Source organism: Biomphalaria glabrata, chromosome 8 (genome assembly GCF_947242115.1).
Source record: "Biomphalaria glabrata chromosome 8, xgBioGlab47.1, whole genome shotgun sequence".
Classification (NCBI taxonomy): domain Eukaryota; kingdom Metazoa; phylum Mollusca; class Gastropoda; family Planorbidae; genus Biomphalaria; species Biomphalaria glabrata.
In genome coordinates, this window is record NC_074718.1 from 24,254,275 (window position 1) to 24,310,962 (window position 56,688).

General features: G+C 39.2%; 1 protein-coding gene and 1 long non-coding RNA gene across 3 annotated transcripts; one reads left to right on the forward strand and one right to left on the reverse strand.

Annotated features, from left to right (window-relative positions):
* Positions 1–3,276: 3,276 nt before the first annotated feature.
* LOC106056651 (uncharacterized) lies at positions 3,277–32,910 on the reverse strand. 2 transcript variants are annotated; one of them, XM_056039726.1, is made up of 7 exons: positions 32,805–32,910; positions 30,272–30,497; positions 19,158–19,318; positions 16,158–16,361; positions 15,834–16,015; positions 10,008–10,185; positions 3,277–8,659 (listed from the first exon to the last, which is right to left on the reverse strand). In XM_056039726.1, the coding sequence occupies exons 2-7, from the start codon at positions 30,487–30,489 to the stop codon at positions 3,306–3,308; spliced, it is 6,297 nt and encodes a 2,098-aa protein (XP_055895701.1). In that variant the 5' UTR covers positions 30,490–30,497; positions 32,805–32,910; the 3' UTR covers positions 3,277–3,305. The 2 variants fall into 2 exon arrangements, with proteins under 2 accessions (XP_055895701.1, XP_055895702.1); XM_056039727.1 differs by having other exon boundaries at positions 30,272–30,494; positions 32,805–32,906.
* Positions 32,911–42,086: 9,176 nt separating this feature from the next.
* Positions 42,087–51,736, forward strand: LOC129927818 (uncharacterized). The gene is made up of 3 exons (XR_008779511.1): positions 42,087–42,233; positions 51,214–51,340; positions 51,669–51,736. It is a non-coding gene; the product is annotated as an uncharacterized LOC129927818 (long non-coding RNA).
* The last annotated feature ends 4,952 nt before the right edge of the window (positions 51,737–56,688 follow it).

Below are 56,688 nucleotides of genomic sequence, written 5' to 3' on the forward strand. Positions count from 1 at the left end.
ACAACCCAATGGCTTTACGTTTAAGCTGCACCACTGACTATATAAAATATTGATTGAAATAAATCCTAGTAAGATGTGATTGATACTTGCTGTAACAGACTTTGACGATGACATTTAAAGAATTAAACGTCCTCAAATGGTTCTCAACACTAGGACTTTAATTTCATTAGATCGTGTTAATTTAGAAAACCTCGGTAAAATAGAATGTTTTAAGGGCAGCGTTCTGGACGTACGTCTCGATGATCCCAGGTTCAAACCCTCCCCACCGCGATGTTTAAATCTTCAAATCAGAAGGAAAAAACCGAAACATGTAAAAACCTAATTAGAAAAGATGAAAAGCTCACATTTAAAAATTGTTTAATGTTCATTTCAAAGTTGTACACATTTTAAATGTTTTAAAACAATTTTTGGTGAAAATAATATACCATTATATAATCAATAGAAACTAAAATGCTACAATTTCTACATTACATGAGGAAGGCCAACAGATAAATTTAACAAATGTTTTAATAATAAAACCACAGCTACAGTGTTACAGAAGTTACTGCTGGCCAGAAGATATATATATATACAAAAAGAAAAAGAAGTGTAGAAAGAAACAAAATAGAATAACATTTACAATACTTTTAAAAAACAAAGCTTATATGAAATGTAATTGAACCAATTAGTTTGGATACAGAGTGATTTGATATAAAAACAAATGTTAAAAAAGTGATAATTGTGTATACAATATGATAGATTGCTGCCGCTACTAAGATCTACTTGAAGACTATATACATTGAACGCAGCACAACTGGTTTGATTAAGAACAATAGGGACCACAAGAAAACATGATCGATTAGAAAGATGCTGCTAATAAACATGTCATAAATTTAAGGCAAAAAAGCACACATTTCATCTATTTACATTTACAAAGATTATTTTGATATTGTACGACAGAAATGTAACAACACTGATTTGGTAAAACGCAATACAACACAATTTACAGTAAATCTAACAATGTAATAGTCACATGGTGCATTAATTATGTTTTTTTTTTGTGATTTGATAGTAACATATAGACCAACAGATTGTTCGTTAACAATGACGATATGTCTACAATTCTTTATAGTACAATTATATGCATGACTATGTGTAACACAGTGCAGCTAGATATATAATACACATGTACCATGGGAGACTATTTGTCAGTATAGCCAAACTATAAGTTTTAAAAATATTTCCTAATGAGAATGATTTTTTATTTAGCATATCAAGAATTTAAATTTTAGTCGAAGAAAAACTTCATTATATAAAAGGTTTTTGTTTCATTGATATGTATAATAGTCTCTAAATGTATCTACATAACAAATCCTCCATGGGGGAATTCATTTGTTTCACAATTCTAATACGTTAAAGTCTTTCTCTCCTAGTTGACATAGCCAACTCCTCTATGACTCCCATTAAATTAAATTGGTTTTTGCATTTATAAACTAAAAATTGTATTGCGTAAAACGAGCATGCATTCCCCTATAGTTAATACCAACTGTAACATTTTCTGAAAAAAATGTTATTGAAGCTTTACCCTAACAGGATAGTGAAATACAAATGAGCAAAACGAATAATACGATCGGAATGACAAAAAATAATTACGGAGAGAAAGAGTTACTGTATCTACAGCACGTACAATGCGGCAAATCACGTACATAAGTAATTTCTGAAGTCATTCTTTCCAGGTAACAACGAATGTTTTAATTTCCGTATCGGATTTTGAAATAAAAGCATGTGTAATTATAAATATTTAATTATCAAAATCATAATCAATAATCAGTGGAAAGCGTGGTCGAGAGGCCAAGTACGCTTAAACTTGGCTTGGCTTCCTATGAAGGGGGCTCGAGGTTCGACACCCGACTCAATAATAGTCAGTGCTTACTGAGCGCCCAAAGGCAGCTCGGAAAACCTACTATGAGATATCTTTCTCTCCCCCCCCCCCCCCACTGGTTCACTAATGAGTTTGGACCATAGCGCTCTGCTATAAGCATGAAAGTAGCGCTATATAAAAGTCATAATTTATAATTTATTGCAAGTGTAATCCAAAATATGGGACTCATTTCTGTCAAGTAAAAAAAAAATGCATATAGAAGACGATAACAGAAATGTGTGTGTGTATGAGTAATGATGGCTTATTGTGAATGTGATCATTTTGGACTTGCTTTTGACTTCATTTATTCTTTAACAGATGTTTATATTTCTGAATCGAGGGCATAAATAGATCATTACAACAACAACCCTCTCACTCTTTCCGACCCTTACCATCTAAGGCTTCTTGTAAGATTGAACTTAGGGCACCCTCCAGACAAAAATTTCTCATTTGTAGGGTACATAAAATAATAATAAAAATCCATAGCTACAAATTACAAGTCGAGGATATATATATATACATATGAAGGCAGTTACTCAAATGTAAAATATATTAAAAAAACTAAAAGTGTCTTTAAAACTTGAAGTCTCCTTAAAAACTAATAATTAAAAATCTTCTCTTCAGTAATTTATGTTGCAAAATATTGCATTTGCTCTAGCCTGAGCTTAGTATTTAAAAAGTAGTCATTAACTTGCGCAGACAAACAGCACTCTTAAAAAGTAAAAGCATCCTATAAGAAATATCAAAACACGTAGAGCCATATATATATATATATATATATATACCCGTGAAAAGCATTCATTCAAAATTATGAAAAAAATCATAAAACATGAAAAATTTAAGTTAGTTAATTAAAAAAAAATTTCAAATTAAATAAAAGTGAAGAAAAAAAAACCCAGACAGGTCGTTGGTTAACACAAAAACATGTAGCTCATCAACTCAGGTCTACAATATTGAAGAGTTTACAAAATTTATCAAAACATAGAAAAACATAACCATTATAACTATGGTAAACATGAGCTAAAGGTATTTCTCTGGCACTCTCAGAATCATGTAACATTAAAGATAAACACAATTCATTTTAGTTTATTAAAGCAGTATCAATTAACACTGTTCAATGGTGTGGTGAACAGTAGTACCACCCTCTGACAGGTAACTAGTAGCTACATTATTATATTTCATTATTTTAATTACTACTGTAAAAGAGTTTAATTATTATTATTATTATATAGATTCATAATATGCATATAATATGAATGGTAGTACCCTTAAGAATGCTTACTGATAGATCTTCAGGTTTTCTGGCAGGTTTGAATAAGCATCAAAATATTTCTTTAAAATTTATGCAAGATAATTTAACCGGATTTCTTTGTGTGTGTGTGTGTGTGATTATTATGTGCATGATTTAAACTTCTGGTTGTTGATTGTTCATGAAAAGTTCATCCATTCTGACGGCAATGTCTCTGATAGTGCTTTGTCCGTTCAGAAATAGTATCACGTGTAGCCTGCAGCCGGTTTGTCTATAGATATTATTGGTCATTGTCATGGCGACAATAGAATCAAACCCGAAATCCCCAACGCTGGAGTCGGGTTTCAGTGTTCCATCCGGCAGACTGAGAACCTGCGAGGCCAGATTACAAATGTAGTTTTCAAACACAAAGAGGCGCTGGTCTCGAGTTTTCTCGCGCACCTCGTTCAGCTGTCGCAGAATGTCATCCTGGACTCGCACACTCTCAGTTGACGACCAGTGAAAGATGGACTCAAGCCTGCTCTGAAGTCGCAGAGGTGTGTCTGCTGCTCTTCTCTCCAATATGACCTTCTCATCCAGCTGACAAGGCATAATTAGTGGCATATCGAACAGAAGCACGGGTGTCATCGCCTCATACGTGTCTTCCTTAGACATGATCAAAAATCCTTTGGACTCGAGTTTTTTCTTTGCTTCTTCATTGCCTTCCAGCAGCCCTAGATCAAGAGTACCCCAAGTCACGCTCTGAGCAGCCAGGCCATTGGCCCTTCTGTAAAACGCCAAACCGTCTAAAAAGGCGTTTCCTGCGCCGTAATTTGTTTGATTGATATTGCCAATAATCGAAGTGACTGATGAGTAGAGAACAAAATAATCCAAGGGCAAGCTTTTAGTCAAGAGGTGCACATTCCAGGCTCCTTGGACTTTAGGCAGAAGGACATTGTAAAAATCATCCCTTGACAACTCTAGTAGAGGCTTGTCTTCCAGGACTGCAGCACTAAAGAAAACACCTCTAAGAACTTTGTTAGGAAACTTATTTGTGATTTCTGTGAATACATTTTTCAAAACGTCAAATTTAGAGCAGTCTCCAACAAAGTCTTGTATCAGACAATTGTTACTTTTGCTGAGCTCAAGAATATCAGTTTTTTGTTTCTCAGTTGCGGCCCTTCGGTTTAAAATAGCAACACCTCCAGCGCCACTTTCTGCCAAAAACCTTACAGTTAAGCAGCCCAGCCCAGTTAGGCCACCAACAACCAGGTATACACCTTCCTTACGAAAAAAATCTGACTTTCCAGCCCTGACATAGCCATTGGTCATTTTGTAGATTTCAACATTAAGTAGTCTCCCAAGATCAAGGGCCCCAGTAACATGAGACTTATGGGACTGATCTTGCTCGTGGATACATTGCAGCAAAGTGTCAGTCTCTGACTTGTATTTAGTGATCCATTCATTTATTTGAGGAACTAGAGTGGTCAGATTATGAGGGGACAACAGATGTTTCTGGTCCAGTAGGTCAAGTTGTGTAGTTGGTAATTTTACCGAGAAAAGCGTCATCACCTCTTCCATTAATGAGTACACTGTTACAAAATGTTTTGGTTTTCTTGACATTGATGCTATTGTAGAAATTATTCTTGCGTCTGTCAGTATGAGGGATACCACAGTTTCTTCTATTTCGACTTTCTTATGTAACTGTTCAATTCTTAAAACGTCAACCTTTATGGTGGAGTCGAATGTCTTCAGCATAATAATCAAACATTGTGCAAGATGGAATGTAGTGTCTGAAGCAAGGACAGTAACTGTGTTTGTTTTCACTCGAAGACAAAGTGAAAACAATACAATTATCTTTGTTAAATCCCCTGGCTTATACTGACGCAACATGTTGGTGTCGATGATGGTATCTTTCGGTACTTTGACTTTTGAAGACAAAGGTGTCGGGAAGCAGCATACTACATTCCTTGTCTGATTAGAGTCGCTCCTCAACTGTCCACTGCTCTCAAGAACATGTAACCAAAAACCCTCTTCTGCAATGTTTGCTGGTTTAATTTCCTTACCAGTCTCTGAATATCTCTCGTCAGTGTATGGTAGATATAAATGATACAGATCATAATGGTGAATCGCTGATTCAGAAATTGTTATTTCTACATGGGTTTCTTTAGTTTGATTTAAATCTGGAAGGCTGTTGTAGACACAGATTGTCCTTTCCAATGTAGACGAATTGCTGCTCAATATAAGATAATCGGTGTTGTTATCTGTGTGGTTCAGCCTGAAATTTGGCACTCGCGTGTCTTTCCCAAGTTTAGCTATTTGATTCACATACATTTCTTTTTCTGTTACTATGAACTCTGGGTATGCTTTGAGTTTTGGATCGCTGTTGATCGTATCAGCTAAAGCAGCAATGGATAGTAGGCTTATGTCTTTTTGTGGCATGTGTAGATCGATGGCAATGACGTCTTCATATAAAGGCTCTCTAAGTACACATCTCAACATTCCCCAAGCAGATGTCAATATTGGGTTTATGCTGCTTTCTAAAGCATTGCCCTCACCTTTATCTACTTCTAGTGCTACAGCATCTTTGGTCATTATGAAAATTGTTTTCTGAAGTCTTTCACTAAAAGCCCAACTATAGAGCTGCTGAAGAAACAAACAAAGATTTAAGACTTTTTCTTGGACTACATCGCCATCTTCAGATTCCTTGATATCACATTTCAATAGAAGGACTACAACAAAATCAAATGAGTCTGTTTTTTTAGCCACGTTATTACTCAATACATCGCTGGGTTGATCTTTGAGACTAAATGTGATACAATTATTCTTGACATATTCTGGAGTATTTGTCGGAACAAAATCTGTGATGAACAAAACTTTGGGCTCTTTGTCATTTTCTTTGCAGTTAATTTGACTTTTTTTGGACCAAACACATTTGTAAAAACCTTCAGTACTGTCTTCCTCACTGGACAATGTCTTGTGTGATAGATTCTTCATGACTGCTATTACTTGACCTTCTAAAGTTGTTAGTTTAATATCATAGTAAGAAAGATAGCCATCTTTTCCTTTCTTTGTGGCGATAACAAACATCTTGCTCTCTATTTCTCTATAGCATACAAGACTGGCAATGGATCTTGGGAAAAGTTCTTTTGTTTTTTCTTTGTCATCTAACAAAATAACTGATGCTTGCATCATAGCATCAATGATTGATGGATGAAGTGTTGTACCAGGTAGTTCCTGAGCCAGTGAGTCTGGAATTACAATCTGAGCCAAGCATTGGTTGTCGCATTTCTGTGCTTCTTCTAGAAGAGAATATCTTGGCCCGTAAGTGAAGCCATATTGTTTTAAAAACATGTATATGTCTTTTTTCAAAACCCCCTGAGTGCATTTGCCTTTCAAAAACTGTATGTTTTCTGGAGGAATCTGTGGTCTTGAACTTAATGGCTCTAGCTTTAAGGTAGCATAAGTTTTACCTTCGTGTTGTATTAGTGTAGTGTAGCTCTCGTGCACTTGAGTTTCCATATGGCTCGTCAAAACTTTGGTGCATTCAATCTTTAAAACAGTTACCCCTTCACGAGGAAGATTAAATGGTTGTTCGAACTGAGCTGAAACTGAATACAATGGAGCGTTCATGCCTGAGTGAAGCTTGGAAAGAGCAAAACCAATTTCTGGGTAAAATGCACCAGGCAAAAATAACATGTTGGAAATTCTGTGATCATAAACTGAACCAAATGTTTCTGGTGAGATTTGTACCAACGATTCTGTGCTGTTTACTTTATAAACATAAGGATGTTCTAATCTCAAAGTGTTTACACCTGATAGTGCCAGGTGCCCTGCTTCACTTTTGTAATAACCACTTTTGTTTATTAAGCAGTACCGGGGTACTGGAGTGACAGCTCGCCCATAGTTTGAAAATTTTGTCCAGTCAATATCAACACCTTGACTATAAAGTTCAGCGACTGATTGCAGAAAACATCTCCACTCTCTCATTGGGGTCATGGAAGTGAAAATTTCAACATTTTCTTCTTTGAAAATATCCTGCATGTGAGCTTTAAGGACAGGTCTAGGGCTAATTTCAATGTAGAGGTTGTTTTGGTTTGCGTTGTAAGTGTGTCTGATTGCGTCATAAAAACGAACAGGCTCCCTTAGGTTTTCTGCCCAGTAACCTGCGTCAAGCTGTCCCTGCAATTGATCACCTGTAACAGTTGAAATCATTAGACAACTGGAAGCTTCCCGGGGATGGATAGAGATCAGCTCCTGGAATAACTCTTCTTTAATGCAGTCCATGCGCTGACTGTGATAAGCTGTGGGCACGTGTAGATCAGTAAATGTAACATCCTGGCCTTGACTACGAGCATTTTTTTGTAGTTTGGTTTTAATTTCCTCTACATTCTCTGAGATAGAACTGATGGCGCAAGAAACAGGGCTGTATTCAACGGAAACAGTGGCTTTACCGTGATAGCATTCTATTTCTTTTTTGACATCCTTAACATTCATGTTTCTTACAATGAACATGTTTCCACCAACAACTTTGCTGAGAAGAAGAGATCTCTTGTAAATCACTTTGACTGCATCCTGAAGAGACAAATGGTCAGCGGTGTATGCAGCAGCCACTTCTCCGACAGACTGACCAACCACAAATGTAGGCTTAATTCCCAGACTTTGCCAGACCTTTGCTAAACCAACCTGACAGGCAAAAATAGCTATAGGAGATAGGAGGGGGTCATTAGGGTCGATGCCTTCATTTAGCTTTTGTTTTAATGACCAGTTAACATAAGCCTTCAGGCACTCTTCAATCTCATTGATGACTGTGACAAATGTTTGACTTTCAGTCAACAGCTCTCTGCACATCCCATTCCACGATGTTCCCATGCCTCCGAAAACAAAGACAATCGACGTATTTTTTATCATTCTACTTGCGTTTACTTGTTCAGCTTCCAATCTTAGTGATTCCATCAGTTCCTTCATGCTATCAGCAACAAAGGCTCTGCGATATTTGTAGTGACTCCGGCGTACAGTTGATGTAAAGGACACATCATGGATATCTAGTGCCTCTATGCAAGAGAAGTTCAAAAAGTCCTTCAAGCTTCCTTTCAGAGATTCGACGGTTTTCCCACTAAAGCAAACAATACACATTTTCTTTTCGCATTGTCTACTTTTGTGCTGCCCAGAATTAGGAGCCTTATATGACCTTACTATGGCATGGCAGTTGGAGCCGCCAAATCCGAAGCTGTTTACGCACGCAACTTTCTTTTCTGTTGACCATTCTCGTACTTTAGGTGGCACAACCAGGTTTAAATCATCAAAATTGATTCTTTTATTCGGTCTCTCCGAGAAAAGTGAAGGGACAATTTTATTGTGCTCCATCATCAGTATGACTTTTATCAGTCCAGCAGCACCAGCAGCTGACTCCAAGTGACCTATATTTGTTTTGATGGACCCTATGAGTCGCTTTTTAGATGAACCTTTGTTTTTGTAAAACTGTCCCAGTGCATTGGCTTCAGCGTAATCTCCCGCCTGTGTTCCAGTACCTGTCAGAGAAGTACTTCACTAGAGTTATTTGTTTTATATAATTAGGAATTATGTTATTTATAATCATGTTTAGAGAAAGTAAAACAAATATTATACTTACATTATAAATCCGTATTGGAGTTTTATAATTATTATTTATAATCCATCATGAATATAAATTTTTGAGGTATGACTTTAAGTGGCATAGTATTTTAATGTAGAAAATTAATTTTTAAAATACATTTTATTACATAACATCACCGATCGTATCTTAGTTGTATTCTATTTCATTAAGCTGTTCCAGACTTGCCATGAACCTCAATGTATTCTATTTCATTAAGCTGTTCCAGACTTACCATGAGCCTCAATGTATTCTATTTCATCAAGTTGTTCCAGACTTACCGTGAGTCTCAATGTATTCTATTTCATTAAGCTGTTCCAGACTTGCCATGAACCTCAATGTATTCTATTTCATTAAGCTGTTCCAGACTTACCATGAGCCTCAATGTATTCTATTTTATCAAGTTGTTCCAGACTTACCGTGAGTCTCAATGTATTCTATTTTATCAAGTTGTTCCAGACTTACCGTGAGTCTCAATGTATTCTATTTCATTAAGCTGTTCCAGACTTACCGTGAGTCTCAATGTATTCTATTTCATTAAGCTGTTCCAGACTTACCATGAGCCTCAATGTATTCTATTTCATTAAGCTGTTCCAGACTTACCATGAGCCTCAATGTATTCTATTTCATCAAGCTGTTCCAGACTTACCATGAGCCTCAATGTATTCTATTTCATCAAGCTGTTCCAGACTTACCATGAGCCTCAATGTATTCTATTTCATTAAGCTGTTCCAGACTTACCGTGAGTCTCAATGTATTCTATTTCATTAAGCTGTTCCAGACTTACCATGAGCCTCAATGTATTCTATTTCATTAAGCTGTTCCAGACTTACCATGAGCCTCAATGTATTCTATTTCATTAAGTTGTTCCAGACTTACCATGAGTCTCAATGTATTCTATTTCATCAAGTTGTTCTAGACTTACCATGAGCCTCAATGTACTCTATTTCATCAAGTTGTTCCAGACTTACCATGAGTCTCAATGTACTCTATTTCATCAAGTTGTTCTAGACTTACCATGAGCCTCAATGTATTCTATTTCATCAAGTTGTTCCAGACTTACCGTGAGCCTCAATGTATTCTATTTCATTAAGTTGTTCCAGACTTACCGTGAGTCTCAATGTATTCTATTTCATTAAGCTGTTCCAGACTTACCATGAGCCTCAATGTATTCTATTTCATTAAGCTGTTCCAGACTTACCGTGAGCCTCAATGTATTCTATTTCATTAAGCTGTTCCAGACTTACCATGAGCCTCAATGTATTCTATTTCATCAAGTTGTTCCAGACTCAAATCTCGGTACATCTCTTCAAGTAACTGTATCTGTTGAGACATGGATGGGGCAGAGATTGGCGTCACCGTGTGGCCATCTTGATTGGTTCCAGTAGTGATAACCGCAAGAATGGGGTCATTATCCCTCTCAGCCTGAGATTATAATGTAAACAGATTAATGACATCATTACAAATATTTGCTAAGCTGTAATATTTGCTAAGCGACAGTTGGTCTCATATTTGTTACATAAAGCTAAACATAAATAATATTGAGAATACATTAAAATTGATAGTTATACAATGTTCAAGATATTTTAGTTCAACATATCAGCTGTCCGACCTGTGCAGTGACTGAAAACTAAAATTTTAATACATTTGCGTAACCAGGCCTGAAGACGTGCGTCAATTCTTACTGTTAAGATGAATCTTATTAAATAAAGCCAAGAAATGCGTACTTCTTATTGCGTTATTTTATTATTTTATGTTTTCTTTATTTGTTTACTAATTCAACAAAAACAAATCTTAACGATCTTTAATGGAAAGCGACTTTTTAGGACACCCATTGTTTGTGTGCTTTTTATGCAAAATCAAAGGCAAAAAAACAAAAAACAATGTGTAATTACTTACTTACTTAGTACTTAGGTCCTCCCGCGCCGTTCGGCGCATTGGGCGGCAAGCTGTCTCCATAATGATCTGTCACTGGCAATGTCTGAAGCCTCTTCCCATCTGGTGTCCACTGTTCTGAGGTCCTCCATGAAGGTGTGTCGCCAGGTAATACGAGGACGTCCCTGTTTGCGCTTTCCTCGTTTTGGCTTCCATGTTATCGCAACTCTTGGTGTGCGTAATTCATTTTGACGTAGAACATGTCCCGCAAACCTCATGCGACGCTCAGTCACAACCTCACTAAGTGTTCGACTCCCAGTTCGGCAAAGGATTTCCTTGTTTGAGATCCGGTCTGTGTAACTGACTCCCAAAATCCGTCTCAGCCATCTCTGTTGAGCCACATTTAGTCTTTTCTCAATTTTGACAGATGACTTCCATGTCTCACATGCATATGTAGCAGTTGGAATGACGATTGTGTTGAGAAGGTGTATTTTTGTCTCGAGTCCAATGGCTTGGCTAGTCCAAATAGGCTGCAGCCTTTGGAAAATGCTCCCTGCCTTTCCTATTCGGCAAGCTACATCATGGTAAGCATCTCCATCATTTGTTATGATGCTGCCAAGGTACGTGAACTTGTCCAGCTCTTCAAGCTTTGACTCGCCAAGTCTGACGGGGACACCCTTTGCCTTATATCCCACTCGCATAATTTTAGTCTTATCCAAGTTTATGCGGAGGCCAATTTTGGGTGCCTCTCTGTCTAGGCTCTCCGTCATTTCTTGAATGCATTTATTTGTAGCCCCGAGTAGTGCAACATCATCAGCAAAGTCCAAGTCCGTCAATTGGAGTTGTTCATGCCATGGAATACCAAAGGCAGTCTGGTTCATTGCTCTCCTCATTATGTAGTCGATGGCTAGGAGGAAAAGGAAGGGAGATAAGATGCACCCCTGTCTAACACCTGTCTCGATTGTAAAAAACTCTGTTGTTCCCTCTTCTGTTTTAATGCAGCAACTAGACTGACTGTAAAGGTGTCGTAGGATCTGGACGAATTTTTCTGGTATACCGTATTCTCTAACTATTTTCCATAGTGATTCTCGGTGGACACTATCAAACGCTTTTTTGAAGTCCACGAAACTGATCGTTAGCCGTTGTTGGTACTCAAGACTTTGTTCTATGATATTTCGTAAAACGAAAATCTGCTCTGTACATGATCTGCCTCTTCGGAAACCTGCTTGTTCTTCTCTGAGCCTTTCATCTACAGACTGTTGAAGCCGTCTCAACAAAACAGTGCTGAAAACTTTGCCTGGGACAGAGAGGAGAGTAATGCCCCTCCAGTTGTTACAGTCTGCCAAGTTGCCCTTTTTTGGAAGCTTTACAATCACTCCCTTTTGCCAGTCCTCTGGGACTTTTGAAGTTCGCCAACAGAGATTTAAAAGATCAGTCATTCTGTTAACAATGCACTGTCCCCCATATTTTAGCATTTCTGCTGATATCATGTCTAGTCCTGGTGCTTTGTTATTCTTTAGCACTGCAATGGCCATGGTAACCTCCTCAGCAGTTATTGGGTCTGTCTTGACCTTGAGATCATTGTCTGGAGAGGGGTCCTTGAATATGTAAGTTAGGTCTGGCGACAGTTGGTTAAGGGTCTCTTTAAAGTGCTCTACCCATCTTGCATCCTGTTCTTCTTTCGTTAACAAAGTTTTGCCTTGCTTGTCTTTTATTGGTGCCCCATGTCCACTCTTTGCTCCAGTGAGATCTCGGACAATACGATGGAGGGTTTTTGTGTCATTTCTGCTTGCAGCTGCTTGTGCCTCTTGTCCCTTCTGCTCAATCCAGTCCCGTTTATCTTGCCGACAGCTTCTCTTTACTTTCAGATCTGCTTCCCTATAGGCTTCTTCCGCTAGGCTGCGATCCTGTGTTTCATTTTTCTGATCTCGTCTACGTTTGGCCTCTTTCCTCTCATCTATCAATTTCCATGTTCTGTCTTGTATCCACCGTTCCTTGTATGAACCTCGCCTCCTTCCGATAACTTCTTCTGCGCACCCAATAGTGGTATATTTGAAGTTGGCCCACTCTTCTTCAAGGGTCAATATATCTGCAAGAGCCTCAAAGCGGTTCGTTAGTTTCAATTGGAACTGTGCTGCAGTATTGCCGTCTTTAAGCTTCTCTACATTAAATGGGCGGGGTCGTGTGGCTCGTTTTGGTTGGCGTTTCAATCGGAGCTTACATTTGCCACTGACAAGGTAGTGGTCTGAGCCGATATCAGCTCCTCTGCGGGTCCGCACGTCTAACAGAGATGACCTCCATCGTTTGGAGATGCAAATGTAATCTATCTCGTTGAAGGTTTCTCCATTTGGTGATCGCCATGTTTTTTTGTGTATTTGTTTGTGCTTAAAATATGTGTTTCCAATTGAAAGGCTGTTGGATGCGCAGAGAGAAATCAAACGCTCGCCATTATCACTGATGTTTTCTGCAGAGCCATATGGTCCCATTACATATTCAAAGCCAGTTCGGTTGGGATTGATTTTGGCGTTAAAATCTCCCATCAGTAGAATTAGGTCGTGAGTAGGTGTTTCATCAAGAGTGGTTTGTAGTTGATTATAGAACTGATCTTTGATGGTATCTTCTGCATCCTCTGTAGGGGCATAAGCTTGGATGGTAGTGACTTTAATTTGCTTTGTTTGGAGTCGAGCTGTAATGATGCGGTCACTGATCGGCTTCCAAGCAATTAGCGCTGAAGCTGCTATTTTAGACATGATGATTCCTACACCACCAATGTGCTCCTTGTCATGTCCTGAATATATTATTGTCTTGCCATCATTGATTATTTTTCCACTTGACGTCCACCGCATCTCGCAGATCCCAAGGATGTCCAGCCGATATGAGTCAAACTCTCTTAAAAGTTGGGCCAGTTTACCGCATTGATTCAGGGTTCTTACATTCCACGTGCCTATAAGAGTCGGTTTCCTTGCGTTGAAAGGCTTGCCATGTATCGGGTATTGGACTTCCAGTTGGCTTTGATCCAACACCGTCATCAGGGTTTGGCCGCCCTCGCCGCATGTATAGTTTTCATTATGTGTCGAGTTTGCCGTTTCTGTAGCAATAGTGGTTTTACAGGGTGGGGTCGCTAGCCCCACGCCAAACCCTCCTCCTTTCTCACCCGGGCTTGGGACCGGCATAATGTGTAATTATCATTTCTTAAAATTTAAGCATATCAAGGTTCTCAAAGCCTTCTTTTATAGTGGAACTTTTGTAAATTAAGTTGTATTATTGTCTAAATTCCTGCATCAAGGACACCCCCTCCCCCAAGCAGAAAAGACTTCGTAATTTTTTAAATGTTTAGGTCACAGCATGGTCTTTCAGGTGTCTTTGAATAATACTGACCTCTCATTACGGGTATTCGAAACCATTCGAATATATTTTTATAGATATATTTATTTTAGAAATTCCAAAACATTATGAGGAGTCAGGCGTACTCAATACCTGCCTAAAGAGATTATTGTGTACTCCTAACCTGTCATAAGGGGTGTAACAGTGCTCGCAATCTGTCTTGAGTGGTGTTTGTGTAAGGGGGTGTATAAGTGCTCGCAACCTGTCTTGAGTGGTGTTTGTGTACTCATAACCTGTCTTGAGTGGTGTTTGTGTAAGGGGGTGTATAAGTGCTCGCAACCTGTCTTGAGTGGTGTTTGTGTAAGGGGATGTATAAGTGCTCGCAACCTGTCTTGAGTGGTGTTTGTGTAAGGGGATGTATAAGTGCTCGCAACCTGTCTTGAGTGGTGTTTGTGTAAGGGGATGTATAAGTGCTCGCAACCTGTCTTGAGTGGTGTTTGTGTAAGGGGGTGTATAAGTGCTCGCAACCTGTCTTGAGTAGTGTTTGTGTACTCATAACCTGTCTTGACTGGTGTTTCTGTACTCCTAACCTGTCATAAGGGGTGTATAAGTGCTCGCAACCTGTCTGGAGTGGTGTTTGTGTACTCATAACCTGTCTTGAGTGGTGTTTGTGTACTCATAACCTGTCTTGAGTGGTGTTTGTGTACTCATAACCTGTCTTGAGTGGTGTTTCTGTACTCCTAACCTGTGTTAGACACCTTATTTATATAGGTTAGTTATTTAGCGACGCACCATAGATGACGCATATTGAACGGGACTAGTGACGTTTGGGATATGTTGGGTTAGAGACCGGAAAATCAGTTAGCGATAGAATATTCCAGGGTAACGACGTGTTTAGTGACAGAGACTTCTACTGTGGCCTTTTATCAGAATAAATCTATGTGAACTTGTTCATCATCGTTGACTACATCTCTTCACTCGTTACAATCGATGTGCCAGTTCTTGTTTGTATTGTTGTTCAACTACACGTAATACACCCGAACAATTACACCCAAACGATTGCAGAGTAATTGGTTGAAATCCAACGGTCATCCATAGTTGACTTCAAGACAGCCTGAACTAGCAACATCACACCTGTCATAAGGGGTGTATAAGTGCTCGCAACCTATCATGAGTGGTGTTTGTGTACTCATAACCTGTCATGAGTGATGTTTGTGAACTTCTAAGCTGTCATGAGTGGTGTTTGTGTACTCATAACCTGTCATGAGTGGTGGTTGTGTACTCATGACCTGTCATAAGAGGTGTATAAGAGCTTGCAACCTATCATGAGTGGTGTTTGTGTACTCATAACCTGGCAGAAGGGGTGTATAAGTGCTCGCAACCTTTCATGAGTGGTGTTTGTGTACTCATAACCTGGCAGAAGGGGTGTATAAGTGCTCGCAACCTTTCATGAGTGGTGTTTGTGTACTCATAACCTGGCAGAAGGGGTGTATAAGTGCTCGCAACCTATCATGAGTGGTGTTTGTGTACTCATAACGTTGCAGAAGGGGTGTATAAGTGCTCGCAACCTTTCATGAGTGGTGTTTGTGTACTCATAACGTTGCAGAAGGGGTGTATAAGTGCTCGCAACCTTTCATGAGTGGTGTTTGTGTACTCATAACGTTGCAGAAGGGGTGTATAAGTGCTCGCAACCTTTCATGAGTGGTGTTTGTGTACTCATAACCTGGCAGAAGGGGTGTATAAGTGCTCGCAACCTATCATGAGTGGTGTTTGTGTACTCATAACTTTGCAGAAGGGGTGTATAAGTGCTCGCAACCTTTCATGAGGGGTGTATGTGTACTCACAACATGTCAGGAGGGGCTAAGCATACTCACGTCTGAAAGTTTCTTCAAAATGACAATGCCGCAACCTTCACCTCTCGTGTATCCATCCGCTTGGTCAGAGAAAGCATGGCACTGACCAGAACGGGAGAGCATCTGAGCTTTGCTGAGGTGGACAAAGACGTCTGGGGTAGCCATGAAATTAGTGCCTCCACAGATAGCCATGGAACAGTCACCTAAAGACAAGATCAATCATTTTTCAGAGTTTAGCAATTTTATTAATTTAGTGTTTAAAAATAAAATAAATATTTTAACATTTTTAAATTACTAGTGATCAAAATAAATGAAGATTTTAGACGAAACTGCTGGTCAACGTACCTAAAGTCAATGCGTGTGACGCTGTGTGGATGGCGATCAATGCAGAAGAGCAGCCTGTGTCTAGAACCAAGCATGGTCCCCGTAGATCAAAGGTGAAGGACACTCTGGAAGCGATGATGCTGTTGGAAATGCCCGTGACGGTGTAGTTACTCACCCCTGCAGATCTCGCTGGAAACATGCCTCGATAGTCACAGTTCATTGCGCCTAGTAGAAGAATGTGGTCAGTTGTTATACATTCTCAAATTAGTCATTTACGATTACCAGCCCAAGGTTTTTAATAAAGTGTAAATCTTAAGTGTAATGCCTTTCTCACTACAAACATTTGGACTAAACTGTTTTTGAAAGATAGACAGACCATGGGCGTAGCCAGGGGGGGGGTTCTTGGGGTTCAACCCCCCCCCCCCCCCGAAATGAAATTCCCCCCCCCCAAGGGGGGGGGGGGAGTCGGAATTTAGTGACTGATTTTTTGATTTGATTTTGTTTATTTTAGGTGAGATTTTAATACTAAACCATCACTTGCCCTAGCACAACCAAAGGGGTTTTGAGTTTAAAAACCCCTAGCAGGGGGGTTCGAGTTTAAAAACCCCTACCAGGGGGGTTCGAGTTTAAAAATCCCTGACAGGGGGGTTCGAGTTTAAAACCCCTACCAGAGCGATTCGAGTTTAAAACCCCCTACCAGGGGTTTTGAGTTTTAAACCCCCTACCTGAGGTTTTTGCAGTTAACTACCCCTCTTCTATAAAACAAAACAAAAAAAAATGCAAACGAAAATCCCCTAATTCCTAGAGCACAGTTAAGGGAGATTTTGATTTTAAAACCCGGCTAAAATTTACGATAAACCCCCTCTTTAATATAAAAAAAAAGCTAATTACGCACTCAAAATGTTATGAGCGTAGCTAAATGGGTTTTGACTCAGTTTTGAGTCCTCTTTTTAATAATAAAAAAAAGCAAATTATACACTAAAAATGTCATGAGTGTAGTCTATGGGGTTTTGAGTTTAAACTCCCCTCCAGTGGAGTTTGAAGCTAAAAAGTACCTCTTCAATATAAATAAAAGAAAATTACTCACTCTAAAATCTATGAGCGTAGTCAAAGGGGTTTTGAGTTTAAACCCCCCGCCATCTTCAGTGTAAGAAAAAAAGCAAATTACGCACTCAAAATGCTATGAGCGTTGTCGAAAGGGGTTTTGAGTTTAAACCCCCATTCAGAGGGGTTTGGTGCTAAAAATACATCTTCAATATAAAAAAAAAGCAAATTACACACTAAAATTATTTAAGCGTAGCCAAGCCAATCGGGGGTTTTGAGTTTCTTCTACAGATGGCTTTTTTTTTAAGTTTAAAACCCCTCCAGATGGTTTTGAGTCTAAGATCCCCCTACAGAGCATTTTGAGGTGGAAAACACCCAACAGAAGATTTTGACGATAAAACTTCTCTTTTCGATATAAAAATCGAAAGCAAACTACAGTCACTTAATTCCAAGAGCGTATTCAAGAGATTTTACACATTTTTACCAGTGGCAGGGCTCCATTAATAAACTGCAGTGAATAGTCATCTACCGAAATCGAAAAACGCTAAATATAGTTAACAAAGATGGCTAAGACAGATTTCAGGAGTCAGTTATAGAGATCGGATCTAAATCAAGGAAATCTTATGCCGAACTGGGGGTCGACCCCTTAGTAAGATTGTGAGAGAACGACGCATGAGGTTTGCGGGACATGTTCTCCGACAAAATGAATTACACATAAGAAGAGTTGCAATGATATCCTAGTACAACTTGACGCCACTCATTCATGGAGGTCCTCATGGTAGGTGGGAAGAGGCTTCAGACATTACCACTGACAGATTTTTATGGAAACTGCTTGACGTCAAATGCTCCGAACGGCGTGGGAGGGTCTAAGTCAGTAAGATTAGCACATTAGGTTTTTGAAATAAAACTTTTTAATAGCATTAAAATGGACTGTAGATACCTCAGAATATGCATTTTGTTGGCTTTCAATACCAGGAATAGTGCTTGGCGGCGGGGCTTCGCCCCGCGCTGGGGAGCTCCTGGCGCTCCCCCAGACCCCCTTGCTAAACATAGATATGAATAATTCTTTTAAAAGAAATAATACAATAAACGTACATAATGTACATCGCGCCAAAACGTCCCGTCGCCAAAACGGCTGGCGCCAAAACGACCTTGGCGCCAAAACGGCGGGGCCAAAACGGCGGCGCCAAAACGTCCTGCTTCGGTTTCGGGAAAATGCACTGTAGATACCTCAGAATATGCATTTTGTTGGTTTTCAATATCAGAAATAGTGCTTGGCGGCGGGGCGAAGCCCGCGCTGGGGGAGCTCCTAGCGCTTCCCCAGACCCCTTTGCTAGTAATGTCGGGGAATCTACAATTTTTTCACTAACTCATGGAAGAACCTATTCTAGGGCACAATAAACGTCTTCCGAAAGAATGAAGGGTCAGAATGTAATAAAGATTATGTACACACACACATAAATACATATAGTTTTTTTTCGCGGGGGGGGGGGGGAGAAAAAAATTTACCCCCCCCCCGAAAAAAAATCCTGGCTACGCCCATGAGACAGTCAGACAGATATATAAACAAAAACATACATATATTCATACATGCATACATATATATATATATATATATATATATATATATATATATATATATATTTAAATCAATATATCTTAAATTAAGATACTGGTGTGTGCCAAGGTCAAAGCTTTTAATGTATAATGTTTAAAACACTAGACTTAGAACTCTAAGTTTGAATATTGTTCTCCTAATGTAGACCTAAGTCAACTAAAATCCGTACCATTGAACACTAAAGTTGTCAACATACTTGTTTCTTAAAAAAGATCGTGTCTCTCATAAGTCAAAAAAAAAAATGTTTAGCACCTAATAAACAGTTTGTTTGCGAGGTTACTCGTGGCATGATGACAGTTCAACATTCCTGGGGAAATGTTTTAGTTTTTATCGATGACAAAAGGAAAACGTGTACTGACCTATAAAGACACCTGTCTTTGAGCCTTTTATCTTGTCTCGTGTTATTCCTGCATGTTCCATGGCCCTGTAAGTACACTCCAACACAAACTTTTGTTGGGGATCCATCTGTTCCGATTCGATCTCACTAATATTGAAGAAGCTACAATCAAACTCGTGAGGGCTGTCAAAGTGAACATTTTTTGTTTGTTAGTCCACAGAAGTTAAAACAGACCCTTGCAGCAGACTTCGACATGAACACAACAATACAACAACACAGTCCCTCAAGGGTCACCGAGGCCGAGTTCTCCTACTCCTCTATAACTCTATATGCTATCAATTAATACCCTTGGATTTGTACTGAGAAAAGACCTTACTCCTTCACCCTTTCCATCCCCCACCGGTCCCTCTTCATCGCCTAGTTTACCCACTAGCGGATCCAGAAGTTTAAAGTGGGGGGGGGGCATTTTTTTTTCCTATCCCTAAACCTAACGCCCAGTAAACCCTAACCCTATGCATAAACGCGTATAAAGCAGTGTTTCTCAACCTTCGGCGAATAAAAAAAAACCCAGTCATGTTGAGGTCTTTCTCTTGACAGCCCCGACGCCAAAAGCGTTTTCTTGCATTCTTCACTGTAAAAACGCATTTTCCTGACATCTAAAGCTCATTATTGATCCCATTAAAAACAACCTTTTGATAATGTTTTTCTTGAAAAAAATTCTAATATGAATTTAAAGGCATTTACTACATTACAAATAAAACCCATCTGTTCCTTGAAAAGATAAGAACCCCACATATTTACATTAAGGCTTAAAGATCGCCGCCGAAAAAAAAAATTAACCGAAAAATAAAATTTTTATAAAAATCTCATTTGTAAGTGATATATTTTGTTCAATTTGCATGTTTGTAACCTCGTTTTGTTACAGAATGACAATTCGAAGTTTAACAAAATATTTCGGAAGTGGAAGGAGAAATTAAGTGGACCAATTTGATTCTACTCTAAATTTTTTGCATGTTTAGGATTGAAGTATAAATTGTGAGTTATAGTCCCAAATTTATTTAACTAGAAAAATATCATTTTAATTAAAGGTTGGGAAAAGGCGACTAGGAAAATAATATTTGGGTTCAGAACTCATCTCAATCGTTACTCTTATACTGAAACATTTCGTATGAGTTCTACATTTTCCAAAGCAAAGTCTTTCTTAAAATAATTATGAAAAATTCCTTTGCAATTACATAAACTCCTTTGCCATATTTGACTATTCTGTTTTAAAACGTCATGTTTTCGTCTGGAAAGGGAAGGGGGCGGTAAAGTGAAAACGATTAATCCTCGCTCCTTTTTATAATTATTGCTAATGATTGCATTTGTCATTAAAGAATAGGGGTGGGGCGACTCAATATAAGAATTTAATTTTTATAGCATACATAAATTATATTAGTGACAATTTATTTTTTAATTTTGTAATTTCTTAACTAAAATACAAAAAGAAATAGTATTGGTTTGTCCGATGGGCGGAGAGCGATTGCATGAATCACCCCTCCCACTGGTACAACCCTTTTTCATGTTATATTTACTAATAATAAAATTTGAGAGTAGAATGTGGTGTGACATAATATACAAATGGGTTCAAATATCAATATGTATCTTATATTATATAGATATTCAACTGATTTTGTTCACAAACTATGAATTCTCCATAAGAGTAGGACCGCCCCCCACCACTCATAGGGTTTAGGTGGGAAGGGCAGTAGATATATTCGTCCTCTCCATCCCACCCAATCGGCCAACAGGGGAACAACAAAATGAAAAGATCGGTTAAAATATCAATAACATTTTTTAAAATCATATAGACCAGTGATTCCCAAAGTGGTCTATATAGACCCCTATTGGTCTAGGAAGACTTCCAAGGGGTCTTCGAAAGTGAAAAAATAAATTGGGGGTCTATGAGATGTCCACAGGGGGTCGACAATAATAGATTTCATTTAGGCAGGTCAGGACTTTAATTTTAACATCCCATTAATGTAATTATTTCAAACACGAATATATTGTTACGATTCTCTCCTAATCAGGCCTTTTGTAAACACTGCTAAACACAACACTACACATCAACACATCAAGAACCTGACAACAAGAGCTCCACAATAATCTGGTACTTTGATTTGATTTGTTGATTTGAGGCACATCGGCACAATTTAGGCCATGTCGTGCCTGCAGTCCCTTGAGGACTACTCTCTCTCTAAATAACAAGGGCCAGATTCTATACAGTAATATAATTAAAATTAAGGTCTATTCACAGTTAAAATAGTAAAGGTAGTAAAAATTTAAATATTTGGTAAAAATCTAATGTAAATAGTGCATGTTCACAAATTCAGAAATCAGATCTTCGTAGATAGCCCCACTTCCCGAATAAAGCCCAGTACCTTCCCAGGGTCGACATTATTAAATAGTGTTTTTAGATTAGTGGCTCTAAAATGTTTCGCCCTGACATCCTGGTATCTGGGGCAATCAACGAGGATATGTTCCACGGTGAGGCGAGAGTCACAGTACTCGCAAAGTGGGGGCTCCTCTCTCTTCAGTACAAAAGAGTGCGTGATGTAGGTGTGGCCAATCCTAAGTCTGGACATGGTTGTGCTACCACGCCTTGTCAGACCCTTAGATGTGGGCCGCCACCTGACATCCGCCACAATCTGCCTGAGTTTACTGTGAGTCTCAGCCTCCCATCGGTTCTGCCACTCTCGATAGGTGGCAGAGGCAATACTTTGTCTCAGGTCCGAGTAGGGAATTTGGGTTCCTGACACCGCATGATTTAGGGCTCTCTTTGCTTCTCTGTCTGCGGCTTCGTTTCCCTCAATGCCAACATGGGAGGGGACCCAGATGAAGGTGACATCCTTACGGTCGGCTGTTATTAGGTCCAACAGCTTCAGGCTCTTATGTACCAATGGGATGTCAGTCTTCATCCGCCCCAAAGCTTGCAATGCAGATTTGGAGTCGGAGCAGATTATAAATTTACTCCTTTCTGATGCTTTTACGGCCATAAGTGCAAGCAATATTGCGTGCAATTCGGCCGTAAAGATGGAGCAGCCATCGGGGAGTCTACGGGAGATTGTTTTGTTCCGAAAGGAGCAGGCACACGCGACCTTTCCCTCCATTTTGGATCCGTCTGTGTAGATGGTGCCACAATCTCCGTAGCTCTCCTGCAGTTCCCTAAAGTGGACTTGTAGTATGCTTGGGTCTGTATTTTCTTTTTTGAAATTAAGGAGGGATAAATTTAATTTAGGTTTATTCATTAGCCAAGGAGGATTCTGAGGGGTTTCTATTTTAGAGATTTGGTCAATGGGTGGGGTTAAATTTTGGATGGGTTCTCTCATTCGAAGGCCCAACGGCTGTATGACGTTAGGCCTTCGATTGTATAATTCTACTTCTGTGGGGTTAAATATGGAGTCAAAAGCAGGGTTCGTGGGGTTGGATTTTAGCTTGACTATATACTGCATTGCAAGCTTTTTCATTCTTATATCCATGGGGAGTTCTCCAGCCTCCACATGGAGACTTGGGATAGGTGATGTACGAAACGCGCCGAGACAGAGACGCAGGGCAGCATTTTGTATTGGTTCCAGTATTTTTAGGTACGACTTCCTTGCTGCTCCATATATTATGGATCCGTAGTCTAGCTTGGATCGAATTAGACTCCGATAGAGCAGCAGCAAGGTATCTCTGTCAGCTCCCCAGTCCGTATGGCTGAGTACTCTTAGTATGTTTAATGACTTTTGGCATTTCTTCTTAAGTTCCTTAATGTGGGGGAGAAAATTAAATTTGGAATCTAAGGTGAGGCCTAAAAATTTTGTAGTTTTCACGACAGGGATCTTCTTTTTGTGTATAAATAGTTCAGGGTCTGGGTGGAGCCCCCTTAGATTACAAAAATGCATACTAACTGTTTTGGAGTCAGAGAATTTGAAACCATTATAGTTTGCCCAACCCTGAATTTTGTTTAAACATAGCTGTAATTTCCTTTCTAAGGTGTTCATGTTTTTCCCATAAGTAAGAATGACAAAGTCATCAACATACAAAGAGCACTCTATGCCAGGGGACAGCGCATTTATGATGCTATTTATTTTAATGTTGAACAGGGTGACTGACAGAATGCTGCCCTGGGGTACACCCATTTCCTGGTCATGAGTGTCAGAAGCGGAGTTGCCCACTCGGACCTGAAATTTTCGATCTTTCAGGAATTCCTCCACAAAACGAGGGAGGTGTCCCTTAAGCCCCATAAGCGCCAGGTCACGTAGAATGCCATGTTTCCAGGTTGTGTCATAGGCCTTTTCTATATCGAAGAATACAGCTACTAGATGTTCTCTTCTGAGTAATGCATTTCTAATATAAGCTTCCAGCCTTACCAGGTGGTCAGTTGTTGTCCGCCCCTGCCGGAATCCGCACTGGTAGTTTGAGATCACTTTATTCCTTTCCAGGTACCAGACCAGCCTACTGTTAATCATTCTTTCCATGGTTTTGCAGATGCAGCTTGTTAGTGCTATTGGTCGATAGTTAGCTGGGTCAGAGCCGTCTCTTCCCGGTTTAGGTATCGGTATAACTGTGGCTTTCCTCCAGCTGTTTGGGAAAGCGCCTGTTTGCCACACACAGTTATAGACCCCTAGTAGGACTGCCAATGAGGGTTCGGGAAGGTGCTTGAGGAACTGGTAATGGATTTCGTCTTCTCCAGGCGCTGTGTCATGTGACTTGTCCAGCGATTCCCTCAGTTCCTCAAGCGAGAACGGTTTGTTGTAGTCTTCATTGTTCTCTGACCTGAAATCAATGGGGTGTCTTTCCTCCCTGGTTTTGACTTTTTGGAACTCTGGCGTGTAGTGTGCAGTGGATGATTTTTCTGCTATTGAGGATGCAAGGCAGTCAGCTATTTCTCTGGGGGACGTGACAGTTCGTCCTTGGTTTTTCAAATGCCCTATTGCATTTGATTCTTTCCCTTTGATTCGCCTTACTGCCTTCCAAACCGCTCTAGCAGAAGTTTTGGCATCCAGACTGCCGACAAAACTTCTCCAGGAATTCCTTTTGGCTGACCGTATGGTTTGTCTAGCCTTTGCTCTAGCTATCCTGAATAGCTTTAGGTTTTCCTGGGAAGGATTCTTTATAAATGCAGCCAGTCGTTTTTTCCTATCACCAATAGCACTTTTGCAAGCTGTATCAAACCATGGTTTGCTAGGCCGTTTTGGATTTGCAGAGGTTAGGGGTACAACTTTCCTGGCTATACTTAGTAGCTTGCTAGCAAAGGTATCAGCTGGGCTCTGTTCATGGAGGATATTTTCTGTGATATCCTCAGAGCATCTTTTTTGGAATTGTTCCCAATCGGCCTTATTCAGTTTCCACCGCTGAGGTCGTCCCAATGAAGGGAGATTGTTAGTAATGATGATTGGGAAGTGATCACTTCCCCGTAGATCATTGCTAACTGACCATTTAAAATCGTCCAGTAGTCCGGGGACGCATACGGTGAGGTCAATGCATGTGAATGATCCAGTTCCTGGGTGCAAGTAGGTCGGTGATGCATCATTAAGTATGCATAAATCATGTTGGAGGAAGATATCCTCCAGCATACGACCTCTTGTGTCGGTATTGTTGGATCCCCACATGGTGTTATGGGCATTGAAATCCCCAAGGATTAAATAAGGCCGGGGGAGTTGTTTCAATAGGTCCTCCATGTCTGTTCGGTTTAATGGAGCGCCTGGTGGTAGATACAGGCTGCAGCAAGTGATAACCTTGTGAAGGGTTATCCTAGCTGCTACGGCCTGTAGTGTGGTCTGTAGTTCTACCCTCTCATGGGGGATGCTATCCTTCACAAGGATACAGACTCCACCTGATGCTCTCTCTGCATCCTCAACATTCTTGGTGTAAGCACGGTAACTTCGGAAGCTGATGCAATCTTTTAGAAATGTTTCCTGTAAGCAGACAGCTACAGGAGTCTCAGAGTCCACCAGTAGCTGCATTTCCTCGTAATTGGCCTTGAGGCCTCTACAATTCCACTGTACAATTCTGGAATCCATGGCTTATTCTAGATGACCTACTTGGAGCTATTTGGCCTTGGGAGGCCCCCGGAGGGGTTTCCCTTTATTCCAGTGACCTTGGTATTTTTATTCTTGGGTTTGGATGGAGAGGAGGACAACCCCCTTTTGGGGGGAGTCTTTCTCTCTGGAGAGGGGAGATCCCTCTGGTTAGAGCGGAGGTTATTTCCTCCTCTCTCACCTCGGGCATCCTCTCCGCTTTGATTTCTCCCCTTAGGGAGTTGGTCAACCTCTAACTCAGTAGAGGTTGGGGTGTCTGGCTGGGTTCTCTGAGGAGAACCTGTGTCAGACATGATGTCTCCGGGTTCTCCCGGAGTATTGGTTTTGACATGCTGCTCAGTCTCCATGCTCTCATCAGCGAGCACAGAGAACCTGTTCTTTAGCATGACAACAGGGCTTTCTTGTTTCTTCAGAGGTGTGTTCTTTGGCGGTGTTTTCTTCTGAGTTGGGGGAGGAGGAGGGGGTGGTGGGTCAATGTGTCCGTCTGTGTGGCTATGGATCTTCCTTTCTTAGCAACAGCCTGGGCGTAGGTTTTTGTCAAGCCGAATTGGCCCTTGGGTAGGGCCAGTACAGCCGATTTCGCCTGGCTAAAGGTACATCCGTTTCTTGCCTTGTACTCCTGCACGGCAACCTCCTGTTTCCACACAGGGCAGTCCTTGGAGTAGGCTGAGTGGCCAGCTTGACAGTTTGGGCATTTGAACTGGGCTGTGCAGCCCTTGTCCTCATGACCCTCTCCAGCACATCTGGCACACACAGTGTTCCTCTTACAGACTGCCGCGCCGTGTCCATAACCCTGGCACTTGAAGCACCTCATGGGGTTAGGTATGTAGGGCCTCACTGGAACTCGTAGGTATCCTGCCTTCACATACTCTGGCGGTGTCCTAGTTCCGAATGTGAGGATAATAGTGGCGGTTTTGACCTCCTCACCCTCCCTGTGCCTGGTAATGCGCCGGGCATGGGTGACTCCTTCAATGCCCTCCACTATTTCCTTCTCGGAACATTCCAGTAGGTCCCTTGAGCTGATTACACCTCTGCTGGTGTTCAGACTCTTGTGTGGCATGACTTCCACTTGGAGATCACAGAGTCTTCTGCATCTTAAAAGCCCATCAGAGTGTGTCTTGCTGTCTACTTCTACAAGGAGTTCCATTGTTTTGTGTAGCTTAGACACACTCTTGGGCTCTCCCACTACTGACTTGAGTCCCTTATAGATAATAAAAGGGCTCAACTTGGTCAGGCTTTTTCCCTCCTCTGTGCATCTAACCACCAGAAATGATGGCCAGGTGGCACAGCTTTTTGGGACCTCCTCTTTTTTATCGTCAATTCGTCGTTTCTTGCCCAGACATAGGTCTGTGGCAAGTAGTTTTGTGTGTGTTTTTTTGTCCATATATATTTTGGTTAATTCGGCACCTGTGCTCCCCACCCGCCATCGAGTCCAACAAGGGGACGGGCCATTCGGATGTCCAGAATGAGCCCGCCAGGGCTACACAGGTGCTATACTCAGTCAGCTGCTACATCGGACATGTGTCCGATACAGCAGCTCCCTGATTGACCCTCCAGCCACCGCCCTCCAGCATAGGTCGACGACCTATGCTGGTAGCTCGGCATGACCAGCCGGTTGACCCAGAGCGGGCCATCTGGGTCTCAGGTCTAGGGGAACTTGGAGCCAAAGTATTGTGTTGTTGTGGTTTATCCTCAGATAGCCACCACTCAAACACCAGGATCTCTTTATCCCCCCTTACCCGTCGCAGTCCACGGCAAACGGACTGGTCTAGGACGTAGTGAGAATTTAAAGTTAAGGAGACAGTGTGATGATCAATGAAGGCAGACTTAGGAAAAGAGGAGGCAGACACAATGATAGAAAAGAAGTAGGGCACTTTTGAGCTCCAAAAGTGCTAAGGAAAGAGGAGCGCAGTTTAACGTCATGTCTCGGGACGATTCTGGTACTTTAATAAGGGTCAAATAAAACAGCCAATATGACACAATTGGTAACACAATCAACTACTACAACGTTAGACTGTATATCACTATATTAAACTCTACTGTCTCTTCCTGGACTCGTACGTTTTACTGGAGGACTCCACCAGGACCGACTTCATGGCCGACTAACAGTCCCGGTCTCAACGCTCTCCGGTCTTGAACTGCCGCTTTCTTACACACTGTGTCTCTGGTCAGCGCAGGCTTATGATCAGATGACCATAACACGGGCGCTATTCACGTGCAAAGTTCATGCCAGTACTGTCCCTTGCCTTTCAATATAGCATGCTAAACTGTATTTCTGGCCTGTGTCACATATGTCAGCTAATCACACACAGTTAACTCTTTTGCGTCGCGAATAGGGTTATAACAATATGATATGTACCTTAGTTAATCTTTTAAATATTTATCCTGCTATTCAAACGAAAAATTGTAGTATTTAATTTCAATATCTATACAAGTAGCTTAATTTTGTCTATGTGTAACTAATGTTACTTGCTAGGTGGGTAGCAAGCCAAGGCAAATGAGCCCTTCCTGCTCGAAGCTTACTGGTTTAGGAGCCAGTTACTCGCTTTCACCCATTCTGTTGTCAGTGAAAACAGTTGTGCCGACCCAATATTTGAGCCACACGTGAAAGATCAAGAAATACACGAGAAACTGCTCTTTGCAAAAACTTTTATAATGATACTGTAGGCCAATTGATTAATTAATTAATATTTTAAGTTTGAAGGACTGCTTCATAGAACAACAAATTCCTATATGAAACATAATATTCGTAGCAACGGATGATAATCCTGAAAAAAAAAATTCCAATGTGTTTGGTGATTCCAGTAATACATATTAATTGTTATTTTAATTGGGTTAAATTTGAAATTTATCAATAAAAAGATAGATCTACGTTTCACTCTTCAACTCACTACAGTTAGAAAGTTTTTAAAAAATGTTGATGACTTTGAAAAAAATATACAAGTTAAGCAGGGAGTCTACCGAAAACTAGAAAACATGGCTAGGGGTCTACAAGACAAATCAGTTTGGGAACCACTGATATAGATATTTAATTGAGTCTGTTAACAAGCATTAATACTACAAATAAATGTGACCGCCCCCCCCACTCGAAAGTTTATGGTGGGCGGGGCGAGATTCATGCCATCGACTTCTCCCCACCCCACCAAATCGGCCAACATACTAGAGGGGGGGGGGGGCGAAATAATCTAAGAATAGGTTGAAGTATAAATAATTAGTATATATTATTAACATTAGTAATAAATGCGTATTCAGATTGTGTGAGTACTATACTAAAATTCGCCCGCCCCCCCTAAGGGGGAAGGGCAGCAGTGTGTGTGTGTGGGGTGGGGGCGATCGCTCTACTGCACCCCCCTGGATCTGCCACTGGAATGATACATCCGTACGCTTTCGGTATATAAACTAACAATACTTTAAATCTTACATTTGGCAACACTGTTATGGTTTTTTAAAAAATGTCCGCTTCTAGTGTACTCGTAATAATATTTTTTATTTATTAATCTATGCATATGAAATCATTTTATTTTTTTAAATTAAATTCAAATGTTCAAGTACTCTCTTTCTATTATACTATGGTATTATTTGAGATTGTTTTGTTTTTATTAATATTAGTATTTTTATTAAGCTTTTGAAAAGTGTAAGGGCCTCCACAAAATTCTACCACATGCTTAAATCCGGCCCTGGACCACTGGTTACATGTCAATGATTTAGAGGCTCATCTATTAAGGTACTTCTACAATTCTTCCCTCTCTCCATCACCCACTTATATAGTAGTTGTAGTACTTCTGATTTGTACAGAACTCAAAGTCACAGTCGCGATGTCACGTGTAGGACGATTCTTTAATTTTTAAAACAAAAATACTCAAACAGTTTTTTTGTTTTCACTCAGACAGAGAGAAGCCCCCCCCCACCCCCCAATGGGACAATTCCTTTTATTAAAGATATTGTGTTGGCAAAAATGTTCTAATAGCTTTATTTAATTATGGAACTGTCGCCATACTGAAGTCAATGAAAGAAATGCTTTTGAAGGTGATGGAGCTTGTCACCTGTTTCTGAGCACATAAAGCATATTGCATGTTACTTTTTACAATATCTCTATTTAATTTTGTGGAAACAAAAAACCTTTTGGATGGGCAAAGGGTGTGCAAAAATCTGGACACAGATCTCGAAAATGGCTTTAATGATTTTCCTAGAAATTTGACAGATGCTGTATATTGTTGGTAAAAGAAAGACTTGCTCTTTGGCCACACTGATAAAACTCTAGTTTGACCGTTATGTTTTTAAAAAACTAATAATGAAAAAAAAATTAGAGAACGAGACTATATTTTTCTTGAACGGACTATACATATTCGGGCCTTTCCGCAATTATTGAAGAATTTAATTAATTTATGTTCAGGAAAATTACGCGCTTCGTCTTCTGGGTCAAGATCTAAAAGCCTATCACTAGAATATCATTAAGTCTAGTAGATCTATACATTAACCTCATTAGGATTCTTTCTCGGATGAATGGGGAAGGGGCCGGGGGGGGTTAAGAAGGGGAAAGTGTCGGGGAAACAATGTTTTTTAATCCAACATTCAATTGTGTTATTAAGAGGGAAGAAAAGGAACAAGAGATTGTATAAAGTAGGTAGTGCCTTCAACAAAAATAGTTGTATATTCTTCTTGTTTTGTTCTATTTTTAGTGTGTCATTTAGGTGTAAAAAATGTTTTTCAATGATTGATCACACTCTCGTACTCACTTTGAGAATGCTATATAGGGAAATAAATGATAACTAGCTTATATACTACAGATAAAAATCCTAAACATGATATATATATATATATATATATATATATATATATATATATATATATATATATATATATATAAAGAGAGAAAGAGAGAGAGACACACAGACAGATAAATAGATAGATAGATACACACACAGATAGGCAAATACATATTTTTTATAGATAGATAGATTTGTTTCAAATTTCATTAAAAATAAGCATAAATCAAAATCTAAAAATAAATCTACTCAGCTGTGCTAATAAATTTTATCTAGAGAACACATTAACTCGTCAAACTTTGACCTACTTGGAAAGCAAGCCAGCTTTTCTTGAGTAGTATTTCCCGGTAGCCTCGGTGTCAGAGTCATAAAAAGCATCGCTGTTCCATCGGTCTTTCGGGATTTCCGAGATTTTGTTCTCTCCATTTTCGAGGACCATCCACAGTTGTTCCAAGTTGTCAGCCCCTGGTCCCTTGAAGCCGACCCCTATGACAGCTATCTCACATTTGCTGAGAGATCCTGCCATTTTGCCTGCTGTCGTTATAGTGTAATGGTAGAGAACAAGATTTAGTGTTTATGGTTTAAACATTCAAAACAGCATGACGAGCACAGTTGTGAGCTGGAGACTGTTGAGTCAGAAGACCTTTTTTTTTTATTCTTTTTTTTTAAAATGCAAAATACATAAATTCTAGATATTACTCGGTCTAAGAGCAGAGGCGTAGCTAGGGTGGGGGAGGGAGGGAGAGAGTTTGAAAAGCCCCCCATGAAAGCACTTGAAGCCCCCAAATGAGTGATATTTACATTAAATATTAAATATTACGCCAAATGCAGGGGCCACCAAAAGAGCTCAATCACCTCGGGACTCAAATGATGGCTAATTCCTAGCTACGACTCTATCTACGGAGCTCGCAAAGACCTTCCATCAGGGAACAGTACCATGGAAAAAAAAAGAAGCAGACAGAGAAAGCGATGGTAAGACAACATAAAAGAATCGATGGGCCTTCCACTGAAAGATGCTCTCTCCTAGTCAAGGGACAGAGAAGAATGAAGAAAAAAAATGTCGTGAAATCTTGCATGTCGCCCCAACGGTCCAAGAGACTAAAGGAAAGGTAAATATATATCTCTATACATAAATATCTGGCTAGCCACTATGTACGGATGGGCATTCGGGCAAAGTCCATGTGGGCCGAAAGCTAATGGGCTCGCCAAATTGGCCGCTATCATTGGTAGTAAGGCCCGTAAACTATTTTATAATATTTTCAGATAAAAGGGATCTCACGGAGCGTCACAATTAGCCCTCGACTTACCATTTATAAAACATCTTATACAAACGTTACTGTCATTGGAGTAGCAACCATGGTGCTAAGTGGCTCAGTACGTCCGGGCTTATGGAAAGCAGTTTGTGGGCCGGAATGCAAGTTAATGCCTGGACTGATTTTGATATCCATTCTGACCCTGCTAGCCACACATCTTGATGTTTCCTTTTATCCGTTTCAGACATTGTTTGGAAACGGAAGCTAACTATGACCTAACCCCTTGCAAGATGAAACGAATAGGGCAAGGCTAGATCTCGGGACCTTCGTGACTTAAGTCTAAAGCGCTAATCACGTGATCAAAGAGTCATCGTATTATGTTATTTGTTTAAAATTATTTTAAAAATATCATTTAGACATCCTAAGCATTTCAAGTGTCCATCTAGACATGCGTGTTAATCTGCTATGTCGTTGGATTTCCTGGCTGATTCAGGCAGCCCATTCCATTCTTTAATGGCACTAGGGAAGAAGAAGCACTTGTACGAATTCGTTCTAGCATATGGAATAGGAAATGTGCCTCTGTCTTTGTGTCTTCCTGAGTATTTCATTAGGTTTTGTTTTTCTATTGGTAACTTATGTTTGTTTTGTTTTTCTATTGGTAAATTATGTGTTTGTTTTTCTGTATTAGACCTACTGTGATTTCTATTTGTTTCTGTTTTTTTTAAATTCAATCAATTTAACATTGGATTTACTTGTGTTCTTTTGTATTGACATGTAATAAAACAGAAATATAGCGAGACTGTAACTTTCAAGAAAGCAAAGGCACATATAACATTCAGTTCGTTTATAACTCTCATGGTTAACTTACGATACGGGACAAAGAAAGATAACTCGGTGTGTGTGCCAGAGTCAGGTATCTAACAGAATAAGTACAAGGGAAAGTCCCAAACACCACAGCCCAGTTTACGTAAGTGTACATCCTTGGCCACACCTTAGTCCGGGCGAACATACAAACACACATGTCTAGGAATTTCACTTTAAAAGTAGTCATAATTAACATTCTTAAAGTAAATTACTTCATTTAAGTCCAACACTATGACAAACTGTATTTCATTTGTACTCACACTAAACCATAATACACAATGAATCCGTTGGTATTTTGACTACAACTGAAAGTGTACTACAAAAAAAAAAAAAGGAAAGCGTTTACCAATAAAATTACTGACTGGAGAATTTACCGGTTTTATTTAAAAAGAAATGAATATTTTCGGGTGCTAGCTCTAACACTAGCAACAACTTTAGCCCCTAGCAACAAATCTATACCTAACAACAACTTTAGCCCCTAGCAACGAAAGCAAGTCCCATGTATTGTATTGTTACTGCTAAGTATACACCATTAGGGTAACTTATAGGCAACGTTGTGTTCTACTGCGGCATCAGTTTGTAGATTATAAATAGATTTAAATATAATATACGTATGATTGGATTAAAACAAGCACTAAGGGCTTACTTAATTACATAATAAATGATATAATAATTACAAATGTCTTTTAAAATAAAATATAAAATATATTAAGTTTACCGTTACCTTCGACCTGGGATGCAATCAATATGAGAGACTAAAAGTATGGGCCTGTTTTATAGAACAATGACCAGTATTTCTAAGGAAAGCTAAAATACGTAATTTATCGGGTTTACTGTGAAATTTGACGTGTCCAGGAGAAGGTAATTTTACTTAGAACTTAAATGTTTTCCCGATCTTCACCTCGTAGCGCTTGTCTACGCGACATTTTTGTTTAATTAGCACTCGCTCTCAAGGTGATAATATTGCGCAATTAGTTTTAAAAATAAATGTTTGCTAAAAACCAACATTATCTCATGCTTGTAGGGACAAACAACAAGAGAAAAAAACTACAACCTTTATTTCCCACGTTATAGCCTTCGATTTATGTACTGACAGGGAGGACAGGTAACTTGACGTCGTAGGCGTAGCCAGGAGAGGAGGGGTTCAGATTTTAAATCTCCCTCTGAAATATAATGTGCGTTAAGTTTTGATTTAGTTTAAAGGATTTCGAAGTTCGACCCCAACTCCCCACCAGCTAAGCCAAGGTAGGGAGGGGCCATGTAAATCCCCACTCCAATAAAAAACTAAATCTTAACTACAGTCATCAGATTTCATTATCGTATCCAAGGCTACGACCATTCATAGCATTGTCTATTTAAGTTGTATCCTGCTAACACAGGTGAAAGCTGGTTAGTTTAAAAATCCTTTACAGGTTTAACATTTCTTAAGGATATTAAAACCTCGTCCAAATGTCTTGAGAGACATATAAATAGATCATGTTATCATGCTACTTATCATTTAGTGACACTCATGTTATCATGCTACTTATCACTTAGTGACACTCATGTTATCATGCTACTTATCACTTAGTGACACTCATGTTATCATGCTACTTATCACTTAGTGACACTCATGTTATCATGCTACTTATCACTTAGTGACACTCATGTTATTATGCTACTTATCACTTAGTGACACTCATGTTATCATGCTACTTAGTGACACTCATGTTATCATACTACTTATCACTTAGTGACACTCATGTTATCATGCTACTTATCACTTAGTGACACTCATGTTATCATGCTACTTATCACTTAGTGACACTCATGTTATCGTGCTACTTCTCACTAAGTGACACTCATGTTATCGTGCTACTTCTCACTTAGTGACACTCATGCTATAGTGCTACTTCTCACTTAGTGACACTCATGTTATCATGCTACTTATCACTTAGGGACACTCATGTTATCGTGCTACTTATCACTTAGGGACACTCATGTTATCATGCTACTTATCACTTAGTTACACTCATGTTATCATGCTACTTATCACTTAGGGACACTCATGTTATCATGCTACTTATCACTTAGTGACACTCATGTTATCATGCTACTTATCACTTAGTTACACTCATGTTATCATGCTACTTATCACTTAGGGACACTCATGTTATCATGCTACTTATCACTTAGGGACACTCATGTTATCGTGCTACTTATCACTTAGGGACACTCATGTTATCGTGCTACTTATCACTTAGTGACACTCATGTTTTCATGCTACTTATCATATACTTACTCTTGTTATCATGCTATATCGCTTAGTTCGCATAACTTTTTTTAAGGGAAAGTAAAAGTGGCTAGAGCTTGTACTGGCCACACAACACCGCTGTACGCTGTAGATACTGCGACTAGTAGTATCTCATACCCATACATTCCCAAAGATTGTGATAAGATGGCGATTGAAATGTTATAAAGAATCGCGACATTCCGGCATAGCAGTTAGACAACTAAGCCGCTGTAGGTGAAGTATATAAACATAGACAACTAAGCCGCTGTAGGTGAAGTATATAAACATAGACAACTAAGCCGCTGTACGTGAAGTATATAAACATAGACAACTAAGCCGCTGTAGGTGAAGTATATAAACATAGACAACTAAGCCGCTGTAGGTGAAGTATATAAACATAGACAACTTGAAATCACTTGAACAATTTCTTCGTGAACAAAACTAAATAGAAATTTTATTACAAAATAGAAAAAGTTAACTTGAGATGAATTGAAATAAATTTACTAGACTTTAGTAATAATGTAAAATGATCTGTCGCACGCTGGGGTCTTGGTTTCGTCTCATGTACCCAAGACAGCTTATGACAGTGCCGCTTAGCTTGCATCATTCCCACTGCCTAGCCACCAATCCATTGCTAACTTCTTCTCACCGTCACCATAGAAACACACACACACACACGCATAACAATACGTCACACACATTTTATATAGACATCTCACATTCACACACGTTATACCCGCATGAAAACTAATTTCAAGTTGGGTTTTTTTTTGTTGATCCTTACGAAAGAATCAATTGATCTCTTTAACGATTTTTCGGTTCCTTTTATCAGAAGTATTTACGCCTTTACACCAGTGGTTCCCAAACTTTTTCCTTAACGGAACACTTAGCATATTTACTGAACACTTCTTTTAATTTTTGAGAGAATTAAGGTGGTCTACTGGTTAATTATTCCAGTAGTTCGTGGAACACCTATTCAGGCACTGCGGAGCACTGGGGTTTATGGGAAACACTACTTTACACCAATGGTATAATTTCTCTACACACATATTCACCCCACCTTCCATGTGTAAGGGTATTTAAACGTGGGGAAGCTGTGAACACCGCTATAGTCCGCCTCCCCCCTTCTTCCTCGGTTAATGTATGAAGTGCACTTTTAATCTCCCCTTCTACTAAACAAATCCCACGTACGAAAGCAAATTTCAGTGCAAGTTTTGTTTTCTTATAATATTGTGTTCAATTTCCAGAAAAAAAACAATTAGTCCAATCGAAACAGGAAGGTTTAGAATCTAAAGATAGATCGCCCTTACTTGTGTTGGCTTACAAATGCATGTTTTGTGTGTGTGTGTGTGTTTTAATTTGAGTATGTAGCGTAAGTGTACGTCTGCTCTATGTAGGTCAAACTTTGTTGATTTTTAGAGCTAGATTAGCCACTACAAGATGGTGTCAGAGAGCTTTCTTTTTTACAAAACTTATATCAACTCACTCTGTCTACCTGTGTGTCTGTCTGTATGTACATGTTATTTCAATACCCAATCTCGAATCAATATAAAATTGCTCTCAATTATTTCTTTTGTATGGTAAGTAAATATCTCCTTACGAAACAGTCTCCAGTGTTTTTTTTACTATTCATAGAGGATAGTTGTAAAAATGGTGTATTTTATGAAAAAAAAAATGCTTGCATAGTTGATTATATAAATTAAATTTTTCGATTGCAGAAAAGAAAAAAGTAGCCGCTGCATCTGAACTTGGAATGGTCTAAAAAATGATGTCGGATTTTCAATCTCTTTTCTAATTTACGAGATCTAAACGGGACGGATGGACAGACAGACCACACAAAACTAATAGCGTCTATTCGCCTTTTATTTAGACTTGTCTTTTGAGTGAACACAAACATAAATTAGAAACAATAGATATGTTATTATTTTACTGTAACAGCAAACTCAGGTCTTTGGTCCACTACTATTTTTTATTTACATAAACGATTTACGAAATTGCATTAGCTCAGGAACAAACTTCAGATTATTTGCAAACGATAGCATTATATATAGTATATATAATATATAGAACAATAAAATAACAATAGAATAGATACACACATTTTAAACGAGATATAGATGAATTACAGAAATGTGAATCAAATTGGAGTATGTCTTTCCACCTGTAAAAATGTCAGTTATTAAGAGTAGCAAAAAAAAAAAAAAAAACTAAAAGAAACTTAACTTATTCATGGTAAACCAGTAACACGCATTACATAATGTACAATACCTAGGTGCTTTAGTCAATGAACCAGCAAAAATAAAAATAAAAAACAAAGCTTATCTAGGGGGAAGAACTCCGTTCTAAAAATTACACCTACTATTAATGTACAAGCTATTTCCCTTATTCGATATGAAACAAAATAGTTAATTAACAATTGTCAGTATATTCATACTTATTTTTTTAGTATGTTTATTATAACTGTTTGTCTGGATGACTCCAACATACCTGTGTTGTGGATGACTCTTCAATGTTTTGATTTGCGAGAATGACCAGTATGTTATGTGTATATAGAAGGCAAGTAGCCCTATAACGTGTAAGATGAGGCCATGTTATTGACTGAAGTACTATTTGGTCTAACATCAGATGTTCTTGCTGTTGAAAACCCTTGTCATCTATCCACTTTTAGTGGGTAAGTTAATTGTATTTTTTTCTCAAGATCTTAGATTGTTGCAATTGTACAGGATATTGTTTAATTGTTAGAATTAGACTATATCGATTGTTACAATAGTATTGTTTTAGGGCCAGTGTCAGTGTGGCTTGAAGCCCTGTATATTCACTACGAATGTATGGTCAAGAAGGTAGAGAGAGTTGTCTCAAGACGTGATGAAGTAGAGAGTGTGGCTGAGAAATATTGGATGAGTTGATACATGTACTTGCAGAAGAACACTAAGCTAATACATCGATGACGACAAATGTAGACCTTAAGTAGAATGGATATATGTTTTACTTTGTTCTTTTTTGAAGTTTATTTTTGCATAACTGTTAAGCTCATTCATATTGCTATTTTTATAGAGTACATTTAAAGTTTTTATTTTTTTTTTTATTTCATGTAAATAAACTTATGTTACGTTCATAGAAACACCCCTGGGCTTCAGTTGTTAATATAGTCTGTGGCATTTTACGTCTCGTGAGACGATCTTTTCCCTTTGCAACTTCTTGTGTGACTAAAGAGGCCAATCCTTGATACACAGCTGCGATCACAGGTTGGGCATATAAAATCACCAGGCGCCATTGCATTTTCACCCTTCTTTCTGCTTCTGTTGTGTATGACATCTGCAATCTGTGACCCTTCCTTTATGCTCTCTCTCCATGTGGATCTGTCCAGTGCCACCTCTTCCCAGTTGCCAGTGTCGATTTTGAAGAGCTTCATGTCGCGTTTGCATACATCCGTATAACGTAAAAGTGGGCGACCAGCGGCTCTCCTGCCTTCAATTAGATCGCCATACAGGATGTCCTGTGGAAGTCGACCTACTGGCATTCTACGAACGTGGCCAAGCCAGCCAAGGCGTCTGCTGCTGATAACAGAGCGGATGTCCTGGCATCCTGCTCTATGTAGCACTTCCTCATTTGTTATCTTATCTTGCCACCTTATTTTAAAGATCCGCCTTAGGCATCGGAGGTGGAAGACATTCAGCTTTTTTTCCTGCCATGAGTAGGTTGACCATGTTTCACTTCCGTACAGCAAGGTGCTCAACACACAGGTCCGGTAGACTAGGGCTTTAGTACTGCTAGTCAGCAATATGTTGTCCCAGACTCTTTTCTGCAACCGTGACATGGTGGCCATTGCCTTGGCTATCCTGTTGTTTATGTCTTTATCCAGTAGAGTGTTGTTGGATATGATGGAGCCAAGGTAACAAAAGTGATCAACAATTTCTAGTGGTTGGCCATTAATGCTTACTTGAGGTGCAGTGTTTGTGTTTTGGACAAGTATCTTAGTCTTGCTTTGACTGATGTTTAAGCCGAACTTCTGGCAAGCAGCAGATAGTTTGTCAACCATGGACTGTAGCTGAATATCAGAATCAGCCACAATAGCTGCATCATCAGCATACAGGAGTTCCCTGACGAGTAGCTTCCTAACCTTGGTTTTTGCCCGCAGCCTTGATACATTAAATAGTTTTCCAGAGGATCTTGTATGGAGAAACACACCTTCGTTTATGTCGCTGTACGCATAATGCAGTAGACAGGAGAAGAATATGCCAAACAGAGTAGGTGCGAGCACACATCCCTACTTGACACCACTGCAAACCTCAAAAGGTGCTGATTGGGCTCCATTGAATTTGACAGTACATTTAGTTTCCTCGTGAAAACATTCAATTAACTTCAGTAGTTTGGGAGGGCAACCTATTTTCCTCAGGAGTTTGAAAAGGCCACTTCTGCTGACCATGTCAAAAGCTTTAGTCAGATCGACAAAAACAATGTAAAGGGGTCTGTCTCTCTCTCTGAATTTCTCCTGCAGTAGTCGTAGAGAAGATATCATGTCTATAGTGGACCTACCACTCCTGAATCCACACTGAGACTCTGGGTAGACTCTAGAAGCTATCACTTGCAGCCTGGATAGTGCCACTCTAGCAAAGATCTTGCCCACTATACTGAGGAAAGAGATACCCCTATAGTTGTTGCAATCACTCCGATTCCCTTTGTTCTTGTATATTGTGACTATAGTTGCTTCACGCATGTCCTGTGGGACATGACCTGTTTCCCAACAGCGGCAGAGGAGAATATAGAGTTCAGGGAGCAGGAGTGATTCGTTGACTTTCACTACTTCCACTGGGATACCATCACTCCCAGGAGATTTTCTATTTTTTAAGCAGTTAATGGCTTTTTTGAGGTCACTAAGGCTCGGAAGCTCATCTAGGCATTCCAGTACTGGAAGATCTGGTAGAGAAGCCAGGGCGACATCGTCTACTGTATTCTGTGTGGCATAGACTTCGAGGTAGTGTTCTGTCCATCGTTCTAGCTGCTTGGTTTGATCTGTAATTTTTTCTCCTGATTTGGATAGAAGGGGGGCAGGCTTAGACACTGCTGGACCCAGGGCCGCTTTAATGACATCAAATAGAGCTTTGCTATTTCCTGAGTGGAGACTGTCTTGGATTCTGTTGCAGGTATCCCTCCAGAAGTTGTTAGCACATTTTCTAGCCATTTGTTTTGCCTCTTTATTAGCACTTTTGAAGGCCTCCAGAGATTTTGGATTAGGCTTTGTCTTGTGAGCGAGGTGTGCAGATCGTTTTTTCTCGATGCAAGGTTCCATGTGTGCTAGATTCGCCTCAAACCAGTCTACATTTTTGTGTTTTTGAGGCCCAAAGGCGGTGATTGCCGAACTGTAGATTACGTCTCTTAATTTCTCCCATCTGATCGAGATGTCTTCTTCATCACTTAACGAGGGGATTGAACTGTTCAGGAGCTCGCCAAAGAGTGCACACTTCTCTGGGTCACCTACATGGTTGACGTTAATTCGCCTAGTTCTGGGTGTGTCCAATGGCTGTGTGAAGCGTCTAGTGTGGTAGCTTAACTTGTTGCCACCGCTGGCTAGCATTTGTGAAAGGGGAGCAACTTTGTAAGTCTCTCTTGCCAGTACATAGCCTCTCCACAGCAAGTCCTATGCAGTACCTCCTCGTGGTGGCAGATGGAAACTGAGGCTGCGAAGCCTCAGGCTAAACTGCAAGGGTCTCGGAGGAGGTTTGGCCCCAAGATGTGAGGCAGGCATGGCCCGTCGGCGTGCGGACACGCCCTGTTGCCCACAAACCAAACCCCTAGCTATAGGTCAATAGCCGCACTGCCTTGTGTGTGTGTCCCTGTAAGGTCTAAGGCTAAGGGAGTAAACCCTAACAGAAAATCCGGTCCTGGAGCCCCGTAGGCGGGGGGACAGTAGTAAGACTACTGCTCTCTGGCAAACTCCTGCAGCCACCTGTCCCCAAATTGTGATGGCTCGCCATCCCTTTGGACCCGGTCAGTATGGAAGAGAGGCGGGTGCTGACGTGTGGGCAGCCCAGCACTCGCAAATTTACCGCCCAGGCTTTCCCCCAGCAATGGAGAGGTCACTCCATCTCTGACAGTAATGTCTTTGAAAAAACACGGAGAGTGGTAGTTACCGGTGATAAGTTCCTAGCCGATTGGCGTAAGCTGGAACGCCAGGGACCACTCTTGACGGTAGGAGGGGCTTTTTAGCCTCACTGGATAGCTACTGCCTGCCTTAAGCCGAGCAGCCCCTGGACAATAAAGTGCTATCCCGCCACAGCTTGCCGCACCACTGGGTGCTTGGTGCTAAGACAAAATCAAAAAGCAAGCTGCTCACCCGCACCTGCAAATAAAATGAAAAGAAAACCCTCAACATTAATGCGTTTAGCAAGCTGGAACATACGGACAATGTGTCCTGGCTTCAATACTGACCCTGAACTCGTCACCGACATGCGACAAACAGCTATCATCGACAGAGAACTCAGCAGACTAAACATTGATGTGGCCTGCCTGCAAGAAACCAGACTGGCAGACAGTGGATCTCTTACAGAAAGCAACTATACATTCTACTGGCAAGGAAAACCAGAACAAAGCCCTAGAATACATGGCGTCGGCTTTGCAATAAGAAACAGTCTCGTCCCCTGCATTGCAATGTTTCCCATTGGCAATGAAAGAGTAGCACACATGAAATTTGCATCACCGCAAGGCAAAGTTAATTTAATCTGTGCTTACTCACCAACCCTTGCTGCACCAGAAGAGGACAAAGACAGATTCTTTCAAGCTCTAGAGGACGTAATTAAAAGTATTCCAAAGTCCGAGCACCTCTATATAAATGGAGACTTTAATGCCCGTGTTGGTGATGGAAATGATGCATGGCCAAAATGCTTGGGACCTCATGGTGTTGGCAAAATAAATGACAATGGCCAAAGGCTACTTGAGTTCTGTAGCTCTCATGAACTGTGTGTAACAAATACATTCTTCTCTGGCAAGGAACGCCATAAAGTCTCTTGGCAGCACCCACGCTCAAAAAGGTGGCACCAGCTTGACCTCTGCATCACCCGAAGGATGGATCTGAAAAGTGTCATCCACACCCGTTCATACCATAGTGCGGACTGCAACTCAGACCATTCACTAGTGCTAAGCAAAATCAAACTACTGTTAATATAGTAATTAGTTTATATGTCCGGACACCAATGGTTTAATGACTAAGTGAATATTTTTGTATTGATTCATTTTTGTTAAGTACAATAAATAAATACTCAGAAAGATACAAATATAAAGGCATATTCCTTGTTCCTTATGGTAAGAGGAACTGCACAGAGCTTCAAATGGGTTGTTTGAGTCACCCAGGAAAACCAATGACTTGGCAGAATTTAAGTCATGGTTAACATGAATGACTAGATGCATGACGCGTAGGACGTAATCATCTACTTTTTTTAAAGTCATATTCAGTGTGTGTGTTTATAGTACTTCATCAATGATAAAGGAGACGTGCTGGTTTCATTCACTGTTTACTGTAGCTTCATTTTGTTGAATAAAGCCATAGTATTGGTATACTAGTATTTGTTGTTTCATTACACCTATACTGTAAATTGAAGAATGACTTTTGACAGTGAGTCATGTCTTACAATATGATCAAATCAGCTCAGCTTTCGTTTCTTCACAGTATTTGTCATCTATTCCTATTATCTGATACCCAGCAGTTTTCAGTAGCATTTACTCCCTAAGTGTTGATTTCTTGTTTCAGACTTTCAGACACGTGCCGTGTCCGAGTACAGAGACCACTAGTGAATACAGTTTTAATTTGACTTGGAACCTGGTGTTCATCTTCTTTACTCAAGGTAGTGGATGTCAAGCTGAAAGTGGTTGTCATATTGAAATCAGGTGCTTCTCAAACATTTTCTTTAACGGAATACTTCGCATATTCTGTGTATTTAGCGAAATTTGGCCTATTTGTTTATATATATATATATATATATATATATATATATATATATATATATATATATACATATATATATATATATATATATACATATATATATATATATATATATATATATATATATATATATATATATATATATATATATATACATATATATATATATATATATATATATATAAGAAATTAATTCCGGTGGTGACCTACTAGTTAATTATCCCAGTAGTTCGCGGAACACCTATACAGGCCTTACGGAACACTAAGGCTCCGCGGAACACTGTTAGGGAAACACTGTTTTCAATGATCCTACATCTCTTGTTATGTTTGACCCAAGGTAATTAAATGAATGAACTACTTCTATTGTTTGGCAATTCATCATTATATTCTTGAATAATAAGCTACTTGAGTATGGAATAATAAATATGACAATCTATATTCGCATTTAAAAGCCTCCTTTATTGGTAAGCTTAACGTATTGGATAACAACAATATACAGTGTATGTGTATCTCAATGTACAGTGTATGTGTATCTCAATGTACAGTGTATGTGTATCTCAATATACAGTGTATGTGTATCTCAATCTGACTATCAATATAAAACGTACAGAAGCTGTCAATATCAAACCTGTTTGGGTATTTAACGCGTCACATATTTATATTATACCATGATATAGCGTGCCGAATAGGAAAGGTAGTGAGCATTTTGCAAAGGCTGCGACCTATTTGGACAAGCCAAGCCATTGGAATTGAGACAAAAATACACCTTCTTAACACAATCGTCAATATATGCATGTGAGACATGGAAGTCATCTGTCAAAATTGAGTAAAGACTAAATGTAGCTCAACAAAAATGACTGAGACGGACTTTGGGAGTCAGCTATGTAGATCGGGTCCCAAAAAAGGAAATTTAAGGAAAGCCTATGCCGAACTAGGAGTTGACCACTTAGTGGGGTTTTGACAGAGCGTAGTATGAGGTTTGCGGGACATGCTCTCCGACAAAATGAACTACGCATACCAAGAGTTGCGCTGACATGGAGGCCAATACGGGGAAAGCGCCACACTTTCATGGAGGACCTCAAAACAGTGGACACCAGGCGGGAGGAGGCATCAGGCATTGCCAGTGACAGATCTTTGTGGAGACAGCTTGCCGCCCGAAGAGCCAAACGGCGTGTGAGGACCTAAGACTAAGTAAGTTAATATGTTATCGTCTTTAGGATCCGAGAAAGTCAAGTTTGTCCAGTGGGAGGTTTAGGACCTACGTATTAGTTTAGCGATGACGTAGACAGATTCCCTTCATTGCCGAATGAAATGTTTCTGAATTAACATCACTCTTGATTGTCTCATTTCATTGTTGGCCTGTTTGACTGTTAGTTAGAAAATGTGTTCTTACCTCCCCTTCACCAGAGTTTACTCATGTGATAGATTGTAAAGGTTATTAAGCAAAATGGAACTTGTTAGTTAGGGGTTTAAAGAGTTAGTGGATGTACTGCGACGCTTCATATCCAGAAATATTGTACGTACAGACGATATTCGTACAATAAGAAGCTATTTTGGAAACTGGCGTGCGAGTTTATGGGTTTTTCCATAAGCGCCGCCCCAAGGGGTGGTGGCGAGTACCTCGAATAGGGGGTGGGGGCGGCTCAACTTCCTAACAAAAAGGGGTGTTATACAGTGTTTGTGTGTTTCCTAGGCGGCGGTAAGAAGAGGTTAAGCGATTGATTGGTGGTTATGCATTGAGAATGATGAAATTAGCTTAGCTAGTGCATATGTGAAACGGCAGACAATCTTGAGACATGAAAGCGTAAAAACGTTGATTTGAGGTCTATCGGGCAGATTATTAAAGCTCATCTCTTTTTTTTTTTTTGGCCTTCGGTTAACGAGGGTGTCGTGGCCAGCACAACGACCAGCCGCCTTTACTTTCCGCAACTAATGTCAGGTACCCTTTAGAGCTCAGAGGCGCCCAAAGATCCCGAAATTGAAAATCCCAGGATTCGAACCCGGGACCTCCGGTTCAGAAGCCAAGTGCTTTATCGCTCAGCTGCCAAGCCTCATATCTTCTAATAAGACATTGTTAAATGTAGACCGCTTTTTGCAACAATATGGGTCAAAACGTTTGAAGAAAACATTTTAAAACGTCTCCGCTATTGTGATTATTCTAGATTTGTTTTGGTCTCAGAATAGTCGCATTTATTCCGTTTATTGCACTTTATTATAGTGACGACTTTTGTGTGAAGAAAAAAAGTCCGCGATAGAAACGTTTTCTTTAACACGAAGAATATTTAAAAAAGCACACGCCCATTACAGAAGTACGTGCCCAATATGTAGGCCTACCTAGAATCTCCCTCGCATAATACTATTAGCCAGGGATGCCTCTTTATGATTAGATTTAAAATGGATATTGACTTTTTCTTTTTTATTAGGATGTGTTCTGAAAGCAAACACATTAATATTAGCCTTTTTAAAATTCTCTCTTCCTACTAAGAGAAAAAGGCCAGAATACGCTTAGCGCCGAGTCCCGGTTCGGTATCAAACCCCTTGCCGACTTAAGTGAAAACCTGCCGCATCTTCAATTCTGTCTCCATGAAGAAATTTTTACAACGCTTAAAATTAATGTAGGCAACACTGTTTCGGACAAAAGCCTAGTCGTGTGTTGATTATATATGGACCTGTGAAACTGACATCTTGTAGTAAAATTTCATTACCTAAACTTAGTGTTAAAAAATATAAATAAAAAAACAATAAAAACTAAATTTGTGTTATAATTAAGACTAAGTTTCTTTTAAAAAAACGCAAAATTAAAATTGACAACAAAACAACTTAGAGGGCCCATGGGGATACGACAATGATGTTATATATGAAAGAAAAAGGAATCGTCTACAAAAATAGATTTAAATTAAAGAGCGCTGTAGCTCAGTCTTCATGAATTTAAAAAAAAAAGGGGGGGGGCGACATATTTTAATATCGCACGCAGGCGGCCACAACCCTCGCGGCGGCCCTGTGTACTTATATAAAATTTCCATTTCTCAGAAATGTAATATTTGCGGGAGGTGTTGGAACGTATACCCCCGCCTAAGTCAAGGGAACCTTTGTATTTTATTTTTTTTGCGATCTGACATCTATGGCTAAGTATTTTACAAAGTTTTCATAGCTTGCTATATGAGCTAGGTTGCTTTGTACAGTGTCGGAAATTCCGGGTTTTTTTTTTTACTGTTGTAGATTTCCTTAATAAAAATTGACATAAATTAGGTCGAATTGTACGGTCTCAGGGAATTCCCGTTTAGTTCTGTAGCAGACACGAGCCTTGTTTATCTGACTTGACCCACACTTTACGACTAGGTAAATCAATACAACAGACTGCTGGTGAACTGTGCCATAGAGAAAGGTCATCAGTTTAGAAAACTGTTAATAAAATTTCTAAAAAAAAAAAGGTTTCCTTTTAAACTGAGAAAAAAAAAATCGATAATTGTATGGGCACGCACAATCCATAAAGTACTAAAGAATATGAGAGAGAGAGAGAGAAATAGATAGAAAAAGAGAGAGAGAGAAACAGAGAGAAAAAAAGAGAGAGTGAAACAGAGAGAGATACAGAGAGAAAAAAAGAGAGAATCAGAGAGAGAGAGAGAGCAAAACAGAGAGAAAGAGAGAGAGACATAGAGAAAAGAAAGAGAGAGAGACATAGAGAAAAGAAAGAGAGAGAGAGAAACAGAGAAAGAAATGGAAAGCAAAACAGAAAGAGAGAGAGACAGAAAGAAAAGAGATGTGGAGAAACAGAGAGATATAAATATATATAGAGAGAAGCAAAGCGAGAGAGAGGGGGGAAGAGAAGGTGAGTGAGAGAGAGCGAGAGAGAAACAAGGATAGAGAGAGGAGTAAGGGAATGGATAGGAAAGAGAGACACATTGATCCAGTTACCCTCCCCCTCATTGCACGGTGCGGAGTTGTAAAGGAGTCCCCACAAACCTGTCACAAATTCATGCGCCGTTCCTCAAAGGACCGTTGCATAAATGGCGAGTCCCCCACGGTTAGCTTGGTATAACGAAGGAAAATGGCGAAGGCTCCCGGTGTCCTCGGCCTTCGGTCATGTTCAGCCAAGCGTGAGTCTGGGGCCAAAGGCATTGGAAACAGCAATGCTTTATATAGGCATTGACTCGGGTCTCTCTCAAACAGAACTGTGTTCACACATGTTTTTTTTTTTTACTGTTTGGCGTCCAAACAGGTTTTTTTTTCAAACTTAGGGCTCGAAGAGCCTTCGGCTCAGCCCTTGGACGATCAACAAGGTTTCGCCCCATCTTTGGTCGTGTCAAGATTAAGACTGCTCTAACAAAAGACGAATGAAGAAATACAGTGCTGAGAATGAATATTTCAGCAACTGTTCAATGATATTAATTTATTATATAAAGCAGAATGTAAGTATGCCCCGTATAGAAATCAAAATCGTTTGACCGATCTTGATAAAGCTTGGCAGAAATGTTCCTTGGGTACCAGGGGTGGACTGGCTATATGGGCATTCGGGCAAATGCCCGGTGGGCCGGTACCTAAATGGGCCGGTAAGGCCACCTAAACGGCCTCACGAATGTCACTATAGAAAGTATTAAATTTTTGTAAGGTTTATAGCAGCATTTTGTTGCAAAAAAGACCCTCTGAGCGTCGTGTTTAAAAAACAACTTTAAGAGACTCTTACAGTATAAAGCTCATTTTATCTATCACATTTTCCGAAATAATGTAATAGCCAACAGCCGTAGTAGGCTTCATCCTTGAAGGGCCCCTACATATACTTAGCCATTAACAAGCAACATAACGCTTATATTTCTTATAAAGATATAGAGTTTACTCTGTGCATGCGTTCAGTTATTGATACATTATCAAACTTAACACATTAATTTTTAGGACAAGTAGAACTAGAGTTGGATGCCTATTATATGACATTCAAGTTTGGGGCCGAATGGAATAGAAATGCCGGGGCCGATTTTGACAGCCAGTCCGCCCCTGTTGGGTACCAACTTAGACCGTAGTGTATGTATTGTAGCCCTAAAACAAACTTAAGACCCTAAAAAAAAAAAGGACCAATTCTATTATATCCTTATATCTGTGACTACAGATTTCCTGACGAACATTCTTTTATTAGACAATACCGTAATGTTACAAATCTTTCCATGCCTAGGTCTAAAACTCTAATATGATATAACTTCTCTTCGCACAGATAGTTTTATACTTTAAAACATGAACATACTAATTATAGTCCATTCATTTCATATTTTGATCAAATTAACATTCAAATTTGGTTTTCTAAAGCATTTTTAATACATTCGTTTACGAAAGCTGCAAAGCCGTGTTGAGATAGGCCTATATTCATTCATGAATCGCGTACTAAAAATTATTTCGTTTAATTGTTTACTTTATAATCCCATTCATTTAACAAATCGGGTAAACCCGTTTTAATTGCACTATTAATCTATCGCTCTTTTCGTTTTTAATAGATATGTATGTATCGGCTTCGGATAAACCTATTTTCGCAAAACTAAATCATATTATATTATATTATATATATATATATATAAGTGTGTGTGTGTATATAATTAATCTTTATTACATTCTGACTCTTCATTCTGTCGGAAGACGTTTATTATACCCTAGAATAGGTTCTTCCTGGAGTTAGTGGAAACTTTGTAGACTCCCCGCCCTTGACTGCAATGGGATCTGCGGGATCGCTGTGAGCTCCCCCATATTCGCCCCGCCGCCAAACACTAAATCCAGTATTGAAAGCCTCAAAAATGCATATTCTGAGTATTCTGCTATTAAAAAGTTTTATTTCAAAACTTGTGCTATTCTTACTGACTTAGATCCTCCCGCGCCGTTTTGGCTCATTGGGTGGCAAGCTGTTTCCACAACAATCTGTCACTGGCCATGTCTGAAGCCTCTTCCCACCTGCTCTGAAGACCTCTATGAAAGTGTGGCGTGAAGTTGTACTAGGGTGTTCCTGTTTACGATTTCCTCGTAATGGCCTCCATCTCATTGCAACTCTTATTATGTGTAATTCATTTTGTCGGAATACATGTCCCGCAAACCTCATGCGACGCTCTGTCACTAAAGGGTCGACTCCCAGTTTGGAATAGCACTTCCTTGATTGAGACCCAATCTATATAACTAACTCCTAAAATCCGTCTTAGCCATCTTTGTTGAGCCACATTTAGTCTTTTTCAATTTCGGCAGATGACTATCCACTGCACTTTATTAATGGAGTTCAGCCACTGGTAGAAATTGTGTAACCTCTCTTGGCTACGCTCTTGGAATTAGGTGACTGTAGTTTGCTTTAGATTTTATATCGAAAATGTAAGTTTTATCATTAAAATCATCTGTTGTTGGGTTTTAAACTAAAATATCTCTGCAGTTTTTTTTAACCCTATTTAGCTACGCTCATAGAATTTGGTGAGTGTAATTTAGTTTAGAATAATATTGAAGAGGGGGCTTTCAACCTTAAAATTCTCTATAGGGGGATTTTAAACTCAAAAACATCTGGAGTGGTTTTAAACTAAAAAAAAATATCTGGAAGAGAGGATTTAAACTCAAAACCCTTTTTGACTACGCTCATAGCATTTTGAGTGTGTAATTTGCTTTTTTTTTTATAGAAAAGGATTTTTTTTTGCCTCAAACCCCGCTGAAGGGGAGTTTAAACTTAAAACCCCTTTGGTTATTCTCAAAGATTTTTGAGTGTTTAATTTGCTTGTTTTTATATTGATTAGGTATTTTTTTTTAGCTTCAAACCCCACTGAAAGGGGGGGGGGGTAAATTTAAAACCCCTTTGGTTATGCTTTTTAGTGTGTAATTTGCTTTTTTTTTATATTGAAGAGGTATTTTTTAGCTTTAAACCCCGCTGAAGGGGGGTTTAAACTCAAATCCCATTAGGCTGCGCTCATAGCATTCTCAGTGTGTAATTTGCTTTTTTGTATTGAAGAGGAGGTTTTATAATAAATTTCCGAGGGGGGTTTTAAAATCAAAGTCTTCCTTAGCTATGCTCTTGGAATTTGGGGATTGTCATTTACATTTTTTTTGCTTTGTTTTATAGAAGAGAGGAATTAGACTGCAAAACCCCCTGCTAGGGGTTTTAAACTCAAAACCCCCTTGGCTGCGCTGGGGCAAGTGATGGTTTAGTATTAAAATCTCACCTAAAATAAACAAAATCAATGCAAAAAATCAGTTAGGCGTCTGTCTTCATTTCGGTTGAACCCCCCCCCCCTGGCTACGCCCATGCATACATCTATATCCAATCCACTAGATTAGTAAACACAAACTTAGACCCGCAGGCCGCGGGTTATTTCAGGCTAGTTTATTATAAAAATAACTGAATTAAGTAAACTTGCTTGCTTTCGGCTAGTTTTAGAGAAAGAGTGAAGCGCCTGAATCTTTGTGTCAAATGCTGTGCAATCAATGCCCTTAGATGAAATGATACTATTATAATAAATAATTGATAATTTATTCATATTTTCATTCATTATCTGTATCTTTCAATTTTATTTGTCTATGAAATATCAAGTTCTGAAAAGTTTCCCTGTATTTCAAGCTCATGTTATAATAAACAAAAATACTGATGCTGGAATGAATATTTTGTAAAACAAATGAGACAGACCACATGAGTTTGGTACGGTGGTTGACCAGTTGACCAGTAGCCCCTAATAAGTCAAGTGACATGGTTACCAGACAGCTCACGGCGTAAGGTGTATAGCTAATCAAGAGAATCAAGGACAAAGCAACAATAACGCCAGAATTTTGTTTGCCTTTATGTGAACGCTCTTTTACAGTTATGGTTCTTGAGAAGACTACTTACTGCCGCCAGATGGAGTAGCTATGGAGCTTAATGATCAAGATGGACGTCGACATAAGCTCGATTGCAAAAAGAACAAGAAAGACCAAAGAGTTCAACAAACTGGACACGGCCTTGATGTCGTTGTATGAAGAACTAGCCAGCATTTTTAGAGTCGTCTTGTTTTTAGTTGGTTCAAAGTCAAACCCTAATTGAAAAGACCCGAAGTACGGATGAATAAAGTTGACAAACACCATTGCTACAGCTATGAGCATCAGACAGGTGAAAGTTCGGGTTGGGGTTAGTCTGTTCCTCAGTTTGAGCGGTGCTGAGACACACAGACATCTCTGGATTGTCATCATCACTGTGATGCTGCACGACATCTTAGAGAAAAAAGCTCGAGGATAAACTGTGGACGTGAATAAAGCAATTAGCCGAAACTCACGCCTTGTTTTCAAGTGAGGTTAAAAACTATAAACATTTTTCATTTATTTCATTTCTTTCAGAATTTAAAAAATTTGTTTAGAATGTTCCTTCAGAGTTGAAAATAATCTACTTCCCTGTCCAAACCTCCCGCAGGACTACGGCGAATGGCAGCGCGATGGAATGAACCTTGGACGATCAAGACCACCGCACGACAGTACAGTGCGCCTACCATATCATAGTTCCGAAGTGTTAATGTTTCATATTTAAACGTTTTACAATTTTCGGATGTTCCTTCAGATTTTGGGGGAGAGTTACATCCTTGCGCAACCAGGACGACTTGGGATGGCTGCATGCAGGGTTCGAACCTAGAACTTTCGAGACCACAGAAAGACAGTCCAGAGCGCATACCGCACGACCAGGCAGCAATCCATAATAAAATGAGTTGTAACGCGGCACAGGTTAACTTGCCGCTAAATGCCAAAGGAAGAAAATATTTGAAAAGAACATTGAGTTTAAGTCTCTAATGAATATGCATGACTAGATTAACACGATTATCTTCTCTTTTGAAGGAACATTTGTAAGATTAGGATAAGATAAGATTAGAGTTTATGCAATTATAGTTATTGCATTTAATGTAATGCTTACTTAGAAATAACATTTCCTCCACTTTGAAACTGTTTCTTACCTGCCATAAGGTACGCTACTCCGATTGGTTCAAATGGAAGCTCAGGAAGCATTGGGTTGCAAGCCAATCCGTAGAGCAAGGCTGCAGATAAACCACAGAAGTCGGAAGCAGACAGCATCACAGAGCTCATAGTATAGGTATGTCTAAATCCGTGTCTATAATATAACAAATACATACCAAATATTTTTTGTTTAAAAAAAGCTTATATAAAGTGTAGTTGTACCAATTAGTTTGGATCAGTCATGCAATTAAATTTAAATAATCTAGACTTACATCAATAAATCCGTGCTATTAGAAATATTTTGACCAATTGTTTTTGTTTAGCGTATCTGCATTTTTTTAAAAATTTGTACGAACTAAGGGCTCAAGCCTCCTCAAGAGGACTAATTATACCAGCTCATAAGTCAAGTAGAATATCTTTCCCTTGTTAATTAATTACAAATAGTTAATTTAATTTTTTTTTAGGTAGTCACGTGAAACATGCGAAACACTATAATCATCCTTGACCTTCGGAATCAAAGACCTTTTTTTTTTAAACAAAGCTTATACCACTCACTCTGTGTGTTTGTCAGGTAACCAAATTGAACACTTTATTTTTCTTATACTCCTTCTTGGATCAAGTTGAAACTTTGTACAATTATTAATTTGTGAAGACAATACGTGAATCAATAAAAAAAAATATTCACCAATAAGTCAGTTATTACTGGTAATAACTATTTTGTTTGATACCTTCAAGGGACATTACTCCTTCAGTATTCAGAAATGTGGCTAAATATGTAGGGTTTTGTACCCTTAGATAATTGTTCATGTTTATTCTCTATCACCAATTCTCCGATCAAGTTGAAAATTGTTATATCAATTATTTATTGTGCTTAACAGATTGTTTGTCAATTTTTAAAAATTAAACAATTAGTTAATTAATTATTAGTCATTAATTATTTTGTTTGATATCGAAAAAAGGAAATAACCTCTACATTAACGAGATATATAATTGTAAATATGCAAATAATGGATTTGGATGTCTGTATAATATATATGTAATGTTAAACTATCAGAAACTATTATTTGAAAGTTAATCAGAGAAAAGTTTTTAATGTACATCAAAGTTTAGAATAAGAAAACAAAGTGTCAGTAACAAATGAAGGCAAGGCTGTTCAAGGGATTTTCATTCACCTCTACAAGAACTATACTTTAGAAACGGTCAGGAGAGACCTCTGTGATAATCTTACTTGAGAAAAATGTTCACATTGATGGCATTGGCCACCAAACCAAAGACCGCAATCTGGCAGAGAAAATCAGTAGTACCGTTGCAAGGGTGAGTGATTAGATGGTTGAAAATAAACTCAAGATGAACGAAGACAAGACAGAAATAATTAAGATTACCACTAGGAACAATGTCTCAAAAGTTGAAAGCACAGATTCTCTCTTTATCACGAACTGCCATGTTCCTTTTGTCCATGTAGTGCGGAATCTTGGAGTTTTCTTCGACTCAACACTATCTTTCGACCCACACATAAGTCAGCTCTGCAAAGGTCTTTATCTGCAGCTGCGCTGATTAGGCCAGATCCGACCATATTGAACAACAGAGTCAACAAAAACGCTAGCTGTGGCATTTATACTCTCCCGCCTTGACTACTGCAACGCCGTGCTAGCAGGTATACCTGATGACAAAATAGCCAAGCTGCAACGTATACAGAACAACGCCGCTCGAATAGTCCTTAAAAAAACTAGACAAGATTCTGCAACTACGCTCTTGCGCACGCTCCATTGGCTTCCCGTGAAAGCGAGAATCGATTACAAGGTCGCCACACTTTGTCATCAGTGTATATATAACAATGAGATGCCCTTGTACCTTAGCGAACTGATTACTCCATATGTCCCCCAGAGAGCCCTGCGCTCAATGGACTCAACGCTTTTAGTAGTGCCACGTTTCTCCCTCAAAAACTACGGTCTGCGTGCTTTTTCAGTTCACGGACCAAAGGTTTGGAACTCACTCCCCATTGATCTCAGACAGACAACATGCTACACCACTTTTAAGAAGAACATTAAGACCTATCTCTTTAAAACTTTTTTAGATTAACTGTCATTTTAGCTCTCGTGTTTTTGTTTGTAATGTTGTTACTGCTCCTTGAGCCTACATTTTGTTTGTTAACAGCGCTTTATAAATAAAATTATTATTATTATTATTATTAAATATTAAAATCCCAGTCTTCACCGAGATTCGAACCCAGGACGCCAGGTTCATGAGCCAAGCGCCTAACTACTCAGTCTCATCGCCCCAACCAGAGTTTCCAGCTTGAGTTAATATACCAACGGCTTGGATTGTTTTCATAAAAAGCTTTCCATCAAGTTTATACCCTGACTAAGCGTTTCAGGAGAGATCATTATTGCCAGTTCATCCCCTATTTTTTTCCCCTGTATGTCCTTGAAATATTGACAGTATTAATGGAGTGGGGGGAGGAAAGAGAGACAGAGAGTTTGGTTTTGAAAATATAAAATGTACTGTACTGGGTAAAAAACGAAAGGGTCGGGCAGACATTAACAATTAGGTCCATAGTGATAGTCTTAGCAATTGTGATTCTAAAACTAACGTATCCGAGCTGAAGAAGACATAGTGAAAAATAGTGTAAAATACACTATCAGGATGACTAGCTGCGTCCTAGGAAGTCTTCATCACATTGTTTTGTTGTCATCTGTGTATTGTTTTTGTTTTTAAAATGTTAATATAATCATTAGAACAGAAACCGAAAAGGGAAGCAGGTTTATAACATAGAAACTAGATATCTATAGTGATCATGGAATTTTGTCCTTCTTTTACCAATGCCTAGTAGATCGTCCAAAGTTCTAGAATAAAGTTAACACGATTATATTTATACAAAAACTTCTAACCATGCTTTATTTAAAATTGCTATAAATATTGAAATTTAACATAAAAACAAAGCCCCACAGATTCAAAAGGAAATAATAGACCTGTTGGGCATTTCAATTCTGGCAAAAATACGGAACATTACGGAAGGTCCAATCTGCACCATTTTTCTCTTTTTATGATGACAGCACTGAAGACATATAAAAAGTTAATCAAATTAGCATAATTAAAAAAATGTCTTGTTATCTCCGATGAGAGAATACACAAAAAGTGTGCAAATATTATTTCTATTTTCGTATTAGTGAGAAGCAGATGTCCATGGTATTGGTTGAACAAATGCTACAAGTAATGAATAATCCTCTTCTATCCTTTAATAAACTGCTGTGATGGTTCTTCCAATATAAGTGGATAGTGCAATGGCCTTCGGGCATTGCGTCATCAAATGAAGCTTCTTTCGCACTATGCTCACTGTGCTAACCACGACTTAAACTTGGTCTTAAATGATTCCGTCAGCTGTGTTCAAGATTTCTATGATTTATCTTATCTTAAAGTTTTAAACGCAGTCAGCGTTGTATTATAATGTTTGAAAGTGAGCAGCAGCATCTATAAAGTAGACAGTATTGGAATGTCATTAGGTCCATGTGCTGATACCTTTAGAATACTCAATTGTTATGTCACACACTACATTCGTATTATTGGGGGAGGGGGGCCCACCAAGATATTCTTAGGCCCGGACCCACAGATACCTAGCTACACCACTGCGTTTGGCCTATAATTTATGGGAATGGGGTAAAGATATCGATATCGTGGTGTCAGGTAGGAGTATGTTCTGTCATAGTTTTTAAGTTTGACGTGTTTCTGATGTGTCTTCAGAACTGAGAGATAATACATCCTAGTCCAAAACCTCCTACAGGACGGCGGATAGAGATGGCGGCGAGCTGGTTCGAACCCAGCACCATCACCCCAACAGTCCCGAGCACTATCCACACGACAGCGCAGCCAGAAAATAGTTCGCAATATGCAGTTAAGAAATATTCAAAATTATTAAAACTTTTTTTTTCCTTTTGACATTTCTTACCCCTTACCCCAGCAGGCTTGGAATACATTGAGTTGATCTAGACCAGTGGTTCCCAAACTTTTTTCTCTCGTAGACCCATTGCCTTGTTTTCTGGTTTTCGGTAGACCCCCTGTTTAACTTACAATTTTTTTCAAATTCATCAACATTTTTTTACAACTAATTTCTATCTGTAGTGAGTTGAAAAGTGAAAAAGTAATTTAAATCTACATATTAAATTATAGAGATCTATCTTTTTTTTTTGATAAAATTCAAATTGAAACCAATTAAAATAAAAATTAATATGTACTGCTGGAATCACCAAACAAACTGGAAATGTCTTTTTACAGGTTTATCATCCGTTGCTACAGATGTTATGTTTCAAACAGGAATTTGTTGTTCAATGAAGTAGTGCTTCAAACATTAAATATTAATTAATTAATAAAGTTTTCGCAAAGAGCTGGCTACCCTCCTAGCCGAAGTAAAACTGAATTCAAAACTCTCCTGCCTCTCAAACATGGGAAAGGTTTTGTGGGTCAATCCTGAGTAAAAATAAGGAGATGGCGACCCTAATGCAGTTTGCAACACACATCACTACACCCTTTCATAGCCTATGACACCGCAGATCCCAAACTGTATATATGTCGTTTGCAAAGAATTACATAATAAGCTTTTAATTTTATAACTCATGCCACCGACGTGTCCTTGAACTGTAGTGTTGCTTAAAGCAGTTCTTTTAATAATATCAGGTGTAGGTTTGTGTAAAACAGTGTTTACTACTACAACGGCTGGTAAAATCAATGTTTTACCTTTAATGTTTTGTCATAAAAAAGTGAAGTTTCCCTTTCAGATCTTGTTATGGTGTTAAGATGATCTGTTTCTTTGGCCAACGGTTAACGAGCATGGTGTCATGTGGGCAGCACAACGACCAACCGCCTTTACTTTTCCTAACTTAAGTCACGTACCCATTAGAGTTGGGTGAACGCAGGGGAGCCTTAAAAATCGTGAAATAAAAAATTCACAGAGATTCGAATCCAGGAACCCAGGTTCGGAAGCCAAGCGCCTATTTTGCTATAAGTAAACAGATAGTGTAAGACACCCACAAACCATCATCTTCTCTATATGATGTCGAAGATATTTTTGGGGTGTATTCTGAACTTTATCTTTGAATGTTCGAAAGTTTTTCTATTTTTTTTATCAGGGTGACATTGTCTCGGTTGATTCTCAAGCGTAATTAGGTTCATATCCTCATAAAAAGGCAATTGGCATGTTTGATAAGGAAGGAATGAACAATTTTAAATAATCAACGCTATACAGTTTACATTTCTTTTTGCTAAACATTACTTAAATGTAGACAAAATTAAGTTATTTAAATAATTATTGAAATTAAATACAACAATTTTTCGTTTGAATAGCAGGATAAATATTTAAAGGATTAACTTATGCACACATTATATGTTAGTGTGAAGAATTAAATTAATAGGATGTAAATATTAAAGTCAAAACGTGCTTAAATGAAATCTATTATTGTGGACCCCCGTGGACATCTCATAGACCCCCAATTT

Excerpts from the sequence above, each read along its gene's own strand:
- LOC106056651 (XM_056039726.1), bottom strand. The coding sequence starts at position 30,489 with ATGGCAGGATCTCTCAGCAAATGTGAGATAGCTGTCATAGGGGTCGGC. Across the intron at positions 19,319-30,271 it reads AAAGCTGGCTTGCTTTCCAA|CCCTCACGAGTTTGATTGTA; the intron begins GTAGGTCAAAGT and ends TCACTTTGACAG. Across the intron at positions 16,016-16,157 it reads GTCACACGCATTGACTTTAG|GTGACTGTTCCATGGCTATC; the intron begins GTACGTTGACCA and ends TCTTGTCTTTAG.